The sequence below is a fragment of the Anopheles darlingi genome, chromosome 2, assembly GCF_943734745.1.
Source record: "Anopheles darlingi chromosome 2, idAnoDarlMG_H_01, whole genome shotgun sequence".
NCBI classification, from domain to species: Eukaryota; Metazoa; Arthropoda; class Insecta; order Diptera; family Culicidae; genus Anopheles; species Anopheles darlingi.
In genome coordinates, this window is record NC_064874.1 from 48,974,377 (window position 1) to 49,043,892 (window position 69,516).

A 69,516-nucleotide genomic window follows, 5' to 3' on the forward strand; every position below is an offset into this window, starting at 1 on the left:
TCCTGGCCAGAAACACTTCCATTTTCGTCGTGGTCAATCATTCTTTCTCTCTCTTTCTTTCTCTCTCTATCGGTCTCTTTTGGTCACACACACGCGCACACACCGTGCCGCTCTTCCTTGTTGAGGTCGATCCAGCAGGTCAGAAGAGAGTTGAGCTTGATTTTCGATCATTTGAATTTCGTATCATGGCGACCGTGAAAAGAGGCGTGAATTGCGCCCTGAGTTGAAGGAGGAAGGATCGCATCACCCATTCTCATTCTCTCGCTCCCGCGTCCACCTTCTTTCTCCATCTGTTTTTTTTTTTTTTGTTCTCCTTCTCTGTGACAGTATCGCCAATCTAGAAAGGATGCCGACAATTGATATTACTCTGTTATTGTAAAGCAGTTTACTCCTAGCATCTGCAATTGAAATGTGAAACCTTTTCCTCATAGGGTCATCCTATCTGTTATACAGTAAAGCATCACCAAAAGACTTACTTAGGAAACCAAACGGAAATCATACAACGAATGTTCTAGAAACAGAATACCAAAGCCCCCCCCCCCCCCCCCCCCAACTGGTGGGACCCTCTCTTCTGATCCCAGCTATGTCTTCTGATCACTGCAGCTGTTCAGAGCGCACCTTTCGCTACGGTTTGTTGTTTCGATTGTAGACCGATAATTCTCGAAACAAGTAACTCACTAGCAGTGTCTTCTTATTTATTGGTGATTATTGCTAATACTTTTTAAGACTTGCCACCAGACTCGCCGGTTTACACTTAGCCGCAAGGACTCTGAATAATGTTTAATATCGATTGAAATGATCAACTACACGCGGCGCGAATGTTGAGATGTAAGTCAGAGAATGTCCAAGAATACATCAATGACAAAAGGTTAGTGAAGAGAATCAAGTTTTTAGCTACTAGTTGCAAGACAGTGTGCAGTTGAGCTCAAAGTAAAGCTAGCGATTCGTCAATAGCATTTGTTGTAACAATACAATTCAACCCGTTTGTTATAATTCTCGTAACTAGCGGGTCTATGAATCTGGGCAGAGAAACTTACGAAAAGATTAACAAGAAGCTGTTGAGCACACGTGTATGATGTTGATATCCTACCCGACAACACAATGTCTGATCCTCCTCTCCCAGGGTATGTGCAAGCAATTTTGCCAATGGAGACGCCTGGTATTTTCAGTTTTTTTAAATAGTTTTTGAAAGGTATTTTCTATTTTATGTTTTTTGAAAGGTATTTTCTATTCTATTAACAAACTATTGCAACGTGAACGTTCTCCGCTTGGAGTTAATATTGAAACAAATGGAAACACAAACACTGCTATTGCGAACCAATTGGAATTCGTACTACTTCAGGATACGCCTAGCTCCCGCAAACTGACCCAATGACTGACGCAATATTATTGGTCAATATTCAGGCTACTTTGATAGATTCAGCATATTTTCAGAAACTGAACTACAGAGGCTGACTACGTTAATTAAATCCAAGTAACGTAGAATATTGACCAATAACATTGCGCGTGTGAGACTCGCTTTAGAATGGGATAAAAAAATATTGCGATTGCATCTAGTAGTCATAGTGTTGCCGGTATGTTAAAATAAATGTTTCGTTAAACGAATAAAATGCCACCAACATTTAGCCCGATTAACTTTATAACAACAACCAACAGCCAAGCCCAATGCAAATGAAGACAGTAAACATGATGAACTAGCGGATTTCCAAAAGACAGAATTTAGTGTTCTGTCAATAGAACCGATCGCGAACCAAAACAGACCAGAAAAATAAAAAGCATTAAGCCAAGATTCGCGCTACAAACGAACGCACCAGGACGATCGTCAAACCCATCACCCCTTGACAAGCCTGCTACCCCTACCGAGATTGCGTGCGTGCGTGCGTGCGTGCGTGCGTGCGTGCGTGCGTGCGTGCGTGCGTGCGTGCGTGCGTGCGTGCGTGCGTGTGTTTTCCACCACTCCGCGCGCTCGCTGCAGCTGTCAAGAGCACGTGGCCAACCTGGTGAGGGTGTGTGAGAAGACGCGTAAAGGGGGCCGGAGCCGACGCCAGCCGATGATTGGTTGAAACCCCCCACACAGGTCAACGTCGGCGTTTGAGGTCTGGTGGACGGTGCGTGGCGCGGCCGCACGCCTGAGTTACCCGTTTTACCCCTCTCCGACAAACAAACAATGAGACGAGAGAGCAAGAGAGAGAGAGAATCACTCACGCCGTCACTCATTCTCTTGGAAACGCGCACGCACGCACCGCACGCTTCAGCTCAAGCTTCGTTTCCTTCGCAGAAGCTCCCAGCATTTCATCCAAAGCACGTCCTCCCCCATGGAGGGATGGCAGGAACAGCGCACCCTACTACGCCCCGATGCCAGGCCAGGTGCTCCCTATGTTCCGCGTAATTGTTATTACCACCCCCGTGACACCTACCTTTGACGTAAGCGGTTCCATTCGATACCAGCACGGTGGCTGTGGTGGTGGTGGTATTGGCCGCACCATTGCTGTTGCCGCTGGCATTGCTCAGGGTGCGCTTTCTCGATGCTGAACCGGTTAGTGGGTTTAGCGCCGAGACCGTTGTTGTTGAGATCGATGCCGATGGCTGACGTGGTACGATCGTTGTGGTCGTGGCCGCCGCCGCCGCCGTCGCCGCTGCAACCGATGCCGGCGTCAGATGGAACAAGGCACCGTTGCCGACCGACGACGATGGTAATCCGACGAGCGTTGGCGAAAGCAATCGTCCAGCCGCCGCCGCCGCTGCTGTGGCCACCGTTGTGGTTCCATTTACACCCAGCCCGTTCAGTAGAACCTTGGTCGTGCCGATGTTGTTGCTGTTGGCCGCACCACCGTTTGCCAGCACTTTGCCGGATTGAACGGTGAGTGGCGGGGTGCTGAAGCCATCAGCATTCCCGTTCCCAGCACCACCACCACCTAGTCCGCCCACAGGCACGAAGCTAATGGTGGTGGCCGGTGTAGGTGTGGCACCGCTAGTCACCGTGGCAGTGGCCGCATACACGGTCGGCACTATCGTCGCCCCGATCGTCGTCGTTGTCGTCGCCGTCGCTGTCCCATTCGCATGGCGTTGATGCAATGGCGGTGGCGTTCGATGCCGTGACACTGCCGCCGACTGTTGAACATTGGTGAGGCTCTGCTGTTGCAGATGATGATGATGCTGATGCTGTTGCTGTTGCTGTTGCTGTGGCTGATGATGACCGTGATGATGATGATGATGGTGTTGCTGCTCTTGCTGCTCGAGGAACTTGGCTGCCTCCAGAAGCGTATCCAAACCGGACAACATGTTCGGTCAACGGTGGTGGTGGTGGTGGTGATGTGCTGCTCGACGACGACGGGCGGCGTCACTTGCGTCGTCGTGCTCCGCCACTCTTCTCCACCTTTTCGGCGGTGGATGGATGGATGGCTGGATCTGGACTGCTTGCGTGTATCGCTCACGTCCCTCACACTCACACTGTGCCTTACAGTGGTACGAGATGGCAGGGGATGCCCGATGTGACGGAGAGAGGGAAGGTGGTGGTGATGGGGGGAGGGGGGTATGGTTCGCGATAGGGCCGCGCGCCACCCTCTACGTAGCCTCCACTAACCGGCCCGTCTTGCTGTTGCTGCCGCTGCTGCTGCTGCTGCTTACTTATCGGTGTCTCCTCTCCCCTGAAGTCTTTCGCTTCGACTCGCTCTTCTCTTTCTCTCTCTCTCTCTCTCTATATATATTCCTTCTCACTTTATCACTGCGTGCGGCAACGGCGGACGACGAACGGAAGTGCGTAAAGGTGATGATGAGGCGATCGAAGGCGAGGCGCACCGTCGTATCCAACCGAGAAAAGACCGAGGAAAGAGGAAGAAAAGAGATCATCATTAATGTTGGTGCGTGTTGCTTTAAGCGGATCTTCTTCCGCGCTTGGATGTGTGTGTGTGTGTGTGTGTGTGTGTGTGTGTGTGTGTGTGTGTGTGTGTGTGTGTGTGTGTGTGTGTGTGTGTGTGTGTGTGTGTGTGTGTGTGTGTGTGTGTGTGTGTGTGTGTGCGTGTAGCTTACGCACAAATTTCAGTTTATGCGTGCCACTTACTGGCGCTGGAAGTGGTACGGTGCGGTGCGGTAGGCGAGGGGTTAGGTTCAATGTCTTTGCCAAAAGAAATCCAACGCAACGCAAAGTCACGAATTTCGATGCCAAATTCAGTGCCCATCTCTCGCTCTGTCCGCCCGCTGTCTGTGCGTCTTACAGCAACCCTCTTCAGGTGATTTAGAAAGATTTGTATCTGAGTTGCTCGGGCTGAGGGTTAGAGCGCCGGAATTGATGAGCACCGGTTAATAGACTTGCGAATGCGAATGCGAACAATCCTTTGTTTGAATGTACAAACAGTCGTTTCTGTATTCAACGGACAACACGAAACCAAATGTATCGTCAAACTAGACGACACAACACACAAAGAATAAGACAAAGTCGAGACGAGTGCGGGATCCATTTGGATGCTCATAGTTTTTTATTTAACTTTTGACAAAAATAACAAAGCATGCCAAGCAGCGCAAACAACCTGTACGAAATATTTGATAAATTTTCAACCCTGATGCAAATGCCGAGCCGAGAAGCGCTCAAAACCTGAATTCAAAAACCCCAGAAGCTGGAAGTGCGTTCCACTTTCTTCGCATATCGGTTTTCTGGTAAATCAGCCACCAGCACCGATTCCATCGAACCAATAAATATCAGCCATGGCGAAGCAGCACGAAAGCCAAAAACATACCACCACCACTACCACGAAACCAAGACCATCGCGAATCGAAGCAAGAAGCTAGCAAGAAGAAGGGGTGCTGGCTCACGCATTTTGCGTGACCGGACGGACACAACAAGCGCCATCCTCCCTTACGCATCAGCGCGGTGAACGCTGCTAGCTAGGCAAGATCAAAACGAAGAGCAGAGGAACAAGAAGCACCCGAAAAGCGCTCGAAAGCATTGCCGCTACCGTGCACCGCGGTACCCTTCACACGCACTACCGAGAAGGTTCGTTAAGAGACGAGGGGGAGGAGGGATGCCGTGTTCGCAATATGCGGCGTTGCTCCCTTAATTTCCATGAGAATTGAAATCGCCAGCTAGCCTAGCCCCAAACCCACCACCCTAGTGAGAACGGAGAGGGTGGTGTCACCAGCACCCCATCCCATCCGACTCTGTTTGCACAAGCCACCAACCCCTCGGACGATTGTTTGCTTATCCTCGGGCCCAGCGCTGGCTGCCGGAGATAATGAGCCTCTCAGCACCGCACGCAGCGCGTAGTAACACGGCCACAGTCCAGCGCGGCACGGCAGAACACGTGGAGGAAAACGTGGAAAATAGTTTTCCAAATAAATAGAGAGAGCGAGAGCAAGCACTGCTCTATGGGCACCTCGCGCACTATCCCCACACAAACCACCGGCCCCAAACAACGGTACAACAACAACAACAACACACACAGCAACAGTCACTCGGTCATGAGTTACTCAGCCACGGCACTCATGGCCTGCTGTCAAATTTGTGAACTCAAAAAAGGGGAAAAGGGGAGCGCACATTTCCATTAGAAAACAATGAATAGCATCGTCCTGCTCACACTCCACGCCGCTCGCTCGCTCGCTCTCTCGCTGACTTTGGCGTGTGTATTGGTGCGTGTTGCTATGATTGGTGCCGTAAGAACGCCGGTCGCGGCAAGTGGTGGTGCTAGCTGGTGGAACCGTTCCAAGGGCAGAGGGGTGTGGTGCACCGGGATGATGATGATGACGCCGCTGCCGCTGCTGCCGCCGCGCCGCCGCGAGGTACGGCGGAGAGAGAAACATATTTTGAATGGCAAGGTCATGGCAACGCGAAACGCATCGTGTGAAACGCGGAGCGAGATAGGAGCTCTCCCTGGTCCGTCCTGCTCTCGGTGGATGGTGTTTTTTTGCCCGACGTCAGTCTCAACGCGCGTGTGTGTGTACAAAGGAGAGGCAGGACATAAAGAATATTCTTTATCTTCTCAATCGCTTTTGACGAAATGCCAATGGTAACTGAAAAAAGGGCATGCAGTGTTTATCACTCAATTGTGCTGCCTTTTATGGATATAAATGATATTGCCTAGTAATCATAGTGAACACAGACTTTCCCTCTACAATGAGCTTTGGGTCGCTCTTGTAGGCTAAAGTAGAGCCATGGAAACAAAGTGACTACTGCGTAGCTGACCAAGAAGATCAGCATGCATTCCAGCGATTCTTGAAACATATTTTACGCAATCTCTTCTCACATGACAAGTGACCTCGCTTGGATGCTTAACCAAATCTAAATGCAGAAGTACATCCGAAATAGTACTTAGCACTATGTTCGCAGATTTAAATTATAACAGAACTTGGCAAAACACTACTATGTAGCACTAATAAAGGCTACGCCATCCCCTTGCTCGCTGAGGTCACCCGTTTCAGTGGTATACCGGGAAGAGATCGATCGATCTTGTAGAAGGATAGATGGAGTCTCTGAGCTATCAGTACGAGTGATTGCGCGAAAGACGTGGCACCTTTCGAGAGGACCCAAAATGAGCGTCAAATAATCTCGATACTCTGGTTCTCACACTACATTGTAGGATGATAAAAAAAAGGAAAATATGTCCAGCAGAGAACAGCAAAGTCGAACCATCTAGCCACGGCAGAGAGCAGTAGAGAGGCCCATCCGCCAGCCATTTTACATCCTGGACATCCTACAAAGTGAGCTAGAGAGAGCGATTGGCTCGACAAAGCAGAAAGAACAACACTTCTCGTTCCGGTCCCCGCGTTCGGGTCCATTTCCGCACGTCCTTAAATGTAATGCCACGCTGTAATGGCAACTGCGGCACACCTCGACATCATGTGTGTGTGTGTGTGTGGGTACGAGAGAGGAAATCTAGGGGGACGACACTGAGAGCACTAGCATGTGTCAATGCCGTAGCCTTGGCCCCTTGCGTCGCGGGGGGTTTGTTGTTGTACGAGTTGATTTTGAACGATTTTGGGGATAAGGGTGACAACGGCGCAACAGTGTGTTGTCTCGCCGCAGCCAAACTCACCAATACGAACCCACAATCCAAAAGGAAATCATCGTGAAGAGAAAGGGAGACTGCTCGAGCAATCGAAACAGATTTGTAAATTATGTGGATGAATCCGTCCAAAATCCATGTGTAGGGGTGGTCCTGGATACACAACATCAGCACTAATACAACCGAGCGATAGTTGTTGGCAAAGGGGCTACCCCTAGCCCATCGTGGAGCACGCGCGCCTCTAGCACCAACACCGACAGACGTCAGGATATATAATACCGGCAAGGTACACATCGCACCGACTCGGGGGGAGAGGCTTTGGAGCACCAAGAATTTGACATTCGTGGACCGGGAAAACGGAAGGCCAGGGTTTTCCAATGAAGATAAAATGGAAAACCTAGACCCTATGGCAAATAGATGTTATATGAGCTAGAGCCAGCATAAAATCATGAAATGTCCAAGCTCGTCCAGCGGTTCATTTTGACGTTAAACCACTACCACAACACATACGCGCCATTGTATGTTCTATCGTGGCCATGATCCATTGCGGAAAAACCACACAAAAGCTACTCTCTCCGGTGCTCCGGAAATGTGTACCGGTTGTACTCGCGTTCCGTCGTTAACCACCAGCTCCGGCAGCACAACGGCAAAATGCATACAAACATACACATACATTTGGACCGATAGGTGAGCGCTAGAGAGGGAGCAGGCACTCTCAGCAGGAGCAGGAGAGGTGGACGTTCTGCACGTTGTTATGAATTTCCCGGGCCATCAACCAGCCAGCCAGCTACCTACGAACGCACGCACGAACGAACGAAACGAACGAACGAACGAGTGACGGCTTCTTACCGGCACATAACCGGCACTTGCAGTCCCTTCGCCAATCGTGGCATTCTGCGCAGGTGCCGGGCACATGGACACACCACACTCCCTGTGCTTCTTTGTGTTGTGTTGGTACGATGCGATTGTGGCGAAGGGTGCGAGCGTGCTGGGAAAACCGAGTGTATATTCCCCCGGAGAAAGCCACTAGCGTTCTAGCCCCTCGCGTGCGCTGCCCGTTTGCTACTACCACTCTGGTGACGGAAAACGCTAGCAGCGCGCGAGAAGTGACCTTAGTTTCCACGGAAAACAGTGTCCAATCGATGCCATTCCTTCCATACAAACCCACTTCAGGCGCTTTGTAGCAAAGTGGGAGAAGCGAGTTTGTCATTAATTTCGCGAGTAAATGATGCGAAAATGTGCATTTCAAATGATTTCTTTACCATCAAACTGATGACAAGCTTCTTCTCCTTTTTTTTAGAGCCGGGCACTAGCTTGGCTAGGGTATTACCAAACGGCTGAATACATTAGTCCGCCTTTGCGCCACTTCTACCATACACCTGCACCACTTACCACGAGCTGAGCGGGGCCCTTCAGATAACATAAGAGGAGACCAAGAGCGCGCATAATAAGGCACCAACCGTTGAACCGTAATTACAGGCTCTGATCCATCGTTGTCCCCTCGGCATTCTTTGTCGCTGAAAACCGTCATCACGCTCCTGTCACGGTGTGAAAGGATAACAGGAGCGAGGTTCAGCCTTTTTTCCTCCAATGTTACGCCACACTGCTGGAAGGTGTACTAACAAAGGCCATCACCGGTAGTGCTGCTGGTGCGCTGGAACACCATGGAATAGACCCTCTTCCCGTGCGCTTGGTAATGAATGGTGAGGAAGACGTTGTGCTGTTGGAGCAGTCGCTGAAAGGTACTTTCAATGCTATCAGAGCAGCAAATGGATGTGTTAAAAATACATTTCATCTAAAACCAGCAAACGCGAATACCGATGGCGTATCCATGAATAACTTAATCTTGCTTTGTTAAAAGGCGTGCCTTTTGGGGCACTAAATACGATCAAGTATGGCTAAAGCCACGGAAAGGGTTTCTAGTTTACAGAACTCTTCAAACCGTTTGCAATTCTACTGGTAGGTAGTGAAGTTTTGCTGGCAGTTCATCGTGACTTCCCGCTGTTTTATGTGTTTAAAACAAGCGATAATAAGACCAACAAAAACAGAAACAGTATCGCATTCTATGCGATAGTACAAATAACCAAGCTCTACATGACGCATAAAAGGGTCATAAAGTATTCAGTTTTGAGTGCAAAAGTTGCACAGACCCCAAAGAGCTTCTTTCTCCATTCCAATGGTCTCAAATGCTCACTGAACTGTAGCACTGGCAGGCGATAGTGTTCGCCATTTCCATTCCTAACATAGGCCCGAAGCATACTGACTGACCAGCCAACGTACGTCCGCAGAAGAAACATTAGAGTAGGAGGGTATTAGAACCCATCAAAAGCTGACTGAATGTCCGCTGAATGATGGATGTTGGCTGTGTCCTTTGGTGACCTTACCGAACCGACACTTTATAACAAACGCAGCCAAAGGCACCGGACGACAACGCCATCAGGATGATCCGGTTTGCCAACGGTTGCCAGTTCTGCCTTTCCAGCGCTGCCACGTCACCATGTCACGCCGGTCATCTTTTTTTGCCATTATTGGTGATTGAATGAACGCTCGGGATCCGGTTTTTCGATAGTCTCCTTCTACTGGAGTATGAGGAAGAGGTTGCCTGTATTTGTGTATGGGTATTGGTCGCTGATTCTTGTCTTTGGCGGCACCTTGCATAAAAAACGAATAACAGTGCAGTCCCAAGATGAAAAATGCGCGTTCCAGAACCGTACCCCGATAGCATTTCAACTCGAGTTTTCCTTTGCATGTTTCCAGCGGAAACTCGGGAATCGAATCACAGTCGAACCTTTAATCCGACGCGTGCAAGGTGCCGCAGTAGTTCCGCTGCCGGTTGATGGCGTCGTTCTCTGCCTTTGAGGTCCAGAAAATCTAGCACCCTTCGACTGTTGTCCTCATGAGAAACCGATATTAGTTTACCAGCACGGCCACCTAGATTGGAATTTCATGTCGCAATAATTCAGTGAAATCAAATATCAACTAAGGTTCGACTGTATCTAGGCAAACAGTTCCATAAGTTTCTGCTGCGCGCACATAATTTCATCGAACCTGAACCAATCATCGTGCCCTCGGACGAACGGACGGACTGACAGACTGACTGGATTGACAACATTCACGGTCCTTGCCTTCCACTCGTCCACAAACCAACCGTGGAACCGACCGTGCATTCCCAATTATTGATTAACACGTCAACGGACGCCACGGGAATGGTTCCATTTTCACTGTCTGGAACCGACCATTACCATCTCCAAAAGCTACAGTTCTACAGTGTACACCAGTGTACGCAGCCGCACCGGCAAACATTCTTTCATTTCCGTGGTCACGTGTAGGATCCTAGAACATCGGAGCCTCGGAGCGAACCATTTTTGTAACAAAAAACCATTGCTGGGTCCCGGAAAAGCACATCCATTTCCAGCCATTTCCGAGGACACCCTCGGAAGATTCGGGCGGGTTCGCTTCCTACCCGATAACCGACAACTCTGCATTGCCGGTTTGCTCACGCGTTACGCGGTCGTCTCCGCGTTATCAACGTGTCCTCACCCCAACCACCCACCACCACCAACGCCAATCGTCCATCAACATAAACATCGTGAGAGGAGTGTGTATATTCGTTGGCTTGGCTTCGTAGTGGTGGTGTTTGTCTGCCGTATTTCCAAAAGAAAACAAATCAAAAACAAACACACAGCGATGACTCGGGAGCGGAGGTGCAATCGGTCGTTGATCCTTGAGCTGGAGCGTCGGCGAGCCTGCAGCCGCCTCCACCAATTGGTCTAGGAGATAGAAAAGTCGCGCCCGCCTGTGTGCATATGTATGTGTGTGTGTGAGGGTGCGCGAGTTGCTTCCTGGCAAAAAGACACCAAACCAGCTAGGGCATGCTTTTTTCCGGTAACAATACACAGCACACCAACACCACAATGCTGGTTTGGATTGCGCGCAATAGACAATTCTCTCTTTCTCTCTCGGCTGGGCAGGATATTTTCGCCGGCTCCTGCCTGAATGCTGTGTTTAAGTGTGTTAGTGTGTTTGTGTGCGTGTGTTGCACGAGACACACCAACAACACCGGGTCGAGTAGATGACGACCACCAGTATCATCATCGTCATCATCATCATCATTGCGACCAAGGATTTGTTTTGCTCCAACGCATTTTCTCCCGTTTGCTCGCAAACCGAAAGCTCTCCGCCATTGGCTCTCAGTACGTATCGAGTTCCTCGTTTGTTTACGTCAGATGGGTGAGTCAGCCACGTTCAACACACACACACACACACACAACACTCGCTCGTAAAGTTGTGGCTACAAATAGAGGTTGCTAGATGAGCACGAAACAGTTACAACGACTCCCAAACCGTTAACGGCCAGTTGACAGATGAAATTGAATTAAAGCAACCGAGGAACAGCCGAGGCAAACTTTCTCCTTATTGCGCCTACTATGGTGCGGCAGTAGCTGAGGGAACAATCGTTTAGAATGGATTTCCCTCATGCATGTATACGTGACTATTGTGCTGCAAGTAATAAGATTCATGCTCGATCTCAACCCAGCACACCATTGCCAGCTCTTTCTTTGTTTGTTCAACAGCACCTCCGAAATAGAGAGAGCGAGAGAAAGAGAGAGAGAGACGGCTCAGCAGCAAGCACCCCGGCCAGAGCATGGTGTTGCCAATGTTGCACTTCTGCTGCTCACCATCCTCTGCCTGCTGCTGCGGGTGCTGCTGCTGCTGCTTGTGGTGTGATGACGTGCCGATGCAAACCGAGGCCGAGAGACGCACGCATACCAAACCGCCGACACTCGGCCCCATGCGCAGTGGCGATGCTCCAGCACCAATCGAAGAGTGGGAGAGCGATCATAGCGTTTCGCCACCGCCGATACCCACCACAGCAGGCCCACGTCATCTATCGCCACCGCCACCACCTCCAACCAACCACCAATATACCCATGCATTCATGTCCTTCCGGAACATGTTTTCGGATTCGGATGGGAACGATAGAACGTAGAACAGGGCGGCGGCAGCACTTGAGAAACACACATACCGGTTAAAAGCAGACGCGGACACCCGGGCTCACCATCGCGCGAGGGGTGAGCCTTGGAAGAATATGTTCAAGAGAAGAGCACATAATTGCAAACATACGAACTCACGTAGAACCCCCGGGGAGGGCGTACGGACCACGGTGTGCTCGCACGGTCCCCGGTTGCTTGGCTCTGCCTGCTTGGCCTCGCCAAGAAAGGTTCCTGATTTCCCAACGAAACCACTCGCTCTTCCACTCGGTCACACTAACTTTGTTACATGCTCACATGTGCAGCGCGCTGTGAGCGCTTCTCTACATGAGCTTTCTCAATTAATATTCCGTTCTTCTGGTGTAAAAAAACCAATCCTACTACTTCTAGCTATCAACGAACCATCGGCGTTGTTTAAACACATGTGCGTTGCATTCCGCGCACTCGGCTGCTAGTCTAGACACCGTAGTTGAAGCGAAACATATTACACAGAGTGTAGACACACATTCTTCAATTGCAAGAACCATCAGATGCCTTGTTGCTCCCCCTTGTGTACTGGTACGAATCACCAGGAATGAGCATAAATGTTCTTCCGCCAGGAAGCAAACATCCATATCCATATCCATAGTACAAATGGAAAATGGTGTAAAAGCATTTTGGCCGATGCTCGGAGAACAAGAGGTTTTCCTGATTTCCTAACTCGGATCACCAACACAGCAGCAGCAGACGTTCTTCATTTATTATCGCGCTACAGAACGACACATACGACTCGGTGACCATGATGTTGCTCTCTCTCTCTCTCTCTCTCTCTCTCTCTCTCTCTCTCTCTCTCTCTCTCTCTCTCTCTCTCTCTCTCTCTTTTCACACATCAGCATCTTGACTACACAACGGCCAACTCTGCTCAACTCATTAACGTGCAACACATCCAACCACTGCACGCGGCCTACTATTTCGTCCTTTTTCCACAGTGGGCACGTGAGAAAGTGTGAGAGAGGCATTCGGTTGTGACCACTCCAGTTTGGCACCATCGTGTGATCCTAATCCTTGCCTAAGACCTTCGCTGATGATGATGGTAATTAGCCTCGATAGAATGGTTGGCGTTAGTAACAGGGCCTATAGCCATCGATGGCCTTACATCATCACCATCATCATCATCGTCATCATCGGTGAGGATTTGTGTCATCGCAAACGTCCTAATAGAGGGTGGGGTGAGATGGAGAATGGATTCGATCGGGAAGAAATGTGCCAACCCACGGCACCACACACCTATGCTCATCACCTATCTTGCCGTACCGTCGAATATGTCCGTTTCCGAGCGCTGGAAAGCTGGTGCTTTGCATGTATGGTTGTTGTTGACGATCACCTTATGTGATCCACCCCCTCAAAAAGAAAAAGAAAAAAAGGAAACATAAAACCAAAATAACAACCAGCGAGTAACGCGCGCGCGCGCACACACACACACACGTACACACGCACTCAAAACGGCCACGCGATGACAAGTCAGGGCGCGTCTGCTGCGTTAAAACGAGACGCTGATGTGTGTGTGTGTGTCTGTGCGTGAGGTGCTGGTTTGTTTGTGAGCAACAGAGAAAGCAAGTAAGCCAAATGCGCTATCTGTTGGCCACCCGCCTGCCCGGCCGCCCGCTCGCTCGGCCGTCTAGCATGCCGCCAATGCCAGGTTGGGGGGGGGCTGTCCCTGACCGCACGCACGCACCGCATGCCACCACCTTACACAGCCACGGTGGTGATGGCAACGAGCGAACGCGCGGTTACGCATCACGAGCGATGGGAACACGCCGTTGCTCTCGAAGCAACGCGCGTGTTGTATGCATGTGCGTGAGTGTGTGTGTGCGACTCAGACGCGGGATCCACACGCTCTCTTTGTCTTTGGATCACAAGATTACCAACACACAACAAATCAGTGCCCCGATGACTGATGACGATGATGATCATCGCGCAAGGGATACATGCTTACACACCCCTTTCGTGGAACGATTACACTACAGACACACAACTGTCACATACCGCCACACACACGCGCACATCGAGGAGAAGAACTCGTGACACACACCACCAGCAGCGCATTGTTGAGCTAGAAGGTTCTATCTGCTTGCATTCGGACTTTTCCTCGCCAGCAAAACGGTCGATGGTGGTGTGGTGGGGTGGGCATAAATGGTTTCACAATTGAGCCATCGAATCCCAGGCACAGCGCACACACACACACGGACACGGACACCTAGCAGAGGCCTACGTGACCAGTGCCGACCAGCAGCAACACACCCCTATTGCTACTGTCAGCAGCAGCCCCATAAACAAAAATCCCTCCTTTCTTCCCTGCCTCCCAAAGTACCCGCGCCTATCTACGCTCTTCACTCTGTGTGTGCGACTTGTGCATGTATTGAGCACATTCGGCGGCGGCGGTGGGCGCGACGACAACGCCCCCTCTTCCCTTTCAAAACCGTTTTATGCAGCGCTATGTTGTGTGTGGAGCAAAATGGATTGGAAATTCTTTCACTCTTTCAAGCTTCTCATCACCACCAGCAACAGTAGGCGATCACGCCATTCAGCCACGTTCAGCGATAGCAATAGTAGGCCGTGTGTGGGCCTCATCACCACGGCATGCGTGTGTGGCTGCTATGAGGATGCTGGTATTGGAAAGGTGGAGGGAAAAAACAACAGATTCCACCAACAATCGTTTTTTTTTTCTTTTGCACTAGTGAGAGAGCGCGCGCAATAGAAACTCCACCCCCTCCCCCCTCCGCAATACACAACACAACCAAACGCGCTAGACAAAAATGCTAACGTTTGCCCCTTACCACCGCCACTCTCAAGGGGTTGATGATTCTGCGCGCGCTCATGTGTGTGTGTGTGTGTGTGTGTATCCGTGTTGTGCGGGGGGTCGTGAACCGGAAAAAAGGTGTTTGCATGCCTACTGGTAGGAGTCAGGAAGGGGTAGTGTTGGTGAAGGGTAACGGCGACGACGGCATGAGCCATCATCATGACGTCACGCAACACTGAAGGCACACACAAAGGAGAGCGCGCTGGAAACCGAACAAAGTAACAATGCGCGCACCAATACCAAAACACACCAGTCTGTGTGTATGTGTGCGTGGCTACCGTGTGTTGTGTGTGGGATGGTAATCAGCGGTGGTGAGGATGGTGGGACGACGAACTCGGGCCGCTCTCTCTCTCTTTCTTTCTCTCTCGCGCACGCTCTCTTTCCCTCAATCATCAACTGCCGCCGCCAATGATGATGATGATGATGATGACGGTGATGATAGAGGTTGTTGCTTAGGCGAAGAGACACATCGCCGCCTCCGCCGACCGACAGGAGTCGTGCAGAGTCCTGCAAAAAAACTTTTCTCCGATCAGCGGAAGTAAGACACATACGCACACAAATACCACCAACAGCTAGAGGGGGAGCTAGAACTGGCGCTTCCTTCCGACTTGCTACTGCTGCTGCGACTCCTCTGCCTACTATTCGTCCATTCTCTAGCCTTCTCGAGCCACCACCCCTCGAGAGTCGCGCTGCATAAGTCGAAGCGCATGCACGCACGTACGCAACCACACATGCAACGGCAACGACACTATCGAAAACCAGAATCAAATCTCGCCCTCTCCTCTTAAACATACTATATCCTCGATTGTATAGTGGCCAGTAAACCCTTCTGCCCACCTTTCTTTCCCCACAAACACACTGACTTCAACAAACGCACAACTCACCTACGACGTGTTGTGTGTGTGTGTCTCTCGTGTTGCTGCTGCTGCTGCTGCTGCTGCTGTTGGCGACGGTTGTTGTCTCGAGATCGCAACGACCGTTTTAGCACCACACTCGTCGCTGCGCTCGGAGTCGGACGTCCGTTTTAGGGGGGGTTGGACTACTCACTATCACTATCAATACACTACCACACACTACTCGCACCTATTGCTGTGGGAAATCCCGCGACCGGGTACCGAATATCTGTGTTCATCAAAGCACGACACACTCGGTGGGGACGACGGTAGCGACGGACACCTTCTCTGGCACCTCGTTTTGCATCTCGCACTTTACAACTCTCGGACCAGCAGCAGCAGGAGGAGGAGGAGGAGCAGGAGGATGCTTTCGTTGTTCTTTCTCACCTCGCAACTGGCGCACTACCTCCCAGAAAACCCCCTTCTCCTTCTTCTTTTTCTGCAGCCAGCTGCTACCTAGAGCTGTCCGTGGTGTCGTCGCTCGTCGGTATGCGTGTCCGTCCGTCCGTCCGTCCGTGGCCGAGTCGTCCGCTGAGGCGCGCTGAGAAAGCAAATGATCCGATGCGATCCGTTTCGCAACGCCAACGATTGAGGCCCGACGTTCACTGTTCCGCCCAAAGGGAGACGACTGCACTGGCGAACGCGTTCCGCGAAACTGAGTCGATCCGGGCAGGGTTCGCTTCGCTCGAGTGTCACTCGGTGCTGCTGGTGCTGCTGCTGCTGCTTGTGCTCTCCGCTACGGCAGCGGCGTGCGCCACTGACGGATGACGGTACGTTTGTTGAAGCGCCTACCACCGCAACAACCGCCCCGTGACGTTGCCGTTCCAACGCATCGTATCCACAAACACACAGCCACGCCGCCTGCCAGCCAGCCAGCTACCGAGAGAGAGCGAGAGAGAGAGTGAGAGAGGGTCTCGAAGATCACGAGCGTACACGCAGCACCAGCATCGACGACTCGCCGACGAGAGGAGGACGCGCATGTGTTTTTGAGAAAGGGGAGAAATGGAACGCCATACCCGCCGCCGACACGGCTACAACAGCAGCAGAGGGAGAGAATCCTTTGGTTTTTTTTAGGCGCATGCGTCGTTCCCTTCAGCATGAATGCGCTCTCCCTCTCTCCCAGGAAACAATATCTGCACGCACACAACCGGGCAGAATCTCGACTACCCCCTTTACAACCCGCCGCTACCTTCCGTACCTTTAAAGCCGAGCCGAGGTGTTATTGTTGAAATCGCGCTTACGAGACTCACCCATACTAACACATTTCCCTTCATACAACACAGCACCAACAGCAGCAGCAGCAGCAGCAGCACCAACAACAACAGCGTTTTGCATTCCTGCACCGCACATAACTGGTATAGGTGTTTGTGTTGTGGCTGTGAATGAGTGTGGTACACGCACAACCATTTAGCTTCTATTGCGGTCACGTTATTGCGCTCGGCAACCACCGGCATCTGGAGAAGAAGAAGGCAATAGTAGAAGGGAGGCAGAAGAGGTGAGTTGACTCAGCGCGCTCTGAGCAAGAGGCGAGGCATGTGGTGCTGCTGGTTATGCTGCTGGTCAAAAGTGTTGGCGTGATGTTGTCGTCGTGAGCGCGCACAGACGCGTTCCGCAATCCGTGGCGACGAGCAAAAGTGTCACGAGGAGAAAGATGCGGTGATCGAAAGGCACATAAACGGGGGGGATTCACCCACCGTACCCCATCCCCGCCGGTATCACGTGAGACGTCATTTCATTGGCTTCTCCTGTTCGATTGATACCCCTACCGCTGCCCATTTGGTCCTTCCCGTGGCTTGACCGACCGGCAAAGCCACATAAACGTCCTTTAATTAGTGCCGCCTGCATGCGTCGTATTGCTCTTTCTCTTCGACTCATACCGCGAAGAATGTGCTAAACGAATGCAGAACAATGCTTATGTATGCTCACAAAGAACCAGCACGGCACAAAGGCGTGTAACGTCACATCTTGTAATCGATCGAAGTAGCCAACGGATAAAGAAGCGGAATTCAGAATTCTGAAAATCCGTTGGACATCCGCAAAACCCAGCCCAACGGAAGAGATTTTGAATTGGACCCCCATTCGGGCGGCCGTTCTCTCTATGTATCATCCATAGCTGCTGTTGATGCTGCTGCTGCTGCTGCTGTTATTGCTTGATTGTTTTGGTTTCGCGTTCACATCTCTTCTCACCTATCGAAGTGGTTCTCTTGCCCGCCATCGTGCCACACGCGCTCACCCAGACCACCACGATCCGAGCACGATGGACAATATGCGGGTAGCAGCATGCTGCATGAAAGAAGGGCTACGGCAACGAGCATCGAACAGGGAGAAGGTAGCTGAGTTTGGGCGACGAGGTCAGCCGCATGTGGTAGTGCTGCTAGGATATCGGAGAGCATAATATACCTTTTTTGGCACTCCCAGGGTTGTCGGTTCCAGCGAGCAGCGGCTTCAGTGACTGCGAGTATACCAGTAGTCCAGTCCCTCTGATGGCGCATTACTGACTGACTGTGGCCAAAAAGATGTCGAATGAAATTTAAAGAACATCTTTGCATCTTTCTTTGATCCGGATTTGCCTAATGATTGATCTTCGATGTAGCTTCGGGGAAAAAACATGACAGTAAACATAGGACAACATCCTCTATCTATTCTATAATGTCTGGAATGTACAGATTTCCTGCGATACTTTTGCATTTACAGTACGTGAAAGTGAAATTCCCATTATCGTCTTGGATCGCCTTGAGCATTGAGGTGGTATTGGTTTTACATGATGACTGACGGGTAGCAGCATCGACGCACAAACACGAAGCAAATTGTCCTGGGCCGGCAGGGCTCGCCTTGCCATCTCTGTGAGCTGCTTTCAATGTTCGTTGAGCATAGGAATCACTCCTAAAAGTCAAATTGGAAGAGAAGGATACATCTGAAACGCATTAACCGTGGAAGCCGTACGATTCGTTGTGGTCCTGCCGCTCACACGGACACGGGGAATCAACGATATATGTGGCTATACGCAACACGCACACGTTCGTTCCGCGACACCAGGATAGTACAGCAGGACAAGGAAAGGAAATTAAAAATACAAACATTCGTGTTCGTTCCACGATCGAAAACATAGTCCCCTACCACCGACCGAAACGATCAGATGGATCTTTTGGAGGCATCAGTTCACGTGTGCGTGTGTGTGCGTCGTCGCAGACGGCATTTCGCTCGCTGTGTCTACTTTGTTTATTTATCCTTTTTTCACCAAAACGTCAGGCAACCGTCAACCCGAAGTGACGCGACGAACTTTCTTCGTGCGCTTTCGTCGGAAAATTACTTCATTTCTTTCTCTTTCCCTCTCTCTTTCTCACCTTTGTGCCGATTTATGCTCCGCCATAGAACAGCATAACATGCTGTGGTGTGCTCTCTTCCCATCATGCTATCCCGCTTCCGTTCGGACAGCTGTCCCGCTCGAATCAAGGATACGCGGCGTGTGCTGTCGTTGCGTGCGCTAGTGTGAAAACGCATGCCGTGTATATGAATGAAAAATGCTCGGCGTACGCACACCTCGCCACTGCCAGCTGTGCGATGGTATGCTACAACAGGAGAAGCAGGAAAGACCGTGGTGCGTGAATCTCACCCATACAAGCAAAGCTGCTGCTGCATGCGGATGTGTTTTATGTTGTACCGTTTGTTTGCAAACTTCGGGTTCTACTTGGGGAAGCTGAGCTGCAACATGGACAAGACACGCATCTCAACGCTGAATGCTTGATTCTCAGCATTATTCCGTTTCTTGAAAAAGTGGCTGCATGGCCCTCATTGTGGCAACAGAACTGGACGTCGCCCCAGGAACGGTGGATCTCGCACCCCAACGTGCACGCTAATAGAATGCGCAACACAGCGAGCTTACATATGCACATGAAGCATACATTATTGCCCTTCTTATTGACTTGCTACACATCCGTTCTTACTCGGTCTTTTTCACTCGCTTCCCTCTCTTTTTCTCTCACATAAAGGACACACACTTGAGTTCGAGATCTGGTGGATGGCTATCGGGGAAGAAAAGCAATAGAGCCACCCCAGAGCAAGAAGAACACCCGAGCTACATCTTCGCGCACCGTTTGGTTGCCGGATCGTTCCCTCTTTTATCCGTCCAGCGAGCGAGAGAAGCCTGTTTATCGCTCTTGCACCCATCACCCTTTTGCACAATTCATGCTTCCGCATCCGAGACGCATTATTGATGGAGCATTTGTTTGACCGACGAAGGCACAGATTTGTAAAATTTTCTACAATGACTAACTGAACCGGAAACCGGGGACATCATCCCATAGCTGCGAGCCTTCCGTGATGGTCTTTTGCTATGCTGGCATGTTGCACCTAAAGATTGGCAGAGTGTCGCAGCCCCGGGAGAAGTTTCACACAGGAAATCAATTTTCTTTTCGAACTGCCCGATGGTTTGGTCTGCAAAATCGTTACACGCACCCCCCCGGTGTTTCACTCTTCGGCAGTTTCTCTCTCTCTCTCTCTCTCTCTCCCTCTCTCTCTTCAAAAGCGAATCATTCAAACCAATCGTCATGGCAACGCTTATGTTCTCGTTGTGCTTTCCTTGTCGATGGACTCGCTGCTGTTGCTGCTGCTGCTGCTGCTGGTAATAGCATCGGGGAACAACATCCTCTCGGTGAATGCTGCTGCCCCGAGAAGCGCAACCCTTCGAATCTGGTTCGGCCACTCCGGTCTGGCGACCCGATATCGGGGGCACAAAAACGAGCACCACGAGGGTGCGCGGTTTGCGTTCTTCCCTTCTCGCATGCCAACGCATATGGCAATCAAGGTTGGTGCCGTTGCTGCACAACGGCCACGACAACGACAACGACGATACCGTGGCCTGCTGCGTTGTGTGATGTTGTTGGCCAGCAGCATCATCATCATCCTCGTCGTCGTCGTTGTCGTCGTCTTCGTCGATCACGTCGTCGATGATATCGGGTGCCCCTTCTTCATTCCACCACTTCCACTGCTGCCTTCTACCTTCCCAAGCACCAGCAGGAACGCATTCTCAACGGCAAGAACAAACAGAATGCAGCATCGCAATCGCGCACGAATGCACAAGTGTTCGTGTGCGCGTGTGTGTGTGTCCGCGGTGGGCAGGAAATGGAATGAAGGAAGAAAAGTGGAGTTCCAACAGCATAGCTCCAGCAGCCAGACAGGCAGCCAGCCAACCACCGACAGCAAATGCTGTCAAGCAAGAACAAGAGGCGAACGGGGTAATAAAACTGGATAATTCCCCCGAGAGAAGATGGTTTCACAGTCACATTTACGGTGCCAGTCCAACGCACTGTATTCGGCCGTTATCGACGCAGACTCCCTAGACCAGAACCAGTGCGATAAGAGCGTACAAACGCGGATGACCGCAAGCAATCGGCGTTGCTTCGGCGCAGCAATCCATTGCTGCTGCTCTGACCGCTGCTTCCCTGTGTATAGGGCCTATCTCATGGACGTCCACGATCTGTACAGGAATGTCTGTACTCGATCATGGGTAGCATAAGATGTACATCATCAGCTTCTGTTCGCTTCGACAGACAAACACATCAGTACTCCAGCCACAAGTACACACCCATAAAGGATACGTGCCAGAGAGCCCCAGAAAAGGTACCCAAAACTGGACACATGATCAGCAAGCAACCCCGCTTATTCCCGGGGCCTGTGTATGTGGCCTGTGAGTAAGAGGTGGCCGCGTTAGTGCGCCGCGAGAACGCAATAAACGGGTAATTTGGCAATCTCGGGACGCGTACGATTCGAAAAACACAAACACAAACATGCCACGTGCTCTTCTCTTGCCTGGTATAATATGGTGTCATCCCACCAACGCCCTCCGCTCGAGCATAATATGCGCCGGACGCACCAACCGAACGAGCACAACCGATCGAGCAACAACACTCACACACGCATGGTACTACTACGAGCACAAGGCGACAACAACAATCCATCGCGAAGAGAACCACCACCAGCACCAGCAGCGGCCGGTTTTGTTGATCCGGCAAAGAGCGCGGTCCAGAGGAAAAAGGGTGGTGCTGCTTCGCTCCGAAAATCACATGGCTTACTACAGATGAATTGGTGGTGGTGCGGTCGTGCGCTGCTCACATGTGAGTGCACACGTGGCCGCCGCCGCCGCTGCCACTACCACCGCTGTCCCCGCTCCTGATGCTGCTGCTACTGCTGCTGCTACCGCAGCAACCTCATCATCATCATCACCATCATCGTCCGCTTGTTTGCGCAATTTTCCAAACACAGCATACCAATACAAACGTGCGACCACTTACGCATCTCGCATCGCAACCGATTCTCTCTCTCTCTCGTTCGGCTCGCCACACGTGGCGAGGGGAAATGCGAAGCGGTGACGGCAGTAGGCGACGACGGCAACGGCGACGACATGCGTACTTTCGGTTTACATCACAGTCGTGTTCGTGCGTATTGGTCGGATGGGGTTTGTTGGTGGTAATGCTGTGTAGGTAGCCGAAGCAACAGCAGCATCAGCAGCTTTGGCAAAAATAGCTTTTCCGCTCGTAGTCGCTCGGAGTTGCTGCTGTTCCCACCGTTCGCGTTTTCACAACAACTCGACGACCCGAATATGCGTCATTGTCGTAGCGAGAAAAAGGTACCCATTTACGCGCAAATAATAGCACTATCGCACACAACGACACCAAGGGCCTGGGGATGGGGAACCACCCCCACCCTTGGAACAACCACGCGGCTCCACGGACGGCATGGTAGCAGCAGATGGCCGCGTCGTGCGCCGCGGCCTCTGCAATGGTGGTCGTAGCGGCGGCGCGTACTCGTCTGTCGACTTCTCGTTCTCTCTCTGTCTCTCTTTGTTTCGCTTCCTAACCCCTAATCGATAGCTGGCCGCCAACACGATCATCGCGTGTTGGTGTTGTTTGTTTGTTTCGCTGATTGTGCAGCCATGGGGGTGGAGTGGGGTGGGGTGGCGGTCCCCATACGCAAGTCTCGGCACAGCAGGGTACTAGGGGAATCGCACGACATAGAGAGAAAGAGAGAGAGAAAAGGTGACAGAAAAAAGAGCCGAAGCGGCTGACCATCTGCGGGCTGGGTTTTTTGTCCCAAGGAGTTTCATTTTCGATGCCAAATCTATCCAACAGAACCTGCTCGGCTGCGCCAAGAACCTGCGTGCTGCTCGCCCATAGCTTTCCAGCGCAAACCCTTGATAAATCGCTCCAAAAATAGGAGCACCGAGGTGGAAAAACCTACTTCCACGTTTGGCCACCAACATGCGCGATCCTTCCACACTAATAAGTCCTTGATGGGCGGGAAGGTTAAGCAGAAGAAGAAGACGAATAACGCGTACAGCAAGCAGTGGAGTAACGCCGAAACGCCACCGAAAATTGCTTCAACGAAGGCAACAGCAGCAGCAAAAGCAGCAGCAGCAGTAGGCCTTGCCGTTCGCGTCGCGTTGCTCATCGTCGTTGACTTTGATTTGCACTTGCATCACACAACGGCGTGATGGCGTGTACCTCTCGCTGAGAGAGAGAGAGAGTCAACAAGAAAGAGAGCGAGAGAGCAGCATGCAAAGCACCAGGAGGCCGTCATCAACCCGCCGTGGCCGCCAATGCCCTCTTTGTGTGTCACACATGGTCGCACGTCGCCGTCGTCGTCGTCGGAGAATATAATGCGTGGTCGAAAAGGTGCCCCCCATCCCCTCCCCCGGACACGACTGAGAAATACCGTCCGCACACGCACACGCGAAACAAAGACCCCCACCCCGGGGGATGGTTTTACCTCGTGTATCTGGCAAGTTGTTTTGATCAATCCCACCCCTCCGTCACCCACCGAGGGTGAATACTATAACCCCAAAAGGCACATCCCCTACGTACGCTCATCCATCGATAAGAGTCGCGTCCCCTGAGCTCCAGAAACGGTCACCCCAGCGGCGGCGGCGGCGGCGTCGTCGTCATCGTCACACCGTTAGCACAAAGAAGATTGTTCCAGAGAGTGGTGCTGCCTTCGGTGTGCGACACGAGCTGATGCGTCATCATCGGTTGCCTGCACCGGCAGCAAACCGTGGTTCTCTCTCCCGGGAGGAAATTCAATCGAAAAGCGACACTCCCCAGGTGCATCCGACTTCTTGGCCTGTTTTTTTTTGTGTTGTTGCTACTCCTCGTTTCAGTCCCGTGTTTGTGTGCCATTCTAGTGAACGCTTCCCTCGCTCGTTTCGGCCGGAGAGCTGAGTTTACTTCATTCGCGGCACTGCGTGGCCACGAAGTACAAACTGCAGCGACCGACTAACGACCGACGAGTACGACCACAGATGCACCAATGCCACACGTTCGTTCAGCAGTTGCCCATGCCCGTTGGTGAACGTGACCATCATCATCACCATCATCACCATCAGCATCATCATCGGCATGATTGTTGGCATCGGAGTCACCGCCACGCACCGCCTTCTTCCGCTAGTAGCAGAAACGCCCCAAAGACGTAACACCACCACACCGTAACGATCCGCGCAGCAGATCGCGCAGTTATCATGCATCTCTTCGCGAGCGCATCCAGCGCAAAAGCGACACGACAAGCGCTGACTCTTAATCGAAGAGAGGCCCCTTTCGGTGCGCATCATCATCGTCGTGAGGGGGAGGAACGGCGGTTTTATTTTTTGTGGCGCGATTTGTGGTTTTTTTTTTTCGGGCGAGAGAAAGTTGCTACCATTCTTGTGCCGGGCCGAACCGGGCCGAGCCTTGTGTCTTGCGTTGTGTGGTGTGTGCTGCTGCCTTCCTGCGCGAAGAAACCGGATTGGCGAAACGCGAAAAAGATTCGCTTTAACGTGAGATGAGCGTGACCGGCTGCTCCTTCGATGCTTCGGTCGGTTTTGACCGGTTTTCGCGGACCGTTTTTGGAGGGTGTTGTTTTCCATAATACGATACGATCAACGATTCGGGGAGTCCTTTCCTTTTGTACTAGCTATAATGACGAACGAGTCACACGATCCTCGATCGACGCCGCTCTCTGGGGTAGTGGCTTAGCAAGCAACGCAAAGGAATTCAGCAGTACTTAAAAGAGTTCAGACATAAGCCGCAGACATTCTAGAAATCTGTCGAGCACCTGGCACTAGGGCCACCGTGTTGCGTTTAACATCCAGTCCTACTGCTAAGGTGACCTAACGCACACTCACAAAACGGTAGCACAACGATTGTTGACATGAACATGAAGTTACATGAATACGACACTGGAGCCGGTTTTGCAGATGCACACCTTAGTACCTGCTAATAAAACTTGCGAGGATTTTGTATTTTTTTTTCAAGTAATACATGTTTTGGTTAATAATCTCCTCGATTAGGTTCAGATTCTGGCAAAACTAATGCCCTTACTTAAGCTTCTTTCGGTCTGGTGTTATTGGATGATGAATGTTTAGTTCATTTTGTAATCTACTATCTTATGTAGCGTCGAATGTGCCATTTTGCGTACACTACACAATGATATCAATAATACTAATGTAGTCTACACCGTACTGTGGTAGTACAGTAAATGCCAATGCTTATTGTTATGTGTAAATGTTTGCACACTCCTTTCAAGAGGTCTCCCTCAGTTACACTTCCTGAGCATAAGAATGCCACACGGTTGAATTGTATTCAAATCTGCCGACGTTCAGAAAATGATAGGGCATGGTAAGAGTATAAATATTCTTCTACGAGAGAGAGTTCAGTAGCTCACCATTAGCAATTCCATTCCTTCCAAAGAAATTTGATAGAATTTGACAATTTTGTCAGTCAGTTTTATGCTCACTTATTTGTATTATCAACTTTACGTTTTCTTTTAAATTACTTCCATGTAGAAGCTGCTATGTCGAAGTAAAGTACTATAACGCTGCGCTAGCCGAATGAGCGAGTAAATGATGTCTATAATGTAGCAAAGATACAAATTGGTTAAAAAAAAGCATCCATTCCTTTGAACCACCAATGAACTCGAGAATGGAGTGATAACGCAACACCACCCTCCACACATCACCAGCGGACAGGGCCAGCATCAGCCCGCGCGGCCCCAAAAACATCCCATCCGCGACAACGCATCCGCACGGAAGGGTACATGCTTCTTGGCCAATGTTATTGTTGCTGCTGTTGTTGCTGTTGTGTTGTGGGTTGGCGTAACGGTATCTCTCTAGCACCCACAGACACACACACACACACGGACAGGCACACGGTTGTTCGAAGAATTCGACGCGCACCAATATAGCAAACCCCCAACCTGACGACGACGGTTGCAAATTCGTAAAACAGAAAAGAAAAAATATTATAAATGGAAGCCACACGGGGTAGTGGCCAGTGGTGCATCGGAGTGAGAATTGCGATGATAGCGCGATTGTTTCTCCCCCACCGACCAAGCACATTCTCGCGGCCAAGTTGCGCGAGAGGAACGTCGGGCCAGGCCAGGGACACAAACAAGCCACGAGCTATACGAAAGGGGTGTCCCCGATTGTCTCCATCGAATGGGCAGCCGCCGTTGCCGCCGTCGCCGGTTAACCGACCACATACACGTCAGCTGGCAACAGCAACCAGCCGTGGTATCCCCCCCAAAACACAAAAAACCTGTTCGCCAACGTGCACGCACACTCGCATATAAAGCAGGTTGGACGAACGGACGGACGGACGGATGTAGTCGTCACCCGCGTTGTCGAGAAACCGAACGTAGCCGAACATTGTTTTCATCTCGCGCTGGCGCTGGTGCTGGTGTGTGGTGGTGCCCGACAGACCACCACGTGATGGTCGCACCATGGATGGTCGCAGACAACATGTGATTGTGTGTGAGAGGGAGAGAGAAAAACACAGCGCGCTCGCCGGGCTCCACCAAACCGCCAACCGTCTTTCAAAGTGGGAGCGTTACCGATGAAGCTGAAGCCATCCGGAGAAGGGGAAAGACCCGGGACCATGGATGCATGCACACTGCAGCAGCCAATGGACGAGCAAGGACGTGTACGCTGTGGTGTAGTGGATCCCCTGACTCAAAACGCCGTCGAAGCAACAACGGAAACCCATGTCACCGGTTCTTTCTCTCTCTCTCTCTGCCTCTCGCGCGCGCGCTGATTGCCGATAGCTTGGCAGCAGTTCGGGTAGCCCAGCCTGTGACTCAATATATACGAGCGACCACACGGAGCATACGCAGAAAAACCGGTTCTCTGTTGTTGCTGGATTCTCCCCATGTCCGATCTCCACCTCCGTTTCATTCCATTGCCGCTTTGCTGCTGGAACAGAACGCTCTCGCTCGCTCTCTAGCGCGTTTTTGTCGTGACCTCTCGGGTGTGTCCGGGTGCGTGTGCTTGATTCAACAAGCCGGCACACGATCCCGGTACGAATGCGATGGAAAACGACAAAAAAAAAAACACGACTCGCAAGTTTGATCTTTGAAGATCACTCGATCGACCGACGATGTTGAACACACGTCTGCTTCATCACAGGGCAACAGAATGCTCTCGAATGTTGCAAAACAAGCGGACAACGGTTTAACGTTCTAGAAACTATAACAAAACCATGGACTTCACATCGAACATCGGTGTAGATCGATGTAGAGCATGGGATCGATGTGATTCATCATGCGATGGTCGATTCCAGCAAGCAGTGACATCAGCACACGGTGGTTGCTCTTCTCACCCCCCGCCAGGGGTTTAAAACCGGGATGACAAACAAACAGCCATAAAGCTTTCGCCTTTGCAAAGTGTTGGAATTGATCGACATCGACACACACACACACCTGCTATCTGGTTGATTTGTTTGCTTTAGTAGAGCGTCTGTCTGCCCGCTCGCGACGCCCTTGCCATCGGAACCCATTAGCTGATAAACGCATGGCATGGAATCGAACAGTCTACCGATGCCAAGACGCAGCGCCTCGCCGCGGTACCGGGAGCGAGTGCGGGAACCGAGGGTAAAGTGATAGAGAGTAATCAATCGAAACTGGTGTTGGTGTGCCCTTCTTTGTTTTATTGTAAGTTCGGCTAATTGCAGCAATGGAATCGAATGACACTTTTGAGAAGACTTATTTTTACTTAAACTCTTCGAATTCGTTTACGTGTAAAGCTAAAGCTGGTTCGATGTTACTAGTTGATTCATGACAGTATAAACGCATCACTAGTGTTGTAGCTTAACAAAATTAAAACTTTACAAACCAAATTGTCTGATTATGGAGAAAAATCATCACAAATGACGTGACATTACTTACCAATTTGTAGTGACCACCTCAGGGTGACAGTAGTTGATGTCTGAAACGAAAATGAGTGAGAAATTGATTTGATTTTACGATCCAATTATCCCGAGGAGTAGCTATTGCCAAAGCGAAGGGAAAACCCCCGCTAAAGGAGGCGCCAGGTGTTTCATACATTTTACTCATTTTCACCAACGATAACATCAACCATGTACCATGCATTTATGTCCTACCGGATCCTCTTGAAACTATCTCTTCAATATTTTATCCCTCAATGACCTATCTATGAATTATCTTTTCTCGGAGAATTATTATCTTCGGAAATCAAGTGGGCGAATATGAGTTTTCCACGAAAAGGAGGCGCCAGGTAGCTCACGAAGAGGACTCATTGTAGCTGGCAGTTCAGATAGTAATGGCGCATTGTTTCACTCATAGCAGTACATTCTATACACAATGGAGCACACTTTCGGCAGCAAAGGTAACATGTACAGCACCACACTAGCCGAGGTGAATCACGTGTTAGTGTGCGATCGTAAAAGGGAAAACCGTCAATAGACCCATCCACCTTACACATACGCCGATCTAATGAAAATCGAAATATCTTTGCCTATTTCGGACGATATAGGAAAAACCTTACAGCTCACCGGACATAGGCGACCATACCGGTACCTTAGGAGAATAAGGAAGTGTGGTACCCGTTTTTCGTCATGGGATTAACTCACACCATGAAAAGCTTACCACGCCACGAAGGGGAGTATGAATTTACTTCGGCTCCAACCTCCAAGCGACACACTGTTGCGTGTGACACGCGTCACGAGCTCAATGTCAACCATGCCGCATGAAGAAGAAAGTGAACTAACACATCTGTACATGAACGCACACACGTACACGGAACAAGCAGGACAAAACCGTCGGCCGGCTTCCACCTTTCGGCAAGTCTTCGGTCATTTTCCTCCCGGGAAATCCAGCTCAGGGGCGCAACCGGCACCCTCTCGATGGCGATAAGTGCGCATGCCTGGCACATCACGGCAGTGAAGCAACGCGTTATCAGGGGTATGTATGTGGGGAGTTTGGACGAGTGGTTTCGAGAGATGAGAACAGTGTTCCGTAACCACACACACTTTCACTCAGGTCTCTCTCGCTGGTAGATGTTTAACATTTTTCTTCTCTTTTCACAGTTCCATAGTTTTCCCGATTTTCCCAAGTGTTGCCGCGACGGTTTCATCGATTTCGGTGACAGACTGATTGGTTCCGGTAGCAGAACAAGGCGTATGATGAAGCTGCTCGCGGACACATGAGCTTGATTCTAATGGTCATGCAAATAGCTACCTTTTCACCTTTTCTACGAAATTGCGTTTATTGCGGCGGTTGGGCGATTGTGATATCTGTCCGGCTTTAATGTGTTTCGAGCCTCCGTACAGTACTATGGCTACAGTATGGCTCCAACTCGTATGACAAGCAGTTACTTGCTCTTCTTGAAACTATAGCGTTGGCACTCTAGCCAATGTTAGTGTAAATAATTTTATTTGATGATTTTGGTGTGTTGAATTCATCGAAACACATACTCTCATACGCAATTATCGTGATATTAATTATAGCGCTACAGGAGCCCATCACAGGCCCCAGGGAGTCTCTGGTGGATATTTGTCACTGACAATCCCATAAAGCCAGATTCTGACGAGTACGCCATCGAGTGAACTATCGGGTTTCTACACTAACAGCAAGGCCAGCTACATCATTTATACAACAAGGACACGTCGCAATGTGTCCCAGACAATCAAATTCTACGTCAGCGGTAAAAAGGCTTCCTCCATCATCTGTGTTCTATTATAAACGTTTCTAAATGTGCAATGAAGGACACAAAAGAGTTGTTCATAGATACGTCGATAATTGAAATGGCAGTGCCGCTACTCGATCATAGCGCCTGATATTAGATTACGGAAGTAAGTACATTTGTAATAAAGAGGACGAACGTAAAGATATCAAACACAAAGCTCTACTGCAAGCAAAGCACCCGGTAACCCTCAAGCCTCAAGGGAAATATACGAACAACAAATCCTTTGCGAATACAAATTGTACTTGCTTCTCGCTTGCATATTCGTGATTTGTTTAGCGACATGAATGCACTACTAAACGGAATTTACTCTTTTAGCGCCAAGATTGTCCTTTTTAGAATGTTGCTGTTACGCGTTAAATTGTCCTTCGACCAATGCAAGTAGTCTCGTGACTAGTACATATTGTCCAATTTTCAATAAATCCCCGGGATGATACTGTGATGAACGTTAATCTTCCGATTAAGTGCTAACACCAACTAACGAGTACAATAATTTTGCAAATCCACTTCGTTTTATTGATAGTGCTTTAGCCCCTTTGCATCTGTCTGAAAAACCCTCGAAACACTTGTGATCGTGATCGCTACGGGTACGTGATTGGCAGTCACGAGGGTGCGCTGTTCAACGGTAGGGTGGTACGTGCAAAGTTGTTGGTGCTGTTGAGCACTTACAAACACCGCAGCAGTCACTGCACACACACACACACGCACACATACATACAGCTCTCGCAATCGATAGGGTATGCATGCGTTACACAGCACAAGGTGCTGCTGTGAACGGTGCACACAGAAGATGCACCAGAACGGCACAATCAAGGCCACCCAGTGCAGGTCACTGGTAGTAATACCGTCTGTTCCCCATGTTCTTCGATTATCTCTGGCACCGTCGGATCCGTCGGCTCTGTCGTTGTCGTCGTCGTCGTCGGACCGGTTGGCTGCGCACGGCTGTGGGAACCGAAGATGACTTCAGAGAGCCGCCGAATGCATTCGAGGAGTGCATTTCAATAGTGCTGCTGCATTGGTCTGCTGCCTCACGCGAGCGTATACGTGAAGCGATGATGGTGTAACGGTGGTGGTGTGATCGGAATGCACGGAAGTGCATTTTCACTTTCCGCTCGCTCGGCTGGGATGCTCTAGCCCACGTTCCTAGTGCGTACCCCGTTCGTTCATCACCCATACTATCCATACCAGTATCAGTATGGGTTAAAAAGCCCTTGCAATGCTGTAATTGCCACCGAATGGCCACCCTGCATAAGCTATGCATTGGTTGGACGAACGAACAACATGAAGCAACAGCAGCAGCAGCAGCAGCAGCAATGGCCAGCCGTTGACTTTCGGTGCACTTTTGAAGGGCACTACAACGCCAGATGAACTTAACCACAATCACACAGAGATCTCTTCTTTCTTTGTCCCGTTTGGCTGCTGTTGCTGCCCTGCTGCTCTATGTAGAGTACGCACACGAGCACATCAGCCCGCGTTGTGGTTTAAAGCGTGCACTGAGCGGAGAGCATCGTTCACCCTCTTTCCCATCCAATTATGTGCAACTATGGGGCCACACGTTGGTGTGATGATGATGATGATGATGATGATGCCGAGGAGCACCATCGTACACACACCGTGTACACCGTGTCTACCTTGCGCTGTTGCGCCAACATGCAATGTGGGTATCGTGAGCACGAGTGCCCGAGTTCGCGCCCGCAATGGCTAGGCCGCGCGATTTGCAGTCAAGTGGTTCTTTCTGGTACATACGATCTGATGCTATTTTATGGCGTCGTCCTGACGGTACTATTTGCATTTACAACCGTTTCATACATTCACCGCAAAACCAACAAATGTTTGCTAGTTTAGTTACACAATTTGGTATAATGGTGAATATTTAACATAAAAAAAGCAAATAAAGGAAAGTTTACAGTATGGCCATTGCATGGGTCCCTCTGTATTGCAGAATCACGATCGGGACAAGAATGTCGGTGAAACCGTGTCTTCATTGGCGAGGAAAACGGAAAGCAACTGCGGTGCATACGATGCAACAATTTTAATTTGGCATCCCTCTAATTATAGTCCCGCCTCCCAGAATGATCGAAGCGCGCATTTTCTGTGACGCGGTCGAAGAGACCTCCACTCAAAAGCACGCTCGACGCACACCAAACTCCAAGCGCCACCCGCCAAACTAGCGGGCCTATATGCAAATGTGGCCCCGCAAACGGGGCATTCTGGCAAACGACGGTAAGGGAAACAAGGGTTTTCCGGATCTAAGGTCTCCGCTTTCTGTGGTCGTGGAACGTTGGAATGCTTATCTCGGCCATGCGCGGTCCCCGTGCGTTGTCCACATAAATACATCTCAACGCGCACCCCCTTCCCGAAAACAGCAACTCGCAGGTTACTCTCAGCACGCTGCCTTTTGCAAAACCGTGCCCACAACGTGCGCCACCAACGACGTCAATGGTCGCTCGCCTATTCGTTGTGGCATACCACCATTCGTTCCGTTTCTCCCACCGTTAACCGTCGATTTTGTCGATCACCCCTCTTAGTCGCCACTTTGCACTTTTGGCGGTACAGTGGACGCCACAAACACTACGCGGACCACGCTAAGCCACGAGGCCGTCAATAACCTTCGTCTCGCCACTCTCTTGGATTTGGCGCCAGCAGTTGGGGGTTGGCTTGGGTACTACCACCAACCTTCTTACGTCGCTCGCCCCGCATGTATGTGCATTGTTTATGTTGACGATCGAAATAGTAACGATCTCGTCTGCTGCACGCGCTCCGCTTGCAGAAGCGATTGAAGCGGCCCACAAACGAGCTACAAGGTGCAGGTGCAGTTGCATCTGTTGGTGCGTTCTTATTGAAATCGCGATATCTAGCAGGCATTGGGGCATGGTTCCCCGAGAGATAGCAGCCGGTTCTTAGCAACCAGTTGAGGTGGCGCAAATTTGAAACCGATGCAACAACGCAAGATGATTCCGATGGAAAATGATGGCGGAGGCGTAAGATGAAAAGATGGGCTTTTACACAGCTTTACTTACTATTTTTAACTCGGCTCGCCCGCGCGCGCTCGCTCTCGCTGTTTCACGGTCTCTCTCTCTCTCTCTCTCTCTCTCTCTCTCTCTCTCTCTCTCTCTCTCTCTCTCTCTCTCTCTCTAGTTACTCGCACTTTTCGATTTTCTCACTTTTGAAGATATTCGATGATGATGGTTGATGATCCCGGCGCGGGATCGCAGTTTTACTAGCAACTCACACCACTGCACTACTGCACTGCCGGCGGTTTTTACAGTTTCTGGCTGCCGCGTGTTGATGCGGGTGTATGTGGGAATGCGCGCGCACGCAATCCGCCGCACATTGAAACGACCCCGCCAGCGAGGAGTACACGCGAGGACCGCGGAGGCAACACGTTGCCGCTGACGAGACGGTGTGTAGTCGACAGGCGCGGTGTGTGGCTCTCTCTTTTCTGGCGATATTACATTCAACACATGGTGGTTTCTCGGTCTCTTGATGTGTTCGCACGGCACACCGCTGAGTGATGGTGTACTAATAAGAAGCGTCGCGCTGCGGCAAATCACACACGCCCCATTTTGGCCACCTGGACACTGTATCCCGTCACGATTGAATGTTACTGCTTCCGTTCCTCGATTGTTCAATGATACGCAAAGTGCAACGGCAGAGCGAGTCCAGGAATGTGATTTGCACCTTCGCCTACACGTGACTAACTAGCGCGCCACTTGGATTCGCATTGCGTGTTCCGCTGTTGCTGTTGGCGTGGTCCGAGCGATCCGTTTGTTGAACTTTCCGCGTCCCGAATAGTTGACACAGACACGAAGATCTGCCGCTACGGACGGTGCCTCAGAACGAAACGGAGAGACAGAACGAAGCGGAGAGACAGAACGTGCTCTTCGGCGCCACGAACGACCACGTTTACTCACACTAAACTTCGACCACCTCCCGCTGGCGTGCGAACGGTTCTGGGAGTGGGAGTTTTTCTTTAATAATCCCGCTGTCTAGGACGAGTTTTGCCGAGTTGGTGGTGTCGATTTCCACAAAAGATCACCTGATCACTAAAATTGGACGCCATCAAATTCCACGCCAAATTCGCTGGTGCTACAAAAAATGTACATACTTTTTTGCATTATTACGTTTTGTTGAAGGTTTACTGAAGTTAGGAAATTTTTATATGGATTTGGATTGACATAAAACCATCGTTTTAGTAAGCTTAGTTGAGGAGATGAAAAACCTCAATTTCCCTTTGTGTTTCTGTGTTCCAACGCGATTTAAAGGTGGTCGAAGGAGTCCCCAAACTATTGCAGAGGAGCAACCGAGTGGTTGGCTTGGTCCGAGGTGTGAGGAGGTACCTTAGAGCCGGTCGATCTCCGCCTGACCGCCTGTGGGTTTCTTTGTATACGAAAATCTGCCCTTGAAAGCCAGAAAGATCCTTGCCGTACTCCGCATCCAGGATGCGCGGTCCCTCTGGTATGGCCAAAGTATGGTGAAAGGGTTTAGAATCCTTTTTCGTTATTACTGGGCCTTTTTGGGGATCCCCCCTCCCCCTCCCGCCCCCTGGGGTGGCGAGATGGTCAAAAAATAAAAAATCAACTGAAACGCTGACCAAAAATTTTCAAAAATGTTAAAGCGCGCTTCACATTGAATCCCACAGTGATAATCGATGCAGCATGCGCATTTCCCCCATAAAAGGGCAACATTTCCATAAAAAATCAAAATAAAAAGCTAAAAATGTTCTGCGTGGCACTGTAGCATTGTTTTGGCTTTGAGGTTAGAAACTCGAGTTTGCTGTGAAATAGTGGAATTTTTAACTTTTTTCGTGTATTTCGTGAATTTTATGATAAAGATGAAGACGATAAGAGCAAATTGGAATCATTTGCCTTTCCCGCCGTCATTCCCGTTGGAAAAGTGAGCCGGGAAAGTGTAAAAAACTTGGAAAACCGCAGCGCGAAAGATACACAAAACCGACCGGGCTGAAACGCCGGAAAAGGATTCTAAATTCTTTTACAACACCACCGGGACCAGCTCTTAATCAATCAAGTTTTAAGGTTCATGATTCTGCGAGGATCTTCTTTCAATACAATTAACAATTGATTTCTCCTTCCAGTTATCGTCACGGCAAGATATCCTGCTCTTAAGAACCGACAGATTGCACTTAATCGGTCCAACTCACGCATGAAACATCCTCAAGTCCTCAAGGAAGTAACAGAACAAGCAAAAGGTAAAATGTTATAAGTTATCCATATATTCGAAGGATGGTTGAATAGTAATCAATGTCGTATTGTTGCAGAACAGACTCACGAGTGCTGACGATGGAGGTGGACGAGGATGGCGAAGTGTGTTTCGAAGAGGGCTACGTTGTGAGAAGCGCGAGTGATCAAACCTGGAGCAGCATGTTCGGAATGTTGTCCACGATAAGCAACCGAATCACCGAAATGCGATCCAAAATCAAGGCTATCGACAGCAGACTAAAGACCTGCGAGGAGCAACAAGCGGAAAGTACGGAAATCGTCGGGAGCGAGGTGGAGGAGCTAGCATCTCAGATGTCGGCATTAAACCGTACTATTGGAACATTGCAATTCGATGCAATAGCTGCACCGATAACGGCGTTTATAACGCCTGCTCGATGTAAAGAGGATCTAGATGATCTCGAAGCCAAGGCTAAGGACAAACAGTTTGTCAATTTAGTTGCTCACACGTTTGCCCGCGAATTCGGCTATAACCGGCAAGGAGAAGGAGCCCAACTATTTCCACTAATAATACACTATTTCTTCGACAAGGATTTCCTGATGGATTGTACCTGGTCCGGAATACATAGGGAAACGATCAAGTATATGCCTCAAGGAACGATCCCAAGTACTCCCATTTTTATCTACAGCAACCTTAGAGAATTGATTCATGCTTGTGTAAGTATTTCGGATGAAACCTTTACACAAGCTCAGTGTGTGGCGATGCTGCGTGCGAATCTTAGGAGTTCCCGAATGAAACTTAAAAGAATATGCACTCGGACGAATAACAAGGCAAAGGAGAATATACCTTGCGAGGATGTAGCGGTAAGAGGAATTGTAGAAAATCAGCTGCGACGACTACAGAATGTTGTAGAAAGGAACGACGCTTAAGAGGGAATGGTTATGTTCACAGGAAATAAATTTATAAGGACAATATATAAGAAGAATTTAAGCAAAACTACCATAAGCGAATGATCAAGTTAATGCAAAAGAACTTATCATGCAGCTCAAACAAGACAACAATCGATCAACTGCTCATCGAGCATTCGAAGTAACGCTTCTACCTTTTGCGTTACAAGCGTCATTTTGATCGATTGTTTTCATTTCACAAATCGAGCGCGCCTCTTCGCATGAAATTCTTAATTCCTACACGAAAGGGAGCCTGAAAGTAAGTATAAAACTACGACTAATATTCCATTGATATTGTAGCCGGATCATTCGTTACAGCAGAAGAGGTTCCTCAAATTCAGGAAGTCGTTCCATCTCCTGTAATGGATCGGGGGCCGAAAAGGAAGATTGAAGATCATGGTGAAGAAGCCTGGTTTGAGGAGGTGAGCGTAGAAAATGATCCCAGTGATACGAATTGGAACAGTTTAGTTGCCCTAGTGTCTGGAATAAACAACCAGATTACGGAGCTGGATACGGAAGTCAATGAAGTCGACAGCAGACTGAGGCATTTCGAAGAACAGCAAACAATCAGCATCTCCACGATACGAAAGAAGGTGGAAGTACTACGGTCACAGATTCCATCACTGAAAAGTGTGTTGAAAACCGTCGATATCGACCCTGTTGCTCCCCCACTATCGTCGTTGCTAAAACCTATCCAGTCGAGAGAGGAACTGGACGAACTCGAGAACAAAGCCAAAGACGAAGAGTATCGGAATGCGGTGGCACAAGCAGCTGGACGAATTTTCGGCTACGGTCGAATAGGAAAGGGTGAAGTCATTTGCTATGAAATGGTAGACTACTTTTTCGACAGGAAATTCCTTATGGAATGCTCTTGGCACGGGTATAACCGCACATTTGTGAATGGTGAGCTAAAGAAAAAGGTTGGCTTCATTAATTATGACAATACCATCAAACTGTTTCATGAATGCGTCTGCATTTCCGATGAAACATTCACTGAATCAGACTGTTACAATTTCGTGAAGGTGAAAATGTTACGAAATACACTGCGACGGGTACAGGCAAAGAAAATCAGAATGCCCAGCAAGATACCTAGAGTTAGATCTAAAAAAACAGATACTGGCAGTGATTTAGCAGTGCAAGCGGTCGTCGCAAATCAACTGCGACACTTGCAGAGCACTGGTGGAAATAGCTAGGGATCATCGAACTCGTCTCATTTTTCGTTTCGATTAATTTTAAATGTATTATTAATAAACTAGCAAAATATAATTGAAAAAACTGTTCAGTGTTATGTTTAAACTTGTTTTCTTCAATTTAACAGCGCAGTTTCTTACCAAGCACTTTGAAGGATGAATTTTAATGTTCAGTTAACAAAACACACGAGGCGTATTAGAAGTTAATTAATTGAAATATTCAAACCGGACGATAATTCCGAATGAACGAATAAATGGAAGTTAAAACATATTAATGCAAGAAACTTATCATGCAGCTCAAACAAGACAACAATCGATCAACTCCCCATCCTCCGAAGTAACGCTTCTACCTTTTGCGTTACAAGCGTCATTTTGATCGATTGTTTTCATTTCACGAATCGAGCGCGCCTCTTCGCATGAAGTTCTTAATTCCTACACAAAAGGGCAGCTGAAAGTAAGTTAAAACTACGACTAGTATTTCATTGATGAAGCTAAAATTCATTTGTCATTGCAGCAGAAGAGGTTCCACAAATTCACGATTCAAAACAGAAGTTCCTTGCAATGGATCAGACACTGAAAACGAAGATTGAAGATCATGGTGAAGAAGCCTGGTTTGAGGAGGTCAGCGTAGAAAATGATCCCAGTGATACGAATTGGAACAGCTTGGTTGCTTTGGTGTCTGGGATAAACAATCAAATGGCAGTACTGAATACGGAACTCAGTGGAATCGACAGCAGACTGAAGCATTTCGAAGAACAGCAAACAATCAGCATCTCTACCATTCGAAGGAAAATGGATGTGCTAAAATCGCAAATTCCATCTCTAAAAACTGTGTTGAAAACCGTCGAGATCGATCCTGTTGCACCTCCACTATCGTCGTTGCTAAAACCTATCCAGTCTAAGGAGGAACTGGACGAGCTCGAGGCTAAAGCTAAAGACGAAGAGTACCGGAATGCGGTGATACATGCCGCTGGGAGAATTTCAGGCTACGATAGAAAAGGAGAAGGAGAAAGTATTTGCTTTCAAATGATAGATTACTTTTTCGATAGGAAATTTCTGATGGAATGTTCTTGGCTCGGACGAAGGCACAGGCGCGTGAATGGCGAGCTAAACAAAAAGATTGGTTTAATCGAGTATGGCCATACCATGAAGCTGTTTCACGAATGCATCAGCGTTTCTGATGAAACTTTCACACAATTTCATTGTTACAATTTCGTAAGGGTCAAAATTTTGCGACGTTCATTACGACGCGTTCTTGCGAAGAAAACCAAAATACCAGTTAAAGCACCCAAACCTAGATCCAAGAAAACAGATACCGTTGACGATTTAGCAGTGCAAGCGGTCGTAGCAAATCAACTGCGACACCTCCAGAACGCTGCTGCAGAAAGTGATGAATCGTCGTTATAAAATAAGAATAGTTTGCTTTAAGAATAAACTAGAGAATGAAATTAAACGGTAGTTCTGTGTCCTGTTTAAATTTATTTTCAGTGAAAGTGTTGCAATATTCGTGCGTACCATATCCGGCTGATGAATGTTGAAGTTATTTGGCGGAATTTTTAATAAGCAGTTATTTTAATAAATTGTGGAGAGATTGTCGACTAGAAAGCGTTACCGTTTGAGGCAAATGCCATAACGCTTTTCCGTACCCGGCGCGTGTTGTTTACATTTTTTCGAAGCGACAAATCGTGGCTGTGAAAAGTTCGTGAGAAATTCTTATTTTCTGTACTATTTATCCACATAATGATTATCGATTCTTTACTCCAGTTCGCGAAATTCTATCGGCTGCTGAGTATGGAGGTTGTGGATAGCGACGGCGAAGTGTGCTTCGAACACGGCTACGCTGTGAAAGATGTAACTGATTTCAGCTGGAAAAGCTTGTTCGGAATGCTATCTACGATAAGCAATCGGATTGCGGGGATAAGACTGCAACTGGATGCAATCGAAAGACGAATTAAAGACTGCGAGGAGCATCAAGCGAACCGAATATCTATTACCCGCAGCAAGCTCCAAGTGATCAAATCGAAGATGGGAATGCTAAAACAAATGCTGGATACGACAGAAATAGGCGCTCTTGTGCCACCAATAACGGCTTTAATCAAGCCTGCCATGTGCAAGGAAGACTTGGATGAGCTCGAAGCTAAGGCTAAAGACAAACAGTATAGTACTTTGATTACTCAGGCAGTTGGCCGACTGCTCGGCTATAATCGACAAGGAGAAGGAGCTTCCGTATGCCATCAAATAGTGGACTACTTTTTCGATAGGCACTTTTTGATTGAATGTTCCTGGTCCGGAGAATCAAGACATCTTGGGAGGCCTTATCGAGGGATTCGCAAAATTGCTCTATCGTCGTACAAACATGTTATAGAACTTTTCCACGCTTGCGTTTGCATTTCCGATGAGACATTCACACAAAATCAGTGTGTTAAATTTTTACGTCTCTGTCTGCAGTATTCGACCATCCGTGTTAAGGCGAAGAGGAAACGAAAACCAGTAGCGCGTCGATGCAAAGCTAAGAAGAAACCCACAAGCGAAGATCTAGCAGTAAAGGTGCTCGTTGAAAATCAATTGCGACGACTGCAGGCAGTGGCGGGTAATAAGATGACTGGAATCTAAAAAATGCGTTCCGATAGAATAAATTTGATAAAGCAATATGGACACTCTTTAAGAAAATTCGAATTAAGGACAAGTATGAGACACTTGCATCAAGTAGGTAAATCAACGACTTTCTAAGCACCTTCTTTTGGATGCTTTAGTAGTAGAAAGTCTTGAATTGATTTGTAGCTTAAATAAACTCAATTTTACCAACTTCCAAGAACTTATCTTTCGAATTAAACATTTTTTGGTCGATTTGATTGTGGAGAGATCCGACTCGATGTAACGCTTTTGGCGGTGAAGATAGAAACGTCAAAATCCAGCGTCCTTCATGTGTTTTGTTTACTCGTCGGCTTACCCAAAAAGGCTCCAAAAAGTGCGTAAAATCTGAATATTTTCTGAACAGAATGATCCTCGAAAGGCATTTAATATCCGTACTATCGTTGCAGCACAAATATCCGCGTAGGAGTTCAATTATCAGCCGCTGACGATGGAGGAGCTCGAGGTTGAAGAAGTGTGTTACGATCACGGTTACGCTGTGAGAGAAGACGACTCGAGATGGAATAATTTGTTTGGAATGTTGTCGGGAATAAGCAACCGGATAGGGGCAATCAGCTCCGAAATCAATTCAATCGACAACAGGTTAAAAAAGTGCGAAGAGATACAAATAGAAACTGCTGCCAGTATTGGGAGCGAGGTGGAAACGCTGAAATCACAGATGGCTACGCTAAAGTGTGTGATTGAGACCGCCGAAGTAGATGCTCTTGTACCGCCGATAACCGAATTAATCAAGCCGGCCAAGTGCAAGGAAGATTTGGATGAACTCGAAGAAAAAGCGTTGGACGAACAGTATAAAAATGAGCTGGTACAAGCCATTGCACGAATTCACGGATGTAATCGAATAGGAGAGGGAGGTACCGTTTGCTACCAAATCATTGATTTCTTTTTCGATAGAAAGTTTATGCTAGAGTGTTCCTGGTCCGGAGAGTCGATAAAATCGGGAGTGCATAATCATGACGCTAAAATTGCCTTATCTAAATACTGTAACATTATAGGACTTTTTCATGCGTGTGTTAATGTTGCGGATAGTACATACACACAAAATGAGTGCGTTCAGATCATCCGTATGTGCTTGAAAAATTCCAAAAGACGGTTGAAAGCAAATCGGAGACGAAAATCTGCAGCGCAAGTACGGAAGAAGAGATCCACTAGCGACGATTTGGCCGTGCGGATGGTTGCAGAAAAACAACTACGACGGCTTCAGTCGGCTGTGGGGAAGAAGATAGGTTGATCCGGAATTTTGCGTTTGCATCTTCGTATAAGACGATGTGAATATAATATTGTCGGTAAGAACTTGGAAGAAAGTTAGCATGATACATATTAATTTCACTGATTACTTGTTCGACGCGATCCGAGCTATTTGTGCCTGAGCTTATAACTGCATGCGATGGGACACCTTAGTAGGAAGAAGATATATTGTTTTATTCTTTCCGAGTGAATATAGTTATTGTTCGTTTATCACAGTTTGAATTTAAAGGCATTTCCGAATTTCGGAGAGCTCCGCGATGTGTCGGCTTCCCCATAACAATTTCTCTACTTTTACTATTTTACAAAATAATACTGGAATTTTACAAAATAACTGGAGCACTTGAATATTTTAGAACAACATATTTTTATTTTAGTACATTTTTCAATAGCACGCTGTTCATGCTATGAACTTATCAAGCAACTCATGCAGCAGTGGAGAGATTTTAACAAAACAAATAAAAGCGTTATGCGTTACGCAGGTGCTGCTAACGTCAAACATCTTGTGCGTCCTGAGACTGTTTACAATTTCGCGGAACGAAGAAAAGAACGGTTTCTGTTCGTTTTACTTACTGCCGGTACTTTTATCGCGTTCTGACGATGGAGATCGAAGAAGATGTGTGGTTCGAACACGTAAATATAGAGAATGGTTCGAGTGAAACTAACTGGAACAGTTTGATCACCATGGTGGCAGGAATTAACAACCAGCTTTCTTCGATAAGCAAGCAAATTAATGCAATCGACAGCAGACTGAAGAAATTCGAAGAGCAACAGGAAGAAACCTCGTCCGTCATTGAGAATGAGGTGGAGGAACTGAAATCGCAAATCCCTACGGTGAAAAGTGTGCTGCCAACCGTCGAAATAGATCCTGTTGCACCACCGCTAACATCGTTGTTAAAACCTGTTCAGTGCAAAGAGGAACTGGATGAGCTGGAAGCTAAAGCTAAAGACGAACAGTTCCGGGACGAGATTGTACAAGCAGTTGGACGAATCCATGGCCATGACCGGAAAGGAGAGGGTGATACCGTTTGCTATCAAATAGTGGACTATTTTTTCGATAGAAAATTTCTAACCGAATGCTCCTGGTATGGGCGAATGAGTCAACGTACCAAGAATGGTCCTGGTAAACGAAAGATTGGGTTAATCGGTTATGGCAGTACGATGAAACTGTTTCATGCCTGTGTCCATCTTTCCGATGAAACATTTACACAGACTCAGTCCATCAAATTTATCCGACGGTGCCTCAGATACTCTGCGACGCGAGCGAAAGCAAAGATGGTAATAAAACCAGCGGCACGGCGACGGAACCCAAAGAAGGTAGAAACCAATGGCAATTTAGCTGTGAATGCAGTCGTAGAAAATCAGCTGCGACACCTTCAAACTGATGCACGCAGAAAATAGTCTTAGTGATTCGTGAAGATGGAATAACTTCATAAGAGAATAAACTTGACAAAAATTTATCGTGCAGCTCAAATAGATCAACAATCGATCAACTGCTCATCGAGCATCCGAAATAACGCTTCTGCCGACTGCGTTACAAGCGTCAATTTGATCGATTGTTTTCATTCAGCTATTTCAGAACCACATTCAGATCCAAAAAGTTCGTAAAAAAACACGGTTTGTCCCAATTTTCGACGGATTTAGTAACGAAGATCTACATAAGTTGGAGCCGGTGAAGATGGAGATGATCGATATTGAAGAGGAGGAATGTATCGACTTCGATTCCCGGTGGAACAGTTTGATGGAAATGCTGTGTGGTATGAGCAATCAGATCTCCGAGTTGGGTTCGCAGGTTACAACGATCAGCACCCAAATCAATGATATCGACAACAGGCTAAAAAAGATGGAAGAGCAGCAAGAAGAATCGATGTCCGTCGTCCACAGCGAAGTGAAAGTACTGAAATCACAAATAACTACGCTTAAAGGTGCGCTGGAGTCCGTCGAAATCGAGTCTGTTACTCCATCTCTATCGTCTTTGGTAAATCCGGCCAAGAGTAAAGAGGATCTAGATGATCTCGAGACCAAAGCTAAAGACGAACAGTTCCGTTGTTCCGTTATAAATGCAGCGGCGCGCATCCACGGCTTTGATAGGAAAGGAGAAGGAAACAACATTTGCTATCAAATGGTTGATTACTTCTTCGATAGGCAATTCATGACCAAATGCTCCTGGTCTGGAAGATCCAGACGAATCCCGGAGGATGATTCACTAGTGCAAAAGATTGGAATATACACTTACGGTAACATCATAGAAATGTTTCATGCATGTGTTGCCGTTTCAGACGATACATTTACGCTAAATCAAATCGAAGCCTTTTTCCGACAATGTTTAAGCCATTCAAAGACGCGGGCAAACGCACAGATGATAAGAAAGTCCGCTGCACGTCGACGAAACGCAGTAAAGAAAATTACGAACGTCGATTCAGACATGAAAGCAATCGTAGAAAAACAGCTTCGAAATCTGCAAGCCATGCTGTAGGATGTAGGAATTTGCATTTTCTGAATAAACCGAAATACAGCCATTCCCTTGAGTGGCGTAATTTAAAGAACTTATCAATCAGTCGTCACGCTGTTCTACAAACGCTCGATGTGGAGAGATTTGGCGAGTAACGCTTTTTCGTTTGACGTCTCTGACGTCAGACAACTTCGCGCGTCGCTTGTTTACGTTTAGCGCATCATATTCGATAAACTGCATAAAATTCCGTATTTCCGTGGCGGAAATGTGTTAAAAAGAACGGTAAGTTAACTCCAGTCGCTCGTTTTCCATGCACATAAATTCATGTTCGTTTTACTTTTTATATAGACCGATCAGAGTGCGATAGTGGATCAATAACTAGCGGTAGTCCTTGAAGCAAGAAAGAACTGCAGCAGCGATTGATGATCAACGCGTAAGAAAATCGACCGTGTTCCATCTAGCTGTTCCATCTACCGGAACGATGGATTCTGGCGAAGAATTTTATGACCACCACATCGAAGTGAAGGACGAAGTAACGATAAGTGCATCCGAGGAGGAAGTGGAGGACGATGAAGTTGAAGTGATAACCGGATCAAAGTGGGCTAGAATGTTTGCCATGATGTCGGCTCTGACGAGGCAGGTTGCTGATATCGATAGACGGCTTAAAAAGATCGAAGAACAACAGCACCAAAGTTTGTCCAACATTCAACAAAAGGTAACAACGATTGGCACAAAGATTGCTGCGTTTGGTAACATATCGAGTTCGGAGAGCAGTCTCCTTCCGCAACCGATAACGGCATTCTTTTCGCCGGCCAAATGCAAAGAGGACTTGGATGAGCTCGAGGCGAATGCTTCGGATGAGCATTTCGTCACTGCCGTTGCTCAAGCAGTTGCACGAATCCACGGCTATGATCGATCTGGGGAAGGCGTAACTGTAAGCCATCAGATAGTGGACTACTTTTTCGATCGACAATTCCTGCAAGACTGCTCCTGGACCGGTCGAACACGAAGCGCGGAAAATGTGCGTAAAATTGCGCTAGCACCCTACGAAAACATAAAGAATCTATTCTATCAAAGCGTTCACCTTGTTGACGAATCATTTACACTGAACGCGGCCGAGCGATTCTTTCGAGATGTTGCCAAACATGCAAGATCTCGTGCAGAGGTGAAATTTTTGAGAAAGCCCGCCCTGAAACGACGGAAGAGCCGCAAGAAGCTCAGTGCACTAAACTGTTCGAGTGAAACTGTAAAGAAAATTGTGGAAAATCAATTGCGTCATCTGCAGGCTACGCTTTCGTGAGAGGGCAGAGGTGGATGATACGGGCACTTCGATTAGAATTGACTTTGTTTTGAAATATAATTAACAATGTAATGTACTAGTACTAGTTTTTGCTGATTACAAAGTGTATGAGAACGGTTGGGACTTGAAAGAAATAAATCTTCTTTGTTTGTTGCATGTCTCATGTGATGTGTGTTCGAATGGAGGTACGGAATGCGTTGCCTCTCATTGTAATTTATACAAAATCCGATCAGAAAAAAACTAACTGTGCAGCTTAACTACAATTGTAGTATGTACAAAATATACAGATGCTACGCCAAAGGAGGTCTTTCATACATTAACAACGGATAAGAGGGACATGCAATTTCCGGATCCAAGGAACAAATGCATTTTTGAATTCTACTACTGCTACAAATGTTTTTGTTTTTGCAATATGTTTTTTTTGCAAACATATTGCCTAATCTTATATGAGGACCACGTGTTCCGTAGGGACGCTGTGCGACACAAATGGCAGCGTAACAGTGGCAATGCCAACAAATGGCAGTTAAACTATTTTAAAGAAGTTTAAAGGTTACCACCGCAGTCCAAAAAGACTATGTTCAAAAGATTTCAATTTCATCGTAATGCGTATCGCGATCCTTTAAGCACCTTCAGCACCCACAAGTTCGAATGCTTCGTGTGTGCTTCCGTGCTAATCAGTAGCCAGTGCAGCTGTGCATAAAAAGTTGATAAATCTTCAATTTACTATTCAAATAAAAACTTACCAGTCTCCTGGTACGAGACTAATGCATGCTGAACTGTTCCGCCACAGCGTGAAGAATTTTGGAAAGAATATCGAGACATCGAGCATGATAAAGTTTAACAGTTTATTTTCTACCTGTTTACGAACTACCTGAGCTGCTGTGCACTTTTGCTTGTAAATAAATAAAAAAAAATTAAACGCAAAAACCGAATCGTAAAGCTATGTTTGCAAGGAACGTTCGATGAGCGTACACCGAAAAGTGGGTATATTTTTGGAATTTGGATAACGCCAATCGCTTTTTAGCGGGCGGCCAGTTTTTGTTCTTTTGGAAGGGATAGCTTCTGCTTACTACTGACCGAACGAGGTCAAACCACCGCGGTCCACGGTGCAACGGAATGATCAAATAATATGGCCATCGATGCTTCTTCTTTGCTATAACTATTCTTCTTCTTCCTTCCGCTTCCTGTCTCGCATGCTTACATTCCGCGCACCCGTAAGTGGCCACGCTGGCCACGACCGGGCTGACCCCGAGCTTTTCTAACAGAGCGCGGCGCGGAGCACGAGCACCAGTGCCCACGCGCTAATATCTTTGTGCTGCCAATCACTAAAATGTGATGATGTACGGCGCCGATTACTATTACGATTCGTAATGTTTTCCCTTAGTGTCCTCGCCCCTGGGCCTGGGTTGGTAACTTAGCTTAACTCTCCTAACTTATGCTATTTTCGATAAGGCTAGTTGTATAAAAGACGCGTCCCTCTTACGTGGCTACGGTGAACATGGAACACGGGGTTTCCAGGGAGGGTTTGTTGTTGACCCAGTAAAACCCTACCCAGCCGTCGTCCGGCTGGTGGACCAGGACCACGGAATACGGCACAAATACTATGTGTGTTACTGTAAATGTGTGGTGCAAACGAGTGCAATCGTTGGTAATGGTAATGGAGCAGAGGAATCGCGATTAAATGCCACCTTCGGCTGAATACTGAAGGGCTTGAACAGGATGGATCCGAGAGCCTTAAGTATCGTCATCCTCCGGAAACCGCCTTCTTAAAACGGGAATTTGGGTTACATGAACACATGAGTGAGGGACGTGCGTAGTGGCCGTCCGGTGCTGCGCGAGTGTCGATTGTCTTTGCTGCTGTAACTGCTGATCGGGTTCGCTCGGGCGTATTGGGCTCAGAGATAACCAAATCGTACCATATCGCGACAAACACCTGACATTCGCTTAATGTAGGCTGGATTGTAGAGCATATCCTTGGCCAGCTTATCGATGTCGACCAGCTCGGTTGTCTCGAGGGCGGCCGATACATTCGGTAGATCCTTCTCCACGCAGCAGGTCGAATGAAGCGTCATCAGCGCCATACCTGCCATATCAGAATGGACACAACATGGATCGAGGTTAATCACACCGTACATCGAATCGTATGAAGCGGGATGCTTACCGAATCCGAACCGTGCATACTTTCGCATGTGTGTCTGCAATCGCTCGAATGGGAACAGCTCGTTGGCGTTGACCGTACCCAGCTCGTCCATCCGGCGGACCAGCGCACTATGGTACTTGCGCAGCAGCTCTGGCAATCGCTCACGTAGCTCGCTATCGGTGCAGCAGAAGATGAAATAGGACAGATCGATAACGGGCGTACCACAGCGGGCCACCTGCCAGTCCAGGAACTTCAGCTCTTTAACGTTGTGTTTCGGCAGAAAATGGTGATGGTTGTTGTTGTTGTTGTTATTGTTGTTATTGTTGCTGTGGTAATTGTTGTTCAGACCATCGTCCAGTCCATTACGTTGCTGAGGCTAACCGGACAGGAGACAGGACAGGTTAGTTAGGGCACGGAAAGATCGAACACAATCGCCCATCACTTACCACTGATCGGTAGAGTATGTTGCTGATCCAGCAATCGCCATGGCAGATGACCGTATCGTCCCGGTTCTGCACACAATCCACCATTGCCTGACCGTACTCATCTCGGAATCGACCCAACCGTTCCCCAACAGCTTCATCGCCCGGTTCCGGATTGCTTTCCAGTGTTCGGATGGCGTAGTCTACCTTTCGCTGCAGGAAATCGACGAATGTACCGTGCAACGGCTCGACGAAAATCGTCTCCCGCAGCTTGCTGACGATCTGCGCGTACTGGCCCGGTGATTGTTGCTGCATGGCGAAGGAGATGGCATGAAATTCGGCCAGATGCGTCAGCACCAGCAGCACATCCTCGTACGCGAGTGGTTCGGTACGGGGAAAGTTCCGGTAGCCCTGCGCAACCAGATCGCGCTGCAATATGAACTCGGTACCCTCGCGGCACTCGGACACGATCACGCTCGGGTAGTGCAGAAAGCGTTTAGCGATGCGCAATCCGCGCGCCTGCTGGAACCGCTCGAACCGCGGCAGCACCACATCGAACACGTACTTTTCGCGCTGGAAGTGCTCCGAGCTGTGGTAGAGTGATCGTCGGAGGCGGGTTGTCGGTGCCACCTTCGCAATCACGCTGATCGCCTTCGGCAGCTCGTTCAGGATAAGTCTGCAAATGGTAGAAAGCAGATAAACGACGCATCTTTTAGTATCCATAATTTTGCTTCTTCGATACAGTGACCTCAGGTAGTCGACAGTATGATCTGAACTGTTTTTTTGGCATGTTTTGCGCGATTCTTTTGTAAATACAAGGTTCGTATTTTGTTAATCTTTTGATAATTCGGAATAACGATCCCGCCAAATTCAGAACCAATAGGTTCGCTGTTATCGGAATTTTAATGGATTCTTGAAAATACAACGCCCTGTAGCGGTCCCAATTTCATAGCAAATTTCTCGCAAAAAAGCACAAACACTAACATTAACGGTTTTAACTGAGCTAATACTCTAGACATCATACTTTTCCAATTAAATCGATCATAGGTTTTTCTATTAAATTGAACAAGATTCAATGTTCAAATGAAATTGTGTTACTTTAAAGTTTTCAACTGAGATTGAGCAAAATTTAGTTTGGGGAATTACCGGAACGAAAGTTCGCATTGATACGTTACAATCACTCTCGTGTAAATTGATCTTCTATTAGGAACGCCAAATGATATTCCTCTTAGAATGCTTATAAGTGCTACTGCTTTGACAAAGCCACGCTCCATCGGTAGTCTAACATCACAGACTAATACAAACAAAATAGCTGACAAAATAGCTTCATTAACTGTTGAAACCATTGTCCTAACTGACGATCAGCTTTAGCTTCAAAATACACTTTTAATGATATTGTGATTGATGGTGCTTATTACTGGACGGAGAACCCTCTGCAGAGGCTGAATATTACCGTTGCGATCAGTGATCTTTGGCGAATCTTGATGAACAATAAGTGGCAAAAATGGTGATCATTCAGAGTCCCAGTTATGTTGGCATGGCTAGCGCATGGTTAGCATCGAACTCTGATAGAGCGACGGTCTCTCCATTGATTCCGTTGAGAATTTCAACGACGAACTCGTGGACGAATGCATACGATCGCGATCGCTGAAAGACATTTCTTTCACCGGATTGGTTCGTCGATTGTAGTACCGTATATAAATAACGATACTTCCAATGCTACAACACGGTGCAATGCTCGCCCCATTCGTACCATTCCCATTACAACCATTCGTACATTGTACGCTTATGAATCGAAGCGATCACTCTAATCGGCAAGCAATTCACACCCACACCTCTGACGCCTTCCCGACGCTACATCTTAACTGGGACTCGCATCTCGCACCATCCTCCCTATCTGCGCTGCAACCCCCGTTGACCACCAGCAGCAGTAGCAGCACCACCACCAAGGCTAAGGGGCACCAATCCCCGGACACCTGTGTTCGCTCTGGTGGCGCTCGAACACAGCAAGAAAAAAAAAACAACAACACCGGCACTGGACCGGACTGGTGGGCTGTGCTTGGTGAAATTTGTCACACACTCAGCATAACACCACCACCACCACCACGACCGCAACACCCTTCCTCAGCACCGATCGATGACGATCGACGTGAGCTCAGGTGTGAAAATGCATGATGCAAAAAAGCAAAACATAATCGCTCCCGCACCCACTCCCCGCCCACCCGTCCGCCCTGTTCGCAAGGTGGTGACACATTCTGTTTACTTACTGCGGCCGCCACCACCGCCACCACCACCGATTACTACTGCTGCTGCTGCTGCTGCTGTCGGCATTTGCGGAACAATGCCTGCCACTCAGGAGTTTTCTTGCCGCCTTGCTACCCCCCTCCCCAGTGCTGAACAAACAACCCCCTCCCCCCCGGGAACACCCGGCTCTGGCCATATTCCCGGCTCACGTGGTTTTACACGCGGCTGTCCCCGGGATCGAGGATCGGGTATGTTTGCGGGCGTGCAGGCCAATCCGGGTAGCCTTCGGCCCGTGCCCGCCGCGGATCTCGCCAAAAAACCTGCTGACCGAACGGTATGCCGTGCCGGGTGGGGCGGGGGCCTGGCCGCTGTTTGCCGCTGATTATGCAACCTTTCTATTTGCGTTTTTTTCTCTCTCTCTCTTCTGTGTGTGTGTGGTGATGATGGGTAAAGGCATTTAAATTGATGGTTGTGTTTCGTTTCGTTTCGTTCGTTTGTTTTTGTTTCACTTTGTCGATGTCGTCGATGCCCGATCCACACCGCACCGCACAATCCGGTCAGCAAGCCAACCAGCCAGCCAGCCAGCCAGGCCATCGGTGATCGCATCCGCCGCGATCGCGCTTCTGTGTGTGTGTTGGGGCTTTACTCATGCGGATTATTAATTTTCGCATTCGCCTGTCGTCTCGTCGAGCACCCGGGGTGAGGGGTTTCGGGGTTTCTTTTGTGTCTTCTCGAAGCGACTGGACAGCTGACTGGACGTAGTACAGTACCGGAGGAATGAGCGGGCGGGGGAGGGGGCTCCATATCGCCGCCGATCGGTTTCACGTCGTGCGTAATCTGTGGCACACGGATGACGGGGATGGTCAAGAGTGTACGTGCGCGAATGTGCGTGGCACACAGGGCACGTGGGGCACGTGCCACCAACCATCAACGCGCCGGAACGCTCTCCAATCGCTCTTTTTTGCGCGGATGACACAATCTCCAGACCTCTGCGAGCCTTAGCTTAGCGGCCTGGAGCTGGAGATTGTGGCAGAGCTGTGGTTTAAGGGTGGGCGGGCGGTCCGTCGGTCTGTAGCCGAAAATTGAGGAGGGTGGGGGGTTGATGATGGTGATAAAATATTCAAAAGTTGCCCAAAACTGCCCACAACACCGCCACCCCGTCGTACAGTGCACCGTAAAGTACCGCTGGTTGTACCCGTTCGGTGAATGCACGTTTTGGAAAGGACACCGTCACGACACCACCGTGCACCGTCCGCGTGTGTGCATTGCCGTCGCAGTCGTCGTCGTCGTCGTCGCAGTCGTCGTCGAGGTCAGTGATCTCAGCAACACGTACCATGGCCACCGGTTTTGGATTCGGAACGCCAATTGCATCGCTTACGCACTTCGACGACGACGACGACGACGACGACGACGACGACCGCGCAAGGCGAGAGGATCGCACATGGGAAAGGGAATACTGAACAGGAGGAGGGTACCTACCAGATGGAGGACCGGGGCAGCCAGGGTTGGCTGGCGGCAGTTGCTCTTTAAGCTTTCAGGTTTTCGGAAGGTTTTTTGGCAGCCGCAGTGCGGCGTTCACTTCGCGTCTCCCGTCCCGGGGTAAGGGTACCCCCGCCCGGTATTCTTCTCCTTCCTTCCGTTCGGTCTTCTCCACTTCTTCTTCCCGGCTGCCGGTTTTTTTTTTGCGCAAAATTGTTCGTGGTCAGTTTCCAGATGGTGAACCTCCCCCCGACTGGCCCCGTTGCGGCCGGTTTGCTTCTGCTGTTGGTTGTCTGTTGGTTTTTTTTTTGTTTAATTTTGTTTCGGGTTTCCGTCGGTTACAGTTGTGATTTGGCGAGGTGGCGATCGGTGCAGTTTGTTGCAGCCATTGCACACTGCACCAGCGATTGTGGGCCCCTTTCACCACACTGGCACACACTAGCGTGGATGGCACTAAGTGCCTCGCTGGTGCATTGGGACTACTTTTTTTTTTGGTTTCGATTCGCCACCATAACCATAAAGCCATAAAGCCAGCGAGTCAGAGTACACAAGAATAAAGATCGATCGAGAATTGAACACAACATTCCGCGAAACACGACACGGTGGAATCTGCTTTTTCGGTTCCAGCTGCCGGTTGTTCATTGACCTCCTCGGGGATGGATGTCAATCGGATCATCGTTAGCATCTGCCTCAGGCCTCTCTTCTCAACCGGCTCTGGCTACGGTCCAAGTAAATCGGTTGCGGATCATACGCCAACCATAACAACAGTTTAATTTAAACCTTCACTTTATCTGATATTTCATACGAATGTGAGTTTTCGAAAAGATTCAAGTATTTAATAGTTTCTTGCTACATAAGATTACCCATGAATTTGTAAATGCTGTTGCAGACAGTGAAGTGTAGTCGATGACCCAACACTGGTATGGTTGAAGCAACCAATTCTGGGACAAAGCAACCCGCAAAACAGTCTTAGTGAGCATTGGCATAAAAAAAGGGCGTTGAGGTTTCTGTCTAGATTCATTGCCAGAAAAGTAAAGCGCTATTTTGTTGCAAGTTTACAAGAAATTTACTAGTTAATCTTAGTAGAATCCTGAGATGCCCTAAGAAGGGAAATTCTTTTGAAAAATCATTTAAGAAGGATGCTAATATGGCAGACTGGAAACCAACAAACAGTGCAGCAAGGCCAAATATCTGTTCACGAGCGGTTCGTTTGGCATAATCCGAAAAGAAGTTATTGGAACGGAAAATACGATCATCTGCAACAAGTCGAATGATAAAGTGGACTTTTAAAGCTATTTTGAACATCTGTTTGTTTGAAAAATTGAACTTCTTTTCACTTTGCTTCCAAAAGAAGATAATCATCTTACTAGCTGTTCCTGTGCACAGTCGAGCAAGCCCGGAGTATGGAGAATGGTAGTGAAGGAAAAGCCTTTCCTCATTCTTTGTCACTTGTTGCGCAATAACCAAAAAAAGTCGTTCCTGTGCGATATCCCTACCATAGCAGCACGTGCTACACATCAAACCATAAAAAACCGTCTTCCAGGTTTCCAAGGCATCCGACCCCCAAGTCGCTCCGATCAGGGCCTACTGCCCGGTTGGGTTGGTTTGGTTGGATTTTGGTTGGTGGGCTGGCTGGCTGGTGGACAGTCAAACCACGGTATGTGATGACGGATTCGAAACTCGACACCCCAAGTTTGCGTTCCGGACTCGCTGGGTCAATTGCATTTAGCGAAAATAATAACAGCATAACAAACACATTCTTCCCCACACCGAGGGGGGGGCGAACCCTTTTCCGACCATTGCCGTCAACGGCACACAGTCCAGTCGCGTCCAGTTCTGTCTGCCCAGCCTACTGGGGGCCGTACAGTTCGCGCGGACGAGTATCCCGACACTGACCTACGGTACACACGGTGTGCTGTGTGTCGTCACGTCAAACGTGCAACACACACTCATCCATCAGCCACGGTACATACGCGGGCTCGGGGACACCAGGGAGGGGGGGCGCAGCTGCAAACGGGGAACGGGAAATGCTCCACTCGGCTCGGCCCGATCATGATCCGTCAGCGAACGATCGCACGTGTGTGTCCGTGTATGCTGAAGCCTGTTTAATTTCTTTTTGTTCCTTTTTTTTTGCTCCTGAGCTCTGGCGGTCATTGACACTGGCGACATGCGAGAAGGATGAAAGCAAGACAGTATCCCCACCCCACGAGCCACGAGACGCGAGACATCGAGACACCGAGACCCGCGGTGATCCTCTCTACCACCCCGCTCTCTCTCTCTCTCTGAAAACCATTTTTGGCAACGTAAGCACCGCATTATGTGACCGTTACTGGCGATAGTAACCGCGATGCGATCGCGTTGCTCGTCGCGGACAGCAGCAGCGGCAAGCTTCTCGCGCTCTCACGAGGATCGCGCACACAAAAAACAAAAGAAAAATATAAACAAACCGATCGTTCAGACAACGCAGGAGGGAATCTCTCGTCATCCCATTATATCCAGCCGGCATCCTGCGAGAGATAGCAGAAAACGGAGCTGCGAGAAGGCAAGACGAGGCGAGATCATGGAGAGAGAGAGAGACGTGGTTGGAATTGGCCAACAAAAGGAGGAAGGAGGATCGCAGGAGGTTTGTTTGGCCTGCCCTCGGTGAAAGTAGCACTCTGTCTGCCGATCGTCGCGTAAGCGCAAACGAACGAATCGTGTGTGTGTGTGTGTGTGTGTGCGCATGTTTGTGCCTATTAAGCACAAACGGCGAGGGATTCCTCCCCATTATTGGCAGGCATCCGGGATTCGGTGTGTATGCGTGTTTGCTCGTTTGCTGTGATGTATCCGATCGATTTCGAAGATCGGTCGTTCGATCCTTTAAACGCAGAGTTTCGCGGTGGCCGCGCGATTTGACCTATTGGCAAAAGCCGCCAATGCCGACGTTGCACACGGTACACGGTACAGAAAACAAAAACAGAAAAGCGGAATCCCCTTTCGCAATGAAGTAGTTCGATACCATAACATCATACTGCCATCCGCCATCCGCCATCTGCGCAACCCCCGGGAAGGGGGCCCAGAAGACCGGAGACCGGAAGCGACAGCCCACTCTCAGCTGTTTCGTGCTGCTTGCAACAAACAAACGCCGCGCCGTGGCCCTTCCTGGCTTAAGCCACCCTGCGTGTGTGTGTGTGTTCGGTTTGGTTTGCCAAAAACCCTCCCTTGTCCCTTCGGTCCTACGGTGAGTTTACAAAACATTTGCTGTCCCAGTTCCGGGCCCCCCCCGGGCCCAACAATGAGGATTCTGGGCCAAGTTATGGTGTGTGTTTTTAGGACAGCAAGCAAAACCCATTCCGGTCCGGTGCCAATCGTTGCTGAAGCGTATGGAAGTCAACGTAATAGTCAGGGCTGGAGGGCGGCATAAGGCGCAAGAGGGCAGCCACCACGGAATGTCATCTCCCGGAGCCCGGAAAAGGAACCTCAGCGTCGCAAATGGTCGCAAATGGTGACGCGGTTTGTAAGCTTCGTTGTTTTTGTTTACCCTAAACACCATCGCCTCCACCCTCGTCAGATCGCTGCCGCAGTCAGTCGACTCGGACTCGGACACCCGTAGATCGTAGATCATCACAGATACTGCCGCGTTCAACGACCTGGTGCGGCATTGAAAGAGCGAGATCGTAGGGATCGTGTGGCGTGAGTGTGTGAGCGGGTGAGCGGGCGCGCGCGCGCGCGATCGCTTGCTCGATCATTCGTACTACACGCACGCACGCCCGCCCTCCCTCTCGGAACGGGTTCCTAGCAGCCGGCAATCGGTCTACGAGACAGGCGCCAGGCCGGGGCCGGGGCCGGGCCCAGGCAGTGGCCAAAAGCTTCAGTTTTGACATCGAAAAACCTGCTAGGCGGTTTGTACGACGATCGAACGCCCTGAACCCTCACCGACTCGCGATCGTACGCTTAGACGTTAATCAATCTCGTCGCTCGGGTGGCATCGTACAACGGCGACAGCACAACGAACCAATCAATCGCAAATCTTCTTGGTCGACCACTCGTCGGGACCAAGACCTCATCTTAACTCAACGCAACTTGTACCAACCGAGCGCCGGTGTCAGAAATCCGAGATCACTATCAATGATCCCAGTATAATGAGCTGGCGAGTGCGCATACAAACAGAACATCATCATCATCATCATCGACGAGCAAGTAAACAAAGTGTGCAGAAGAGCATTAAGCTAAGCCACCTACAGTATATGCTTCTGGCGCTCTGGATGTTGGCGGTGGCGCTGGTAGCGATCGTTCACTCAGCGCGTTTAGAACCCAAAAAAAACACAAACGAGTGCAAAGGAGTGGGCACCCGTGAGGCGGCTGGTGGCCGAAGATTAATGATTAACTTGGCTGGAGCCACGGAATGGCCCCATGCACAAAATATCTCTTGATCCGTCGCGTATCGTCGTTGTCCATAGTTTGGTGTGGCTTTCGTTTGTTGTTTGGCTATCTCTTGCACAAGAACAAGCCCGGACCGGCCCGGCCCAGGACATTAATACCCCAGATTGTCTGTGTGTGTGTGTGTGCGCTGTTGTTTGCGATAGAATTCTTGGAATTCTTCACACGAAAACCGGAAAAGCACGCGAAAGCGAAGGTCAGTATTTGCAACAAACAAAAAAAAAAAGAACCGACGATGCTGAGATGGTGGCCACCGATAACAGTGCCGCCGCCGCCGGGAATGATCGGCACTTCGCGCGGAAAGCTCCCCCTATTAAGCTCGCGTACAGTCGACCACAAATCTCGACGCTTCAAACTCGACGCGACGTCGCGATCGCGGTGATCGTCGCGCGCGGGGTGTGGGAATGAGCCAATAGCCAGATAAAAGCGACGGACCGGCGGCTGGCGCCAGGAACGCTGCTGCTGCTGCTGCTGGTGGTGGTCGAGTTTGCCGAATTAGAGGGTAGCACAAGGGGCACAGGGGCGCAAGGCAGGCGGCTCAGGTAGGCGCGCGAGAACACACTTTGCGCCTACACGCCGCGTACCACCTCCACGCCGCGCCGCGCCTTGCCGGTCAGCCAACCCCATCCCCCGCCCCACGATCTCCGGAGAAGAGTTGAATGGAACGAAAGGGAAACCGAAAACAGGTTTCGCCGGAACGCAACGCGCATCGGGTGCCGCTGTCGCCGCGCCGTCGGTACTAAATGGATGTTTGGCGTATCTTTCCACCACCGTGGTCGATGGCGCGCGGTGTGTGTGTGTGTGTGAGCCACTCAGAACTCGATTCTTCGGCCGATTCATCCACATACCATACCATGCCATGCCGTGCCGTGTTGTTGTTGATTCTTTTTCTCTCTCTCCCTTTGCAAATTACGTCGTACGGGGTTCTGCGTGGCGACTGCGGGACGCAGGGCGACTGCGGAGGCAGAAGATCATGCCGGAAGAACGGACGGAAGACGTACGTGTGGTGTTGGGATTTGTTGAAAATTCTTTCCCCTCGCACTTGGCTGTCCCTCCCTGCCATCCCCTCAAGAACGCTTACGGCTTGGCCACGCGATGTGCGTGTTTTTTTTGGGGGTTCTTGCGAAAATGAATGAAACATCATGCGGTGGTTGCAGATGGCCAAGACCAGGTCCGACCCCGGGCCCCGGGCCCCGGGCCCCGGGCCCCGGGCCCCGGGTCCGGATTGTAAATTACTTGGTTGACAGGTTGAATGGGTTGCGCAAAAGGTGCGCGGAATCATCTCCAGCGCTGAAGCTGCTATCGTTGCCTGATGTTGCCACGAAGCTGCTGCTGCTGCTGGAATGTTCACGATCAATTTTTGTGGGGGGAGGGTTTTTAAGTTTCGTATCGAAATCGAAAACTTGATTCCATTCGAAGTGGGAAAGAGAGAGAAAGAGAGAGAGAGATATCGAGACAGAGCGACATCCCGGATCACGGATCGTCGTTCCGGAGGGGCAGTTGCATCCCTTCGAATGTGTGACCTTGTGTGGTCACTTAGAACGTTTATTTATGTTGCTACATGCCGGCGTTTGTGTTCGGTTGGGACACGAGGTGCGCGAGCGCGCGCTCTTGCGGACGCATTTGGAACGCAAATTTCGATTGCGTTTGCGGTGACGGTGGTGCATGCACAACGACGCTAGAAGACGCTAGAACAAAACAACAAACACCCCTGCTCCGGTGAACCTCCGGCCTCTCCTTCCTTGCCAGTGCTTGCTGGCCGGTGTTTGGCGACCACAGCGTCGATGCCGGCGACGCCTTCGCCGCAAACCATTAGCCTCAATTGACGAAACTATTCGTGTTGCGGGAGACAGAGTTAGAGAGAGAGAGAGACAGAGGAAGGAAGGAAGACACGAACCTAACGTTTGCCTATAGTCCCCTCCTCGCCCCCATCCTCGGATGCTGTGGGATTGGCCAGCGCGAGAAAAAGTAGTTCAAAGTCATCCGTCGGTTTGGTTCGGACCCTGCGCCCCTCCCCAAGCATGCACTCCTCTCGTCGGTCGGTCCACTGTAACCGCCGCCACTGCGGCCACTGCCAGTTCCATGGGCTCCGGCGCGCGAAACTGGGTCAATCGATCGAGCCAGCCAGCGCGAGACACAATACGTCGCCGCGCCGGTGCGTCGTGCCGGTTTCTATGCGCCGGCGGCGGCGTAGAGGAGCAGCATCCCCAACCACCATCATCCGGCCGCGGTCAGTCGCTAGTCATCCCCTACCCTACCCCTTCCCCCATTCCCTTGCCTCTCCTCTCTCAGCACACCATCTTCCGGCAACCTCTCTTACTTTGTCGCTTCTCTTCCAGACACAATGGCGAGCTCAGTTTTGGGAGAGCGTTCGTCGGTGCGTCGGTGATTTTCATCCGGCTTGCATAAGCGCGTAACGTAACGTAGAGTAACGGCGAAGGGGTGGCGGAGGTGGGTGGTGGATGGTAAAAAAAAATATTAAAAAACGTGGCCTACTATGCGCCTCCATCGTACAACCGATTATGCTGATCGGTTGTGGCTTGCGTTTGCCACAAAAATCCAACGAATTCGAGCAACCACAGACGTGGTGATGCCGGGCTCTAGCTACATGCGCCGGAAACGTGTGACAAAGAGTGACAACATATGGTTTTCCCCATATTCGATCCAGTGGCAGAAGAGTTCACAAAATGATGGTAGTGTAGCAACAGTAGCGTTAACCTCGATCGGTTGATGTATTTTAACTACAACGGCTCAAACAGTTACAAGCCATTATCGTGGCGGCACCATTGGTTACCATTCCAGAACATGTGCATACTATGATGCAGCTGCTCTTTCCCCTTTTGCCGATGCACTTTATTGGTTGACATCTTTCTAATGGTTGCCGCAAACCACACACATGCGTCATTCCTATCTTATCAAAACGGTAGTAGTAGCCCAGTAGTAGTGTTTCACGCATTTCCGATCTATCCGGTGTACTTAGCACGTGACGCACTGCGAGGTGCATTTAAGCACACACATTGCATTCCCCCTCCCCTTCGATGACGCTGATAAGAGGTACGGCATTAGGCGAAATTTGACGGATTGTATTGTCGGAAACACACCCTCCTCCGCCCCGGGGGTTGGGTCAGTGGAAGAGGGGGTTGGAATTTATCAGGTGGTAGGCCTTATCTCGGTGCCCGATACACCGACATTGGGGTTCGCTCTTTTGCGATTATTTGCCGATGCTAGCCAACACGCCACATTCGTACTGGCCACAACACACACGCACACAAATGCACACAATTTGTCTATGACGCATTATCGATCAACTCTCGCGCCGGTGGGGTGTACGTTACACACCGCTACTTACCCTTCACCGTGCAGCACTTGCAGTTCGTCATCGTCATCCTCTTCCTCTTCCTCCTCCTCTTCCTCACCGGTGCCGTAGTGACCGTGGTGGTGGCCGTTCGCGTTGTGACGATCGCCACCGAGACAGGTGACAAGCGTATCGGTGCTACTGTTGTTGTTGTTATTCTCGAAATCTTCGATATCGCGGTAACCGGGCGTTATGACAATCCGGTACACGTCCCCGGAGTAGCTGTCACCGTTGCGCGAACCACTGGAAACGGTCAGGCGCGGATCGCGGATGCCCGTCTTCTCGAGGAACGTGTGGATCGCGTCCAGCACGTGCGCTGGCGGTTTGGTGACACTCATCTCTTCTGCCTCTGCTTGTGAGACTCCGTCCGTGGGCGACTCTGACGCAGCGCCCAAAACGCAGCCCAGTGTCTACTTCGATCGAACACGCACTTGACAGCCAGCAACACCGCACCAGAGCACACCACGATCTGCACCTGGAATGGTTCAGCTGGTTTGTTCGAAACGAAACCGTTTTGGGGCCGCACACACCACCACGTACCGCGTACCCTCCTCCCCTTTTATAGCACACCGGTTTGCCGCGTTCTCAGTTCTTGTCTTGGCCCCTCCTGGGGGGGTGGCGGGAGGGTAGTTGCAGTTCTAGCGCACGTTCACTGAATGCGGACACACGTACACACACACACACGCGCTTGTCGTCACACACTTGTGGGGCGGTGCACGCCGATACCGGAGTGGCGATGCTTCCCAAAAAGACACGCGGCGCCGTTGGTCGCCAGCAACAGCAGCAGCAACAGCAAAGTCCACCGCTTCGGAACCACCACTCAAAGCTTGCCGATTCGGCGCGATTCTGCGAAATGAATGAAATGAATTCGTGTGTGAACCGAGTTTTTGAAGAGCGCCGGCTGAGCCGCGACTTTTCGAAAAGAAGGGCTAAGCGAGAGAGGGTAAGAGAGAGAGAGAGAGAGAGAGAGAGGGCTCGTGCGCAACGCGAGCCTTCGGCTACTCGCTCTCTGTCATCCCCTACAATGTTTCCCTCGCTCTCTCGCTCGCTGTGTGTCTCTTGCTCACACTCTCAGCGGTGTAACTCTTTATCGATTCCGAGAATAAGTCAACCTCCCGATCATGTTGACATGTGCGGACCCGAACCCGACGACGACGACGCTGCACGTAGCTCCTGCTCGGATACGATCAAGGATCGAGAGAGTGAGCTTACGCATGCTGGGTGGCTGACGAAGAGAATGAAAGAGAGAGAGCGTCTCGAGCGATCACGACGCTGATCGCCGAGAGCGTAAGAGAGAGTCTTGATGGACGATCGAAAGGATTAGCTATCTGACGAATTTTGCATGTGTTATGTGTTTGTATGGCTCTATGAGAGAGAAAGAGAGAAAGAGAGAGAGAGAGAGAGAGAGAGAGAGAGAGAGACGAATGCCGTACCTTACCGGATATCCTTTCGTAGCCGAGCGAGGCGATCGCACGAAGCACAATTTATTCTCTCAGCGAATCTTCATGACCGTGGCGAGCTCCTCCAGATAGCAGATGTGCAATGCTCTATGCCCCATGCGTGGGAATTGGCCAAGAATTGGTCACTGTCGCGATGCACATTTTAAGCTGAGCTTTTGGCCGTTTACTAGGTGATGGAGACAAGCGGTGTAGAGTAAGAGAGAGATATGGAGAGCGGGAGAGAGAAAGAGAGAAAGAGAGAGCGAGAGAGAGCGAGAGAGAGAGAGAAAGAGAGAGATGGAGAGCGAGAGAGAGACCGGAAAGGAGCAAGAACGTAAGCGAGAATGCGAAACAGGAAACCGGGAGGTGATCGACAGTCCACAGGTGGGCTCAAAATAAGCTCCCCAAAAAAAAAAGAGTCACTGAGTTTTTCGCTTTTAGCTGCCACAAAGCTTCAAATCCCCGCGGTCTCGGTCCGGTCGGTGATGGCCATAAAGCCATCGGCGGGACCTCTATCGGACGGACCGTATGCGCATGCTGAGCGCACTCCGAGTGAAGCGGATGCCTGTTTATGTTTTTATGTGCGGTGCAGTGAGACGAGGGAGTTGAGACTTGTTTTCCTTTTATTTTTATGATACCCGGAGATGCACTTTTTGGAGGTTTTATGGAGGTGGATGGGATGGGAGGTGTTTCGTTGCCGTTGTTCCATCGATGGCCTTCACGCTCCACGCGAAACGGAGGTGCTATGCTGGTTTTTGGTGGCGAAATTGATTTGCCTCATCACCTCACCAAAAGACCTCGCTCGAGAAGCCAAGAAACCGAGAAGATGCGGAAAAAGTGAGTATGAAGAAGAACGCGCGCGTCTGTGTGTGCATTAGGAGGTTTCCTTTTCAGTTTTTTTTTGCTTTCAGTCCGTTCTTGCCGGGAACCGGAACGCTGCCTGATGCATGATGCGCTGTATCATGGGACTGCCGCGGGTCGCAAGGGGAGCTGAAGGAGCTTGAAGGGCAACTGCGGAGTTAACCCGCGGGGTGTGTTTGCGCGTTTGCCAGTGACGCCAGTTGCCAACCACGGTAACCAAATGGCGCGAATCCGGCGCGAAGGTAAAGTGACACACACAACTAGGCGGTCACCATCCGGCCCTCTGACGCCGATGTTTTCCTTTTTATTGCTTCTCGAGGGACTAAACCTGACCGACTTCTCACACGCCACACACACACACGCACACCTTAAGGATATAACGGTACTCGGACCGAAAGACGTTGTTCAAGGAGTTACACCCGCAGGAGATAAACCCCCATGTCCATGGAACCAAGGGACCAAGAGGACAAACACGTGTCCCAACCGAACTCCAAGCTCTCGCGTATATGCTGGTTATGTACGCGTGTGTGTGTGTGTGTGTGTGTCACCCTAAGAGCAAGACGAAGAGTAAAGGTGCAAAGCATTTAGCCAAATTCAGGAAACCCGCTGCAAACGTGCAAATGATTTTATTGTTTCTCGTCGTGCGCTGTTTTGGAAGCGGCTTCGGTGTCGTTGTGCTTCGCGATTTTACGATTTCCGCTTCCCGACCATCGTCACGTCGCTATAGTGACATCGCAGTGCACTTTTGTGGGATGATTAATTGGTTTGGGTTGGTCTGCCTAAGGGGTTGTAGGCTTTAACTCAACCCTCGCACCGCGCTTATTGATTAATTACATTCTTCTCAAGAGTTAACCTTACCCACTGTTGGTCAGGTTGTTTCATTTAAATGTTGTTTTGCAGAGGGAAGATAGGAGCAAATTCGTTTGTTTTTTGCTAATTGCATTCTTAAATTGTCTGTTTTCGCTTTGGCCGCACTATTCGTTTGTATTTGTATTACGTGCTTTCTGCTAGCTTTCGCACAGGTTACACATATGGAATACGGTTTTCATTCATATGGAAAAGGGTCGCCATTCATTTGTATTCTTGCTACAATTTCTTATGTTTTTTTTGCGCATTTCTCTAATGATATTAAAGAGGAGTGGTGTGTATTCGAAACTAATTGTACAAGGTACGACGGTGTTTATTCGGTATTTTCCTAACGTTATTGACACCTCTACTTGTGTTTTGTACCATTCACAGAGACGCACACAACGATTGCTCCGATTGTAGCACCATTGACAACGACAATGAAAAGATAATGTAGTTTAGAAGTAAACAAAGTGCAAAGCAGTGTTATAAAAAGGATTTCTAATAACTTGATTCGCCGTTATTAATATTCGATATCATTATTATTTCGAGCCATAAATCACAAGATTTCTGGATGGCTTTTAGCCAACGCCGCAGTCACCACTGCACGGAATTCCCAATTTTTCCAAAACGTTTTTTTTTCTGTCTGTCTTTCTGCATTTGTGGCGTTTGTTTGTTACTGCCAGGTTAGGTCATTAATAAGCTGTCAACTGCCACCAAAGATAAGCGGATGGATGGAGCCCGTTTCCATCTGCAGAAACATGGAAGGTATACCTCTAGTCATCGGAGATGCAGCGGTGCGAACCGGAGCCGGAGCCGGAGCCGGAGTCGTCGTCGTGAGTGGCCTGACGAGTCCGAGTGATATCGTAGGGGGATGACCTTGAACAAAATGCAGGAATTCAAGCGCGCACCTCTAATGCTATGCGATCGAGCGACCGCGGGAGCGGGAGCGCGCTCGCGATCGCTGTCTGCTGTGAGATAGCGTAAGCGTCGCCTAGCGCGACAAACGCAAGCCAATAGGAAGACACACAGACAACGGAGAATGACGGAGAGACGCAGAGAAACCAATAACTGCCCGGGGACGGGCGCGTGGTGGCGAGCTGCAGCTGGCACGCGGCATCGCCGACCGGCGATCTTACGACGTGGACGATCGCGAACGTGTCGGCTGCTCGAGGGTGAGTTTTGTGATCCTTCCTTCATCCATGCTTCGCACGAACGGGGAAGTGCGTGTGCGACTGGCCGAGTGCCCCACTGACTCCCAGCAGTACCCGCGACCAGCAGCGGCAGCAGCAGCAGCAGCAGCAGCAGCAGTACCCGAGTGACCGAGTGTTTGCAGCGTCACCTCCCCAGTACCCGAGCCCACGCGCATTCCGAAGGATGCGTTGAGGCTAAACGGTCAACGCTCGCTAGGTCAAACAGAGTACTCTGACCCCCGTTGGCCCCCAATTGTCGCTGGAGCAGAGTTCAAGCATTTTCGGTGGAGTTAGTGCCGGACTCCCATCCAGGGGTTGCCAGTTTCGGCAGCGTCTTGGGCTTCGGTCTTTTGCGAAATGCCGCCTTAGGCGGCCGGGCTGAAATTCTGTCATTTCAAGGGTTCTAGAAGCACAGAGAATCATCTGCTTTGGTGGTTACGACGACGTGGTTGGTGGGGAAGCTGCGCATGGGGCCGCGATGATCAGATGCCACCGATGGGTATCGTCTTTCAGTGCTTGACATTCATACCAATGACTTCGTGTGTCTCAGAAGCGTCAGTAACTGGCCATCAATGTCAGTGGGGTTGGTGCACGGGTACACGGTGAGAACAGAATCACACACACAACAATGCCCCATTATAGAATGCGGTTTCGATGAGAAGTGAGAGGGAATAGTGTCGCTAGATAGTCAAACAAGAGAAGTCGACAGAGAGGGGGGAGGATGGAAGCAAACTGATCTCGCTCATGATTATTATTGTCCATCGCTATTGTTGTACGTGTTTTTTTTTTAATTCTCATAATTAAAACTGCTTTATTTTACATTAACATTATTTTTACAACAATAACACATACTCTGGACCGTCATTAAAAATGGTTTTGGATCCCGGTTTATTCATACTGTCCTTCTGCAAATGATTTTTCTCTCAGTTACTTTCAGACCGGTAAGAAAGGATATGATCTCTCCAACAAACCGTTTACTAAACATTCCAATCTTCTAACAGTATTGGCAACATTGAACAAAATCCGGCAGTACCAGCACCCTGGCGAATCGTGACCCAATTTCACTAGCAATTCAATATTATCACACCACAGAGAGACGCTTCGCATGAGACGTATGAGCATTTATTCAGCTGCTGTTTTCTCGTAGCTGGAGATTGCTGTTTAGGAGAATGCAATTAGGAATATCGTTTGTTGTTTCGGAGCAACAGATTCATGTGACAACTTATTCTTCGAAGCGAACATTAAACAAAAATGGCAACATTTGCACTTATTCACAACCACCGCAAACATTGGGATAAACATTCTATTGACAGAGGAAAGCGTTGTGGCGTTGCTGAAGCAGTCCGCGCCTAAGCGTAATGACCGGATACGTAAATAACAGGCCCAAGAATACGATCAGTCAACGGCAACCAACCGGCGATATGGGCTGTAGCACTGTAGATACGGAGCGATCCATTCCACATTCTTCAGCAAATTTCTCATTTTAAACGAACGAATAATGAGTCGAAAAAGTGGCGAAGAAGTGGCAACTCCCGTTAGCGTCTAGATGCCTGCCGTGTCGCCTCGGAACCGCCGTTAATCTTGTCCCTTGTATTGTTTATTGTTGTTTGAAACTATTTTTCCAGCCACGAACTCATCGCTTCACAACACGCTGTTCTTCTTCGTTCCGCAGCACTCCGCAGGACGATGCCGAGACCGATGCGCGGAGCCGGTCAGAGAAAGCCGTACCGTACTCCACAATCCGAGATCCGAGGTGGCCTTGAGTAGAACAACGTAGGGATGGGATCCATGGGATGGTGCTCTCCCATCGAGAGGTGGCTCGCTCCGTGAATCGAAGCGAACCGAACCGAGCGCCGAGCCCTCACCCAACCCTCCCCCCCGCCCCCCCCCCCCCTCATGTACGACCGGTTGGACATGACCGGACCGGAGAGGAGATCAGTAAGCGCGTGCAGAACGTGAAATCCAGGTACTCTTCTTCGCCTTTGTCTCATGCCAGTAGGCGTTGCGTTTTTTGTTCGCTAGCATCTCCGCGCTCCGCACTCCGCACCCCGTTTCGTTTCGTGGGTCTTGAGGTTTTTGGGCAATTCAATTCACCATAATTTATGCTACGCTAGGCCACCACCAACAACCCGTCCACGGCATCTTGCTCTCGCTTGTTCTCTTTCTCTCTCTCTCGCACTCTGTTGCTTTCCCTTCCCCTTTTAACAGATTCTTCCCGCACTGTCCGTGCTCAATCATCGCGAACGCCGTTGTGGCCGCCGCTGTATACGCCGAAGGAGGTGGGACGGTGCGGGGTGGTGCCCCCAAAACTGCTGGGTGGCGCATCTTGGTGGCTCATAAAACCCGTTGCCCTTTGCCTGCCTGTCAGCATGTCTGTGGCGTGTCCCACAAATAAGATTCTCGTAGCAATTTCTCGCCGAATGTTTGCCGATTGCGGTCTCAACGGCCGGGCCCGGGGGTTATGCGACTGCCCCGCTTGTTCCCGCGGTTATGCTGTACCTACCATAGCCAGGTCAGTATCATCAGCTTCGAGGCCCCGGTTCATCGTCTTTCTTTTGGAGACTTCTGTTTCTACTTTTCGTTTTGGTTTTTTTTTGGTTGCTGCTCGCTCGCTGTCATCGCCGTTTGTCCGGACCCGGGCCCGGCGGCCTGCGACGCGCTATGCGCCACCCATTACCACCACCACCACCACCAGCAACAGCAGCAGCAGCAGCAACGGGTTTTTGGTCTAGAAGGTCATTCTCCAACGAAAGTGGCTGCAGTTCGTTGAACCTTCCCGCTGTCATGTTCACAACAGCCCGCCCGGTCGGTCCCAGAGTTCCCAAACTACTAGACCCCCCCCCCTCCCCCCGCTCCTCCCTCCTCCCATTAAGTGTGGTGCGCGTTGCATTCGGCGACGGCCAGAGTGGCGGGTCCATGGCCAAAACAGACCTCTGCTGATGCTGCAATTTCACTGGAAGACCTTCTGCGCTGCTTCTTTCAGCGGAACGCGCGGTCGTCGGCCGCCCGTTGATTCATCTCATCCGCTCACGTTTCTTACGTGGAGCGAAGAGGCATTTCGTTTATGCTAAACTAATCATCATCAGCATGATGATGATCATCGCCATCATCATCATCTTCTTCACCATCGTTGGCACCGTTTGCCAGCGGGTTCCCTGGTATTCCTCTTCAGCAAAAACCAAATTCTCGCATTTCCTCCTCCTGCCCTTCAGCCCAGTACATGCTGTTTATGTTGCTCTCGAACGGGAAGCGCTTAGAATTTAAACGCTTCCTTTCCTTTCTTCGCTTCGCTTCGATTTATCTAATTTACCGGCCAACGCTGGCACGGTGCTCATCGCTTTTGCTTTCGCTTGATGTTCTGTTGATCTTCTGCGACCCCCTTATTCCTTCCATTCTTTCTTCGGTGGACCGTCGCGGGAGCTTGGGCTTTCTGCTGCTGCTGGTTCGGCTTCTCGCTGCTGTCCAGAGTCCAGAAAGCGAAAGTTTCCGCGATGGCCGAGTTTTTCGGCGAATCGCCAAGAATTCCGTTCGTTTCCGTTAGGTAGAGAGACGAAGACGATGACGACGACGACGACGACGCTGACCGGAGCGAAGAATTAGGGTTCTCGTGTTCTTCCTTTCTCTTTCAGCATTTTTTTTTTTCGCAGAACTGTCCGCTCGATGGGATAGCGGATGGAGTTGAGTCATTATAGCTTGTAGGTTTGGTAGATGGCAGGGCGGAGGGTGGAGGCGCTTTTTCTGGAATTCACATATTCTCCCGTTGATTCAGCGAAGGTCAGGCGATGACGAGGATACCAGGCCCCGGGGGGGACAGTTTTGCAGAACAGAACGAAGGTAAAGCAAAACAGCCCTTAAGAACTCTCATCCTTAACTACAGTATTTTATGCAATCTCTGGATCGTTTGTATCATTAATAATGCTTAGTTAGGCTTGCTTGTTGGTTTATTATCACCTTTTGTTATGGAGCTAATAAGGATTATTGATTATCTGGGTCTATTTCTGAAAGTTTTGCTAATAATATAAGTTCCTTTAGATGCTCTACATATGCCATCATTAACTATCTTGTAGCTTGATGAGGCTTGAACTTTTCACAATCAGGAGTGGGCATATTATAGATTTAGCAAACATTTGCATTGCTAGTACAGCATATGAAAAAAGGTACTATGAGTTAACTCAATTTCATTCATCTCTTCCGGTACCACAACAAACACAAGAAGCGCTACAATCATCCGGGAAGGGTCATGCACAAGCACAATGACACTTGATGGCCTTGAGCACGTGGCATCTGCTCGACGCTCATATGTTTTAAACTCCAAATAGTTTGTTGCAACAATAGAATGACTGCAATGCGTTTAACTAGTCGATGCCTCAGTACAATGATGCGTTTGATGGTCATCCGCGGTCCCCAAAAAGCATCCCCAGCCCAGCCCAGCCCAACCCAGCACAGCACGTCTGCCACACCGGTCACTGCCAGAAGAAGAAACAAAACGACGTCGTACACAATCGTCCGGATGGCGCGGGATGGCCATTAGGGGATGGTGGCAGCAGTGGCATGCGTCCCCATTTCCGCACCCGGTTATTGCGTCACAACACAGCACACAACAGGCACAAAAGTCATTGCACTTTCAAGAACACGAGCGCGAGTCGCAGAAAGAAGGCGTCCGGTGATGGTGGGGCGCAGGAGAGGAGTGTCAACAAATGCACCTAATCACCTGCGCAACCAGTTCCACACGCAACCAAATCTAAGCTTGAACCCCGCCACTACCACCACGCACACCATCGAACAAACCGCAACATCCGCAAAGGGGGTGGAACATCGACGCGGCCGCCACCGCCGCCGCCGGTCAACTCATCCCTTTCGATGACCGTGTACCACGACAATTAGTGTCATCCATCGTAAATGTATGTGTGTGTGTGTGTGTGTGTGTAGGAGCAACCCTTTGAGAGGGGCCAGCAAACACTGTCCAGCGCAAATACTCGACGGATGTCGCCGTGTCACTCCCAACCGTTCTCTCTCTCTCTATCTCACGAATAGACTAGCGAGTTCTTGACAGCTGAACAAACTGGACCTATGTCTAGTATGCACTATCCTCTTCTGTCTCCACCTCGCCGCCTCTGGAGGACCATTCCCCGGGCCATCGCCGTGCATCGCCGTGCCGTGTGGCGCGCAAATCAACAAAACCCTGTTTAGATAGGTTTTCTGCATTCCCGTTGCTTGACACGGTAGTTGCCAATCTAATGCGCGTAACCTACGACGAGTCGCCTGTTGCAACAACGTCATACATAGTGGATGAGAGAAAGGAGGGCGAGTGGAAGCCCACTACGGTGATAGCAGCCGGCAGTCCATGCCGGAGTCAGTAGAAGTAGATGCTAGTTACCACACACTCTTGTGTGCAGTGTGCAGTGTTCGCCGGCCATTACAACACTCATTGGCGACACATCCACAAACACACGCACACAAACACACGCACACAAACACACACACACTCTGGTACTGGCGTTCTGTGAACTCGGCTCAAGGTTACCGTGTCACGTGTTAGCGCGATCCTGGAGTTCCAGGGCGGACCACCTTGCGGGCTGAACACCCGGGAAGCCCGGTGTTCGATAAAACATCAACAAACGCCTCTACCAACAGTTCGGATTAGTATTCTCGTCTCATCTCGTTTTGTTAGAACTGGAATGATGATGCGCCATCGTCGCTGCGATTCGACTTTGATGTTCCCGCGAACCCGTAAGCACTGTAGCGCGATTGTACGACGACGACGACGACGACGCAAAAAACTGCATACACACACACACACACATATTGCACTGCCGAGTGCAATGACCGGTGTGATCAGTGGCCATTGTTTCTAGTGAAGGGCCAAGGGCTTCCCATCTAATCAGCCGAGTGCGGCGCCACTAGTGCGGACGACGATTAGCCCCGGAAGAACGCGATGCGACGCGGTGGACGAGCGAGCGAACGTTCGAATGCCCTACGGAACGGAACAGGGGCTGTGGCTTGTGGCCTATGAGTTCAAGTTGGACTGGCCGGGATGGTCGGCCTGGGGCTGGCCCACCCGCGAGCGAAATGTCAGCACAGCCCTGCACAGCAACAAATGGCGGCTGATTTATGCAATCGCCTGTCACGGAGCGCCCTCCCGGTCGGGGTAATGGTTGCCAAGTGACGCCATGTGAATCTCGGCAACTGGAAATGAAGATGGAAGGTCAACCACTTGGGGCAGGTTGTACTATTTGGGAATTCTATTCCAGAACCAGGCATTCGTAGAATTCTCTGAATGTTCGGCAACCATTTTCATTTTAGTTGCCACAGCAGCACCACCAAAAGGATGGTTGCCATGGTGGATTATCAAAATTCATGGCAGATCTAGAAGCCGTGGACCGCACATAAAAAGATGAACTACGTCCGTAGTTGAATGCCGTCAGATGCCATAC

General features: G+C 49.6%; 9 protein-coding genes across 11 annotated transcripts in view; 7 read left to right on the plus strand and 2 right to left on the minus strand.

The window, feature by feature from the left end:
• The window catches only part of LOC125949993 (mucin-5AC-like), a 38,609-nt gene extending 22,079 nt beyond the window's left edge, over positions 1-16,530 (minus strand). Inside the window, exons 1-2 of the mRNA XM_049677528.1 lie at positions 15,710-16,530; positions 2,418-3,724 (exon numbers count right to left, since the gene is read on the minus strand). Coding sequence (XP_049533485.1) covers positions 2,418-3,282 — 865 coding nt within the window. The 5' untranslated portion in view covers positions 3,283-3,724; positions 15,710-16,530. The remainder of the gene's footprint in view (positions 1-2,417; positions 3,725-15,709) is intronic.
• Positions 16,531-34,485: 17,955 nt separating this feature from the next.
• On the plus strand, positions 34,486-35,893 carry LOC125949996 (uncharacterized). 2 transcript variants are annotated; one of them, XM_049677531.1, is made up of 3 exons: positions 34,486-34,756; positions 34,816-34,929; positions 34,999-35,893. In XM_049677531.1, the coding sequence occupies exon 3, from the start codon at positions 35,021-35,023 to the stop codon at positions 35,825-35,827; it is 807 nt and encodes a 268-aa protein (XP_049533488.1). In that variant the 5' UTR covers positions 34,486-34,756; positions 34,816-34,929; positions 34,999-35,020; the 3' UTR covers positions 35,828-35,893. The 2 variants fall into 2 exon arrangements, with proteins under 2 accessions (XP_049533488.1, XP_049533487.1); XM_049677530.1 differs by having other exon boundaries at positions 35,004-35,893.
• An 11-nt stretch (positions 35,894-35,904) lies between these two features.
• Positions 35,905-37,095, plus strand: LOC125949998 (uncharacterized). Of its 2 annotated transcripts, none has more exons than XM_049677535.1 (2): positions 35,905-36,104; positions 36,167-37,095. In XM_049677535.1, the coding sequence occupies exon 2, from the start codon at positions 36,208-36,210 to the stop codon at positions 37,036-37,038; it is 831 nt and encodes a 276-aa protein (XP_049533492.1). In that variant the 5' UTR covers positions 35,905-36,104; positions 36,167-36,207; the 3' UTR covers positions 37,039-37,095. The 2 variants fall into 2 exon arrangements, with proteins under 2 accessions (XP_049533492.1, XP_049533491.1); XM_049677534.1 differs by having other exon boundaries at positions 36,046-36,104; positions 36,164-37,095.
• A 315-nt stretch (positions 37,096-37,410) lies between these two features.
• Positions 37,411-38,484, plus strand: LOC125949997 (uncharacterized). The gene is made up of 2 exons (XM_049677532.1): positions 37,411-37,489; positions 37,550-38,484. Exon 2 carries the CDS (start codon positions 37,597-37,599, stop codon positions 38,440-38,442), a length of 846 nt encoding a protein of 281 aa, XP_049533489.1. The 5' UTR covers positions 37,411-37,489; positions 37,550-37,596; the 3' UTR covers positions 38,443-38,484.
• Positions 38,485-39,891: 1,407 nt separating this feature from the next.
• Positions 39,892-41,366, plus strand: LOC125950000 (uncharacterized). Its single transcript, XM_049677537.1, has 2 exons — positions 39,892-40,003; positions 40,077-41,366. The coding sequence occupies exon 2, from the start codon at positions 40,118-40,120 to the stop codon at positions 40,916-40,918; it is 801 nt and encodes a 266-aa protein (XP_049533494.1). The 5' UTR covers positions 39,892-40,003; positions 40,077-40,117; the 3' UTR covers positions 40,919-41,366.
• A 17-nt stretch (positions 41,367-41,383) lies between these two features.
• Positions 41,384-42,377, plus strand: LOC125950002 (uncharacterized). The gene has a single exon (XM_049677538.1). It carries the CDS (start codon positions 41,533-41,535, stop codon positions 42,331-42,333), a length of 801 nt encoding a protein of 266 aa, XP_049533495.1. The 5' UTR covers positions 41,384-41,532; the 3' UTR covers positions 42,334-42,377.
• Positions 42,378-42,519: 142 nt separating this feature from the next.
• LOC125950003 (uncharacterized) lies at positions 42,520-43,476 on the plus strand. The gene has a single exon (XM_049677539.1). The coding sequence runs from the start codon at positions 42,611-42,613 to the stop codon at positions 43,406-43,408; it is 798 nt and encodes a 265-aa protein (XP_049533496.1). The 5' UTR covers positions 42,520-42,610; the 3' UTR covers positions 43,409-43,476.
• A 242-nt stretch (positions 43,477-43,718) lies between these two features.
• On the plus strand, positions 43,719-44,847 carry LOC125949999 (uncharacterized). Its single transcript, XM_049677536.1, has one exon. It carries the CDS (start codon positions 43,866-43,868, stop codon positions 44,682-44,684), a length of 819 nt encoding a protein of 272 aa, XP_049533493.1. The 5' UTR covers positions 43,719-43,865; the 3' UTR covers positions 44,685-44,847.
• Positions 44,848-45,515: 668 nt separating this feature from the next.
• Positions 45,516-59,605, minus strand: LOC125949995 (uncharacterized). The gene is made up of 4 exons (XM_049677529.1): positions 58,738-59,605; positions 47,271-47,922; positions 46,846-47,200; positions 45,516-46,767 (listed from the first exon to the last, which is right to left on the minus strand). Exons 1-4 carry the CDS (start codon positions 59,079-59,081, stop codon positions 46,580-46,582), a joined length of 1,539 nt encoding a protein of 512 aa, XP_049533486.1. The 5' UTR covers positions 59,082-59,605; the 3' UTR covers positions 45,516-46,579.
• Positions 59,606-69,516: the final 9,911 nt, after the last annotated feature.

Excerpts from the sequence above, each read along its gene's own strand:
- LOC125949996 (XM_049677530.1), top strand. The coding sequence starts at position 34,884 with ATGAAACATCCTCAAGTCCTCAAGGAAGTAACAGAACAAGCAAAAG. Across the intron at positions 34,930-35,003 it reads AGTAACAGAACAAGCAAAAG|ACTCACGAGTGCTGACGATG; the intron begins GTAAAATGTTAT and ends GTTGCAGAACAG.
- LOC125949998 (XM_049677535.1), top strand. The coding sequence starts at position 36,208 with ATGGATCGGGGGCCGAAAAGGAAGATTGAAGATCATGGTGAAGAAGCC.
- LOC125949997 (XM_049677532.1), top strand. The coding sequence starts at position 37,597 with ATGGATCAGACACTGAAAACGAAGATTGAAGATCATGGTGAAGAAGCC.
- LOC125950000 (XM_049677537.1), top strand. The coding sequence starts at position 40,118 with ATGGAGGAGCTCGAGGTTGAAGAAGTGTGTTACGATCACGGTTACGCT.
- LOC125950002 (XM_049677538.1), top strand. The coding sequence starts at position 41,533 with ATGGAGATCGAAGAAGATGTGTGGTTCGAACACGTAAATATAGAGAAT.
- LOC125950003 (XM_049677539.1), top strand. The coding sequence starts at position 42,611 with ATGGAGATGATCGATATTGAAGAGGAGGAATGTATCGACTTCGATTCC.
- LOC125949999 (XM_049677536.1), top strand. The coding sequence starts at position 43,866 with ATGGATTCTGGCGAAGAATTTTATGACCACCACATCGAAGTGAAGGAC.
- LOC125949995 (XM_049677529.1), bottom strand. The coding sequence starts at position 59,081 with ATGAGTGTCACCAAACCGCCAGCGCACGTGCTGGACGCGATCCACACG. Across the intron at positions 47,923-58,737 it reads CAAGTGCTGCACGGTGAAGG|ACTTATCCTGAACGAGCTGC; the intron begins GTAAGTAGCGGT and ends TACCATTTGCAG. Across the intron at positions 47,201-47,270 it reads ACATACTCTACCGATCAGTG|CCTCAGCAACGTAATGGACT; the intron begins GTAAGTGATGGG and ends CTGTCCGGTTAG.